This window comes from Cajanus cajan, chromosome 3 (assembly GCF_000230855.2).
Source record: "Cajanus cajan strain Asha chromosome 3, NIPB_CcT2T_4, whole genome shotgun sequence".
Lineage (NCBI taxonomy): Eukaryota > Viridiplantae > Streptophyta > Magnoliopsida > Fabales > Fabaceae > Cajanus > Cajanus cajan.
In genome coordinates this window covers 28,802,048-28,874,136 of record NC_138519.1, presented here as the reverse complement: position 1 = coordinate 28,874,136, position 72,089 = coordinate 28,802,048, and the positions used below count along the sequence as shown (strand labels likewise).

The following is a 72,089-nucleotide window of genomic DNA, read 5'->3' as shown; positions in this document are numbered from 1 at the left end:
GATTGATCTTAGGTTGGAATACCATTAGATTAGAATGAAGGGTGAGAATATACCCAAGATAACTTTTAGGAGATGTTGTGAGTACTATGAGTATTTAGTAATGCCTTTTGGTGTGACGAATGCTCCAACTATTTTTATGAATTATATGAATCCAATTTTTCATCCATACTTGGATAAATTCGTAGTTGTCTTTATAGATGGCATACTAGTTTATTCTAAGACTAAAAATGACTATTAAGAACACTTGAAGGTAGTACTTCAAACTCTTAGGGATAGAACACTTTATGCTAAGTTGTCTAAGTGTGATTTTTGGTTGTATGAAGTGAGTTTTCTAGGTCCTGTGATTTCTAGTGGAGGTATAGCAGTAGATCCATCTAAGATAGAAGTTGTGCTTAAGTGGGAGATACCTAAGTTAGTTAGTGAGGTTAGGAGCTTCCTTCGGTTAGCTAATTATTATAGGTGATTTATCGAGGGATTTTCTAAGATAGCATTACCTTTGCCTAGATTGACTAGGAAGGAAATTGCCTTTGTGTGGGACAGTAAATGTGAGAGTAGTTTCAAACTCTTAAGGAAAGATTGACTAGTATGTCAGTGTTAATATTACCTAATCTTAGTAAGTCTTTTGTGCTATATTGCGATGCTTCTAAGTTGGATTAGGGAGGAGTGTTGATGCAAGAATTCCTTAAGGATTATGATTTTGACCTTAGCTATCATCTAAGTAAAACTAATATTGTAGCGAATGCCTTAAGTAGGAAGACCTTTCACCTATCATCCTTGATGATTAAAGAGTTGGATTTGATTTGGGAGTATAGAGACTTAAGCTTGGCGTGTGAGCTAGCTCCTAGGAACATTAGATTGGGTATGTTAAGGGTGACTAGTAAATTGACAGATGACGTTAGAGAAACCCAGGAGTTAAATCCTCTCTTAGTGAACCAAGTGGAGAAGGTTGGTAGGGGTATAGATAGCCTTTCCAAGTAGGATTTGATGGTGTTTTGAGGTTAAAGGATAGAATTTGTGTACCTAGTAATCCTAAATTTAAGAAAATGATCTTAGAGAAAGAACATATAAGTAATCTTAATATTCACCCAAGAGTCACTAAGATGTATCAGGACCTTAGAAAGATGTTCTGGTGGCCTAAGATGAAGAGGGAGGTAGAAAAGTTTGTGTACTCATGTTTAGTATACCAGAAGTCTAAGGTAGAACACCAGAAGCCTTTAGGACTTTTGTAGCCTTTAGATGTCCTTGTTTGAAAGTGGGATAATGTGTCTATGGACTTTTTGTAGGTTTGCCTAGGATAATTAGGAAGTTTGATTTTATTTGGGTTATAATGGATAAACTCACCAAGTTTGCTCACTTTATCTCTATTAACATTAGATATTCTTTGGGGTTTATTATATTGATATTTTGGGTCAAAAATATTTTATTATTATTGGGGAAAAGTATTTTGTATTATATTTATTTATTTGATTATTTGGGGGGAAAAGTGAAACAGGTCGGGAAGTAAAATGAGTTGGGTTGACCGACCTAAGGGAATGTTAAGAAGGGGTTAGCAAATTAATCCTCATTTTGGGGTTTTTCAATTAGTATTTTGAATGCGTAAGAAAAGAGGAGAGGAAAAAACAATAATTAAGAATAGGGGTGCTCAAGAAGTGCTCGAAGTGATCTATATTGCATCAGAATTAGTCAGATTTACACAACCAAGTACGAGAGAAAAGGAGATCTTCATATGCATAGTCACAAAAAGGAATGGGTAGAGGAAAAGTTCCCTAGGATTCTTAGAAATTTCGTAATTATTTATGTTTGCATGTTTAATAATTTTAATGATTTTTGTGTGGATTTATACTGGTATTTTTGGTGTTAATTATTGTAATTTTTGTTCTAGATGATGGATTGGATTGGTTGATATGTGTCTATAAGTTAGGGTTCATGAGGGATTGGGGATTCTGGAATTGATGCATGTTTTTATGAAATTGATGTGTTTTCAAGTAATTGTGATGAGTTCTGACTGATTAAAATATGAAAATAGTGTTTTTTGATGATCGACGAAATATGAGATGTTTGTTCGCATTTCAGGAATTATAGAAAGTCGCATTGGCACTGGGCTTAGTTCCTCACGTCGGGCGCACATTCATAGAGATGAAGGTGGTCTCTGTCAGGCCTTAGCATTGGACGAGATTTCTCAATACCGAGCGTGGGCGAGAATAAGAGCTCTCGGTTTGAGCTTGGCGTTGGGTGAAATTGTAATTTCGTCGAGCGTAAGTCAAAAATGGAATTCTAATTAGATGAAGTGTGTATGTTGGATGACCTATGTGTTGCTAGATGTATATATATATATATATATATATATATATATATATATATATATATATATATATATATATATATATATATATATATATATATATATATATGGTGATGTGTGCTGAAAAGGAATGGATCTGGACATGAATTATAGATTGAGATTGTAACACCCCATTTTTCTTATTTCAATTTTATTTTATTTTAATTGAGGGTATTTTGGTAAATTTATAAAGGTAATAGGGGTGATTTAGTAGCTTGGAACGGGCTGTTCCGAAATTGGAACGGGCCGTTCCAAACTACCAAAACGTATGTGATTTAGTAGCTTGGAATGGGTTGTTCCAGAATTGGAACGGGCTATTCCAAACTACCAGTGAAAGTGTGAATTAGTAGCCCAGAACGGGCCGTTCTCAAGTTGGAACGGGCCATTCCGGACTATTAATTTTGCCTTTAACCCTAAATGGGAACGGGCTTGGAACGGGGCGTTCTTAAAATTATGGCCGTTGGGAGTAATTAATGCACACCAGAACGGGTCGTTCTGGTTTTGGAACGGGCCGTTCTGGATGTGATTTTTAGCCATGGTTTAAGGGTCCGGAACGGGCCGTTCCAGATTTGGAACGGGCCGTTCCGGCGTAAAAAGCCTATAAATAGAGTTGTTTGCCACTCCCAAAAAGCACACCTCTCATTCCTGATTTCTTTTCTTCTGCTCTCTTTCTTCTTTCCTCTAGTTTCTGCTTCAGACCGAAGGGAACCCAGCGAGGGAGATCAACCAGATCTAGTGTAAATTCAGCTTCTACATATCTAGATTCAGCGTCTACATATCTAGGTACGGGGGAAAATGGGATTATTTATATGTGGAGTTACATGAGGGAATTGGGTAGAAGAAGAGCCCTTAGGATTATGAGTAATTTTATAATTATTTCTGTTTGAAAAATTATTGGCATTATTTGATTCTGTATATATTTAGGACAACAAATATATGATTTGTTTGTAAAAATGATGCTCTAGGAGAGAGAACGAAATTATAGAAAAGTGCTTGTAAGTTAGGTTTTGGAAAAATTGGATTAATTCTGTTTGAGAAATTGATGATCCCATTAGATTCTGTATGTGTTGAGGATTAGAAATATATATTTAAATTGTAAGAATGATGATCTGAGAGGGAGAACGAAACTGTAGAAAAGTGCTTGTGAGCTAGATTTTGGAACAATTGGGGGTTTTACCGTTATGTTGAAATTATATTAATTTATCAATGTTATATTATTTGATAATAAAATTGATGAGTTAGATGTGAATTGTTTGATGTGTATGAAAGCCATTATTTTGGACTTATTTGATGTGTGTATGGATTTGAGCTATGAGATGAGACGTTGTATGGATGTGAATATGATTATGATTGTGGTTCCTCACATCAATGACTAGGGATGGCATGGCCCCTGGGTAAGTGATGCTACAGGGAGGGCGTGACCCTAGCATGGTGTGGGATGAGTAAGACAGTTAACACGTATCACTTATGTCAAATATGGCAGCCCTGACATAGGGTTAATTGCAAGAGATTGTGTGGATTGTGATGTAATTGTGGTTCCTCATATCAATGACCAGGGATGGCACGGCCCCTGGGTAAGTGATGCTACAGGGAGGGCGTGACCTTGGCGTGGTGTGGGATGAGTGAGGCAATTAACCCGTATCACTTATGTCAGTTGTGTCGTGGCCTTGGCATAGTGTTAATTGTAAGATTTGTGTGGATGGTGATGGATTGATGTAATTGAGATGTGAAAATGATGCATGATTGACAGAGTTATGATATATAGAAATGCTTGTAAATATTTCATTGTGTAATGAGATTACATTGTTGTGTATGTGCTTTACATATGGATGTTTTCTTTTCTCACCGTACAAATTGTGGATGTTTTAGGTGAGGAAGATCCGGCTTCGAGTGGCATCTAGAATGCCAACAGTTGAATTGTGGGGATGCTCTGATATTGTGACATCGGGGCAGAGGATTTTTTTTGAACATATGTTTTTATTTGGATTTGGAATTGTAAATGTTATTTTTGAAGAAAATTTATAAACTCTTGCGTTTCATTTTTATTATTGTGGTTATTGAAGGATAATTTTGAAGATTCTCATGTGAACCCTTTTACCGAAATTAAAAAAAATTTATTTGTAAGTTTTCATTATTACAATATATGTGTTGGGGTAGTAAGGGTGTCACAGAGATGTATGAGAATCTTGTGTATGATGCCTCGGCATGTAGGGATGGCAAATATACCCATACATGCGGGTAATACTCGAACCCGTCCTGACTTTGACGGGGAATACCTAGTTTGACCGGGTACAGGTACGGGTACGGGTATGTACTTACCCGCCCTGTACCTGTAGCGTCCCTATTCCCATTTTTAATTTAATGCTCACTTTCAATTTAATTATATTAAAGAATTTTAATATTTTTTTATGTGTGATTATTTATTATAATATGAGATAGAGAAATAACCTAATTATAATTATAATATAATTAAAAAATAATTTAAAATATTATATTTTTAAAAAAATAAAAAAATAAAAAATTTGACGGGTACGGGTACGGGTATACCTGTACCCGACAGGGAAGGGGATGGGGATGAAAATCACATACCCGACGGATACGGGTACGGGAACGGGGATGAGTTTGGCTCGCGGGGACGGGGATGGGTATCATGAAACCCGTACCCACCCCGCCCCGTTGCCATCCATATCGGCATGGGCGTGTACGTGACACGATGCTGGATGTGTGATGCATCGGCACAGGCGTGTGCATGACATGGTGCTGGAGGTGTGATGCATTGGCACGAGCATGTGCGTGACAGGGTGTTGGATGTGTGATGCATTGGCACGGGTGTGTGTGTGACACAATGTTGGATGTGTGATGCATCGGCACAGGCATGTGCGTGACATGGTGTTGGAGGTGTGATGCATTGGCACAGGCGTGTGCTTGATGTGTGATGCATCAACATAGGCGTGTGCGTCACATGGTGCTAGATGTGTGACATGGTGCATACTTAAACTATGATGTGGTAATGAAAATTGAATGAACTTAGAATTGATAATATGAAGTATGATTGACTAAGGTTTAATTGTATATATTTAATTAATTGAGGTTGTATTAGTTGGATTTTCCTATTATGAATTGTATATGAATGTCTTCTTTTCTCACCATACATTTTGTGGTTGTTTTTAGGTGAGGGAGATCTGGATGTGAGTGGCACTCAAAGTGTCAGTTGAGTTGAGGGATTGCTCTGATAGTATGACATTGGGGCTAGGGATTTTATTTGATAATTTTTATTGTATTTGGGGCGTCGTATTCCTTTATTTAAGTAAAATTGCAAATTGTTTTCAAATTTTGATTTTTCGATTAGACGATTAGTTGGAGGTTTCATTTGTGAACCATTTTACCCAAAATTTTGATAATTTATTCTTCATTTTATTATTATATGTGTTGGGGTATAGGTATCACAACAAGCATACCAAATCGTGTGTAGTATTTTAGAAATAAGATCACCTCCCAAAGGAACTTGTACAATATATGACAATTATAACTTAAACAATATATATATAGGAGGGATCAGTGGGAGTAAGTCTATCTAGACTTATTTCATTTAATAACTTGTGCTCAACATCAAGTTTCAACGATCTAACCATTAAATTTAAAATTCTTAAGATCAAGTTTACAAATTTTTAAAAAATTTGAAAATAATTTAATACTTCATTTTATTAATTCGAATCAACATATAAAATGATTTTATGATTATCTGTCCATTTTAATTAATGAAATGAAGTATCAAATGATTTTCAAATTTTTAAAAATTTACGAAATTGATATATGAATTAAGAATTTTAAATTCAACAGTTGAATAATTGAAATTTGATGTAGAACATTAGTTATTGAATGAAATAAGTCTAGATAGACTTACTCCTAGAGTAAACGAATCCCTCTTCTCATATATATATATATATATATATATATATATATATATATATATATATATATATATATATATATATATATATATATAACATAATCAACATCAACAACATCTTAAACAACTTCACCTATGATCTCCACATCATAAGACTCAAGGAAAATCACATCACAGGACTCAAGGAAAAAGCCTTATGTTCCTAGTCCTTCAGACTCTTTGGAACTTATCACCCATTTCCAATTGGAACAAGAACAACTTAGTCCCCTTGAGACATTAACACTCATTTCTTAGCCCTCCAAGGTTATAGGAATACAACACATAACACCGAAATAACCATCTCCCAAAATAAGGTTTTCGTTGAGTGAACCATTTTCTTGTTGAACAAAACCTCACAAACAAACATCATTCACTCAACGAGCCCTTTTTAAGTGAGCCTCTTTGCCTCTGCCAAACGGAGACCAATTCTCGCTTAGCCAGTAGATCTTCCAAGGATTTGATTGTCCTTTTAGATTAACCATCTTCTTGAGGAGGATGATATGTAAAACTCAGCCTCAAATGAGTGCCTAAGGCTTGGTTTCAAACTTTGCTATTACTTAGAGGTAAACCTCGAGTTTCTATCTAATATAAAGCTAGAAGACATTTCTTGCAAACATTGTGGTGGAATGGGTAGTGATGAACATGTTGATGGAAGACAATGTGAAGATGATGTTATGGAAAAGAAGGGGTGTGAGAACGAGATGGAAAGTGGTGGTGGCAAAAGCAGAGAGGCAAGAACAAGGGGAAAAGGGCTTGATGGAAAAATGTAAAGAGATGCAATAATAAGAGAGAAGAGTGCTATAGCGAAATACGAAGAAATTTGACAAGAGAAAAAGAGTACAATGAAAAAACAATTGTTTATTTAAAAAATAACTTTTATGTCTTTTTTTTTATAACCAACATAGAAAGTCAAGTCTTTTATGTCACCGAGATCTATAACTAGTTTAAAACCAACATAAAAAGTCTCTTTTAATTGTCATTAAAAGTGTTACTCACTAGTGTTTTAACAATAAAGATGTCATGACAACTTCTTTTATCATCTCCTAAAAATTTATTTTTTCCTAGAATAGAGATTTCTTGTGTGGCTAAACTTTGTTGAACACTACAAATAATTGTCATGCAATGACACTCACCTTGTAGTGATACAATACTTGTCACTAAAATCTACTTTTATCTATACTATAAATACAATATATATTAGTATATTGTTGAAAAGTGTTGGTATAAGTTATGACACACAATATATATTATTAAATCTCATTTAAAATCAACACTAAATTTTTATGTAATTATATGTCAAATGAATTTATACTCACATATATTGTATTTATAGTAATATTTTTTCTATATCATTTTATGTAACATTTTTTTGTAATGAAATAAAGTCCAATCGTTAATTTTTATAAGTTTGGCAATTTAAAAAATATAAATTCTTGTTACATGAAAATATATATTTTAATAAATAAAAGTTAATTATAAAGTACTGTCTTATTTTATTTTTCTTATATTAAATGAAAATTAAATTCAAAGTATAATCAATTAATATTAGAATAACTTTAAAAGACAATTTACAAAAAAATAAATATATTCAATTTGATACAAGACTCTAAAGATTTGAAATTAAAATTAAAAAATAATTTTTAAAAGGAATAAAAAACTATAAATGAAAAATTAAGTGAATATCTTAATTAAAAGTAATCATATCATACCTATTAAAATCCTCTTATCTATACTACGCTCTAATTTATAATATAAGTGAATGAAATATAACTATTATATATCAAAAGTCATTAATTTAATTGATTCAATAATTGTATTTTTTAATTAAAGATTAAGTTTGATTCATGTTTTAAACATAAAATTATGATTAAAAATATTATTATATTCTTATAGAGAGTGATTAAAAGTATTATTTTATTTTTATAAAGAATGATATAATAAGAAGAAATTATATCTTCTTATAAAATAAATCAACAAGAGTATACACTATGTCTAATTCTTTTTCAATTATTTGTTATTAATTTTCTGAACTCTTTTTAATATTTTTGTCTTGTTGGATTTTGATAGGGGAAATAACAACAGAATAATCAAGAGTACCAAAGTACGCAGCGGAAATAATTCTCCCAATTTGTAAAAATCAATGAGGAGCAACAAAACAAATAAATGGCAGAAAATAATCACAAAGAGACACAAATATTTTAAACGTGGGAAAACCCTCTCAATGTGAGAAGTAAAAACCCATGAGCACAAGCCAGTCAATCAAGCTCCACTATGATCAAATTAGGGTACAAGAGAGTCTAATCAAATGCATAAACAAATGCTTACAACCAACCGATATATTAAAGCAACAAGGCTTTCCAACCGAAGAATAAAGAAGAAGAAACCTTAAATTTGAGCAACTGTACGAAATTGATTTCTTTAACCACAGACCTCCAATCCACGATCCCAACGGTCAAAATGAAGATCACCGTGTTAAAAAACCTTCTGTCCAATTTCCAGCCCGATCCAACGGTAAACGAAGCAGGGATCGCACTTTTACTGAAACTGCTATGTGTGTGGCAACCAAATTTTTGCTCTCGTTCTATCCCTGACGGCTGTGTAATTTTCTCTCTCTCTTTTATTCCCTAAGAGACCCCTCTCCACTTGGTTTTTAAGTGAGACAAAATTTGGACTTCTCAATTTTGGGCCTTTTATCCACATAGGAAGGGAGCCCAATACCCAACAAATCTCCCTCTCACAACTATGTGGAGATAACCGCCAAACCAGCGATCTCACAGCAAACTTCAAATTTTCCTCTTGGCAATGCTTTAGTCATCATATCAGCACCATTATCATCAGTATGAATTTTAGCCAACTCCAATAGCTTAGCATCCAAAGCATCACGTATCCAATGATACCTTACTTCAATATGTTTGGACCTAGAATGGAAAGTTGGATTCTTGCCAAGATGGATAGCACTCTGACTATCAACAAATAAAGGGTATTTGTCCTGCACAAAACCAAGCTCCTGCAAGAATTTCTTCAACCATAGCAACTCCTTGCATGCTTCAGTAATAGCAATGAACTCTGCCTCTATAGTAGATAATGTTACACACCTCTGTAGCCTTGATTGTCAACCTATAGCTCCCCCTGCAAAGTTAATCAAATAGCCCGAAGTGGACTTTCTGGAATCAACATCTCCATCCATATCCGAGTCTGAGTAACCCACCAAAGTAGGCTTATCTCCTCCAAAACAAAGCCTTAACCCACTAGTACCATGAAGATACCTCAAAATCCATTTAACAGCATTCCAATGCTCTCTACCTGGATTTGATAAGAATCGACTTACTGTACCAACAGCATATGCAATATCTGGTCTTGTACATACCATTGCATACATCAAACTACCCACCCCAGATGCATAAGGAACTCTGCTCATATATGTCTTCTCATCTTCATTTGAAGGACTCTGCTTAACACTCAATTTAAAATGAGCTGCAAGAAGAGTGTTTACTGCTTTAGAATTTTCCATCTGGAATCTCTGTAATACCTTCTTAATGTAGTGCTCCTGTGATAGCCAAAGCTTTTTCTCTTTTCTATCACGTGTGATATTAATACCAAGAATCTTTTTAGCAGCTCCCAAGTCTTTAATGGCAAATGACTCGCCCAGTTGCTTCTTTAACCTGTCAATCTTGGAAACATCTTTCCCAACAATAAGCATGTCATCAACATACAATAACAGGATAATAAAGTCATCATCAGAAAACTTTTTAACAAAGACACAATGATCAGAAGTAGTCTTCTTGTAGCCTTGCTCACACATAAAAGACTCAAACTTATTATACTACTGTCTTGGAGCCTGCTTCAAACCATATAGGCTTTTTATCAACCTACACACATAGTTTTCCTTGCCTTCAACAAGAAAACCATCGGGTTGTTTCATGTAAATCTCTTCCTCCAAATTACCATGAAGGAAAGTTGTCTTCACATCCATCTGCTCAACCTCTAAATCAAGAGTAGTAGCTAAACTTAATACAGTTCTAATGGATGACATCTTCACCACAGGTGAGAAAATCTCATTGAAATCAACACCCTTTCTCTGTCTAAACCCTTTCACCACTAATCTGGCTTTGTACCTCGAAGATGTAGAATTACTTTCTTGTTTTACCCTGAGAATCCACCTGTTCTCTAAGGCCCTCTTATCCTTAGGCAATTTCACCAAGTCATAAGTGTGATTATCATGCAAGGATTTCATCTCATCTTGCATTGCATCCAACCACTGTTGCTTTTCTTCACTTTCCAAAGCCTCTTCAAAACACTCAGGAGGGAGTTGTGTTAATTCATGGAAGTTTCTTTTCTTCAACCATTGTTCCATCAGTCAAGGTCACATGCTCATCAGAAGAATACCTGGAAGACGAGTGTCTCAACCTGTTGGACCTTCTAGGAGGGAGTTGTGTTAATTCATGATCATTATCAAGATCATCATCATGTACCATATCATGTTCCTCTTGAGCATCATCAAAAGGAACTTCTAATACATCTCTATTCTGTTGATCATCAACATCACCATGTTGTTCATCATTCGGAGCATCAGTCTCAACATTATCTAGATTGTGAACAGGCAACCGCATGGGATTACCATCAGTCAAATTATTATCTTTCTTGGGTGTAGTCTTCTCCACCTTGTTAATATCTTCAATGGTTTGGTCTTCCATGAACTGCACATCAGGGCTTCTAACAAGCTTCTTTTCAACAGGATCATACAACCTGTAGCCAAATTCATCTTGACCATAACCAATAAAGATACATTGTCTTGTCTTTGTATCCAATTTGGATATTTCATCCTTTGGAACATGAACAAATGCCTTATAACCAAAGACACACAAGTAATCATAACTAGCATTTTTGCCAAACCAAACTTTGTCCGGCACCTCACTGTCAAGAATAACAGTAGGAGTGAGATTAATAACATGCACTGTCGTGTATAGTGTCTCACCCCAAAAATGCTTAGGTAATTTAGCATCTGAGAGCATACATCTCACCCTTTCAAGCAATGTCCTGTTCAATCTCTCCGCTAAACCATTCAATTGAGGAGTTTTAGGAGAAGTCTTTTTATGTCTGATACCTTGCTACTTGCAATAGACATCAAAGGGTCAACGGTACTCACCACCATTGTCAGTACGAATGCGTTTCAGCTTCTTGCCTGACTGCCTCTCAACCAAAGCATGAAATTCTTTGAAATTTTCAAGCACTTAGTCCTTCCTCTGCAATGCATAGACCCATAGCTTCCTGGAACAATCATCAATAAAAGTAACAAAGTAAAGTGCACCACTAAATGACTTTACCTTCAATGGACCACATACATCAGAATGCCCCAATTCAAGCAATTCTGACTTTCTTGAGGGAGGATGCTTATTAAAGGATACTCTAGTTTGTTTACCAGCCATGCAATGAGAACATTTATCCAACTCTGCACTTTTCAATCCCAAAAACACATTCTTTTTAGCCAAGCAATTAAGCCCCTTTTCACTGATATGACCAAGCCTTCGGTGCCACAAAGATGCCTCCATATACATAGCATTCGCACTGTCCTTAGCAACCAAAGCTTTAGTCCAATACAGTTTAGAATTTTTCTTCCCTCTAGCCACAACCAAGTTACCTTTAGTGAGTTTCCACTTTCCAGAACCAAAGTGGTTATCATAACCACCATCGTCAAGCATCTGCACAAAGATCAAATTAAAACGAACATCAGGAGCATGTTTGACTACTCTAAGCAACAACTGCATTCCCATGTTGGTTTGCAAGAAAACATCACCAACACCAATCACTTTAGACACATCATCATTACCCATCTTTAACACTCCAAAATCACCAGAAGTGTAAGATGTGAAGAACTCCTTCCTTGGTGTAACATGCAGTGTAGCACCACTATCAATAATCCACATTCTATCATCTGATACAAGATTAATTAACCCATGGTCACTGAGAATAACAAGATCACCACAAGTAGTAGTAGCAACACGATCATCATCATGATCTTTCTCTTTCTGCTTACCTTTCTTGCCTTTGTTCTCCTTTTTCCATAGAAAATAATTTTTTTGGATATGCCCAAGTTTATTACAATAATAACACTCCACATTCTTGTATCTTGACTTGGACTTGCTCTTACTCTTCTATCTACTACCTTTCAGTTCTCTTTTCTGACTTCTCCCCCTATTTTCTGTGATAAGTACCTCAGAATCAGATGAAGAACCTTGTGCCTTTCTTCTCATCTCTTCATTATGAGCACCACTCTTTGCTGCTTGCAAAGAAACAACACCAATAGGGGTCGAGTTGGTAATAGAAACCCGAAATGTCTCCCAAGACTCAAGTAAAGTATTCAGTAGCCATAGTCCCAAAACTTCATCATCAAATTTGATACCCATTTCAGATAACTGATCTAGGAGCCCTTGAAATTCATTCAAGTGATTTGAAATGGAAGAACTCTCCCTGTACCTCAAATTCATCAGACAATTCAACAAATATAATTTATTATTCCCTAATTTAGAAGCATACAAGGACTCAATCTTCTCCCATAAAGCTCTAGCATGTGTCTCATTTGCAATGTGATTATAAACATTGTCTTCTACAAATTGCCGAATAAAACCACAAAACTGTTGGTGCTCAAAGTCTCATTCTTCTTCAGACATTGAATCCAGCTTTTGAGTAGCAAAGACAGGAAGATGCTTTTTCTTCACAAATAGCAAGTCTTTCATCTTTCCCTACCACAAATGATAATTTGTACCATTCAAAGGAACCATTTTTGTATTTGCCTCCATCATTTAATCAAGTAAATATAGCCCAAAACCAAAGAGCTCTGATGCCACTGTGATAGGGGAAACAACAACAGAATAATCAAGAGTACCAAAGTACGCAGCGAAAATAATTCCTCCAACTTGCAAAAACCAACGAGGAGCAACAAAACAAATAAATGGCAGAAAATAATCACAAAGAGACACAAATATTTTTAACATGGAAAAACCCTCTCAATGTGAGAAGTAAAAACCCACAGGCACAAGCCAGTCAATCAAGCTCCACTATGATCAAATTAGGGTACAAAAGAGTCTAATCAAATGCATAAACAAATGCTTACAACCAACCAATATATTAAAGCAACAAGGCTTTCCAACTGAAGAATAAAGAAGAATAAACCTTAAATTTGAGCAACTGTACAAAATTGATTTCTTTAACCACATACCTCCAATCCACGATCCCAACGGTCAAAACAAAGATCATCGTGTTAAGAACCTGCTGTCAAATTTCCAGCCCGATCCAACGGTAAACGAAGTGGAGATCACAATTTTACTGAAACTGCTCTGTGTGGGAACCAAATTTTTGCTCTTTTTCTCTCCCTGACGGCTGTGTAATTTTCTCTCTCTCTTTTATTCCCTAAGAGACCCCTCTCCACTTGATTTTTAAGTGAGACAAAATTTGAGCTTCTCAATTTTGAGTCTTTTCTCCACATAGGAAGGAAACTCAATACCCAACAGATTTTGAGGTGCTAATGTTATCATGCAGATTTTTTTTAGACTATACTACTCACAAGTCAATCCAAATTCAAGAATGCATGTGTCTTAATATCATTATGAGATGAGATTGTGGATATGCCATTCATTATGAGATGAGATTGTGGATATACCAAACATTGCGAGTAGTCGAGTACGTAGGATTTGTCATGATATTCAGTACAACAATAAATAAAGGTCTTTTTATATGTGAATATTATAAAATGTAGATATATTGTATGAGAAAATACTATATTTCTCTCCTTTTATATAGATATTTGTTAAATAATATATTATTTTTTATGTTAAAAATTTTGATCTCTTTACTTGACGCATTCTATTATGATACTTACATATTTTTAAATTTTTCTTAAGGTTTCATTGAATTTCAATTAAAAAAACTAATAACCAAACACTCTTTACATCAATATTCTCATAGATATAAATATAAAAATAATATATGTAAGTATAATAAAATCAAATGCAAGTATTGTAAAATAGTATTTATTCAATATAGTTAATCTAATATTTTCTTATAAACATTTAAATAAAACAGTATTTTCATTAAATAGTATTAATTATATATATTAAAAGTAAAATTTAAATATTTTTTTAATTCTTGTAAAATAAGTAATTTGATATTTTGGTCTATGTAAAAAATTATCTTTATTTTTTATTTTTTTTTTTAATTTGTAAGCATTAATTTTTTTCTTGTGAAATAAGTAAATTTTGATTTTGATCCTTATAAAATATTTACAAAGTCACTATTTTTAATTTGTATTGATCATTTTAAAGTACAAAATTTCTTTTTATTTATCAAAATGATAATGACGACAGTAGGATCAAACCTAGGACTTTGTGTATACTACCTCAACCACTACACCACGTTCTATAATAAAAAACTTAAAACACTAACATAATGTCACTGATAGTGGTGGATTGCACTTAAGATGATCATTTAATCTTTTAATGAATAAAAAATAGTTAAAAAATATCTCACAAAAAATATGAACTAAAATCAAAAGTTTCAATTTTAGAGGATAAAAAATAAAGAAAAAATTTTGAAGAGACAAAAATCAAAACTTATTATTTTGTAGAGACTAAAAATTATTTAAATTTAAAAATAATATATAAGTATTGAGATATTATTTAATTGATGTTACTAATAAAATATTTTAATAATATCAAACTAAACTAGTATTTTATGATAAAATTTTATTAAATTAATATAATACTAAAATATATATTAAATATATTTATTTTAAAATGTATTATTAAATAAAACATAATTATTGTAAAATTTAATATTATTATGTGTGTGTAGTATAAAGTGTAAGGACCCGCCTGGCCGTCATACAACAACAAACACAGCACCACGAAGAATAGAGCATACATATATAAAATAGAATACATACACATATGTCTGGCCTGGGGCTTAAAATCAATATACAAATTACAACCAAATTGCTACACTAAGTAGCCTACAACAACAAAATATCAAAAAGTATCAACTTCATCTGCTAGCTACAGACCTGCCTCCATACACCAACCTATTCCTGCTTTGCTCCCATACATAGTATGATCATTGCAGTCCAAACCACATGGAAACAACAAGGGTAAGCTAGTGAAAAGAATCAGCATGTACACATACAATTACAATAATTATGAACAGCTACAACTTATCAACACATCATTAAGTTTAGCAAGATCAACATACAACACATCATATATACAGCTCACATCAATCAGCAAAGCAACATTAAACAAATAATGTGTCGTCACGCATATCAGCTCAGAGATCTCCTACAACAGCTCAGCCTTATGGCCTACAACAGCTCAGCCTTACGGCCTACAACAGCTCAGCCTTACGGACTACAACAATTTATATCTGCATGCAGCACAACACAACATAACAGCATTAATAGCATACAGCACAACTTAAACATCATAATTCAGCTCAACAACATTCATCATTAACAGCTTAAATCAGCATATATCAACATATATATCGGCATGTATCAGCATATATCAGCATATAAGAAAGATCACATCCGCGCCCGACGCAAGAGTACTCGTGCCCGGCGTGGACCAACCAGAGAGCCCAAGGCTCAAATGCGCCCCGGCGCAATACCAATTACGCCCAGCGCAAACCCAGGCAGAGACTCCAAGGAGCCTCACGCGCCTAGCGTCCCAAACCCGCGCTCGGCCTAGGGAAGGTAGAGACCTCCCCAAGGTCTCACGTCCGGCGCAATAGCAGTTGCGCCCGGCGCCACCCCTGGCAGAGACTCCCAAGGAGTCTCCATGCCTGGCGAGACATAGTCACGCCCGACGCCATACCAGAACCCAAAAAGCTAAGTTACTTACTGATATCGCGCTCAGCACGGTCCAACCATGCCCGACGTGGGCCATCCAGAGGCTCTCATTCTCAAGCTCGCCCAGCGCACACAATCTTGCACCCGGCGAGCTTGACTAATAGAGCCCTCAGATGGTCACGCGCCCGACACCAAGAATTGCGCCCGGCGTGCTACCAAGCAGCAACTCTCTAAGTTCAAAATTTTTCCCAAATCCTGCAAAAATCCAACAGCCCAAGCACATGCACACCATCTAAAACTCCACATTTTCATCAAACAACAAGAAAACCAACTCATTTTCAGCATGCAACCACAAACACATCAAAGTCCCCAAATTTTTACCAAAACCCCGAAAAACACCTTTTCTTCAAACACAGCCATGAATCATCGAATCATCAAGCCACTCATGAGTTTCTAAACTCATTTCCACACAATCTAGCAAAAACCTAGCTTCCCTTACCTCGGTGAGAAGAAATCTGAGCTCCGGGAAGAGAAAGGAGAAATGGAGAAGAAGAAGCTCGACGGAGAAGAAAGGAAATCTGCCTGGTACATTTGACCAGCTCTAGACAGCACCTAGATCACCACAAAGAGAGAAGAATAAAGCAAAATGAGTAGAGAATTTGGGGGAGAAGAGAGTATGAAAGTGAGAGTGAAAGAGGGTGAAGTGAGAAAAGGAAAAGGAAGGGAAGAGAAGTGGGCTGCAGGCCTCACAACCTCCTTAATAACAGGAATTTTCGTACCTGAAAATAGACTTACTTGGGAATAGGAAAGGGTACCGCTCCCTGCACTACTGCTCAACTTCCCAAGTAGCCTCACCAGTAGTTGCATCCCACAACACCTTCACCAAAGAAATGGACGTGCGTCTCAACTCTGTGACACCCTTACTACCCCAACACATGTATTGTAATAATGAAAACTTAACAAAAACAATTTTTAGTTTCGGTAAAAGGGTTCACATGATAATCTTCAAAATTATTCTTCAACAACCACGACAATGAAAATGAAACGTGAGAGTTTACAAATGATTTTCAAAAATAATATTTACAATTCTAATTCCATATAACAATCTATGTCCTAAAGAAAATCCTCTGCCCCGATGTCACAATATCAGAGCATACCCACAACTCAATCGTTAGCATTCTAGATGCCACTCGTAGCCGGATCTTCCTCACCTAAAATATCCACAAATCCCACGGTGAGAAAAGAAAACATCTATATATATAACACATAAGAAAAGACAACATATTATCTCATGGTAACTTAATATTCATAAATATTTCAACATATCGTATTTCAATCAATCATGCATCGTCATCACATCATAATTCTCAATCACACCAATCATCACAAATCTTGCACTTCACACTATGCCAAAGTCACGTTACCCATTTAACAATCTCAGGCCGTGCTCACCCCTGATATAACACTATGCCAAGGTCACGTTATCCCTATTCCAGGGCCGTGCTCACCCTTGACATGTTAACCAAGGTCACGATACCCACGTAACAATCCAGAGCCGTGCTCACCCCTGATATAACACTGTGCCAAGGTCACGTTACCCCTAATCTAGGGTCGTGCTCACCCCTGACATGTTAACCAAGGTCACGATACTCATGTAACAATCCAGAGCCGTGCTCACCCCTGATATAACATTGTGCCAAGGTCACGTTATCCCTAACCTAGGGCCGTGCTCACCCCTGACATGTTAACCAAGGTCACGATACTCATGTACCAATCTCGGGCCGTGCTCACCCCTGGTCATAGGTGTGAAGAACCACAATCACATCTCATTCACATCCACATTCACATTCACATTCACATCCACATCCACATCCACATCCACATCCACATCTCAATTCCACAATACATACACAATCCACACAAAATGGTGATTCACATACCCCTCAAGTAATTCATCATCTAGATCATCAAATAATATAACAATAACATTCATAAACTAATATAACAAACAACAGAATTATCAATTTAATATAATTTTAACGTAAACAGAAAAATTCCCAATTGTTCCAAAACCTAACTCACAGGCACTTTTCTACAATTTCGTTCTCCCTCTCAGATCATCATTCTTACAAATTATTAGCATATCTATAATCCTCAACACATACAGAATCTAATAGGATCCTCAATTTCTCAAACAGAAGTCATCCAATTTTTCACAACCTAACTTACAGGCACTTTTCTATAATTTCGTTCTCTCTCCCAGAGCATCATTTTTACAAGTTAAACATATATTCGTAATCCTAAATATATATAGAATCACATAAGATAATTAATTCTCCAAACAGAAATAATTATAAAATTATTCATAACCCTAAGGGCTCTTCCTCTACCCAATTCCCTCATGTAACTCTACATATAAATAATCTCCTTTTCCCCCGTACCTGGATAAATAGGAACTCGGGCAGAACCTCCTCCTCTTTTTCCTTAAACAAGGATCGGAACTAAAACTGGGGCAGAACCTCATCCTCTGAGTTCCTCTTGGTCTTCAGAGAGAAGAAGAGGAACGAAAGAGAGAACAGAAGAGAAGAGAGAGTGAGAATGAGAGGTGTGTAGAAATGAGAGGATTTGAGGCCTATTTATATGATTTTTCGCCCACCTACCACTACGGCCCGTTCCAAAATCGGAACGGCCCGTTCTGGGCCCTTCAAACCTACGTAAATTTTTCAACTGGAACGGCCCGTTCCCAAACCAGAACGGCCCGTTCTCAACCCCAGCAGAACGGCCCGTTCTACTTCTAGAACGGCCCGTTCTACTTCCAGAACGGCCCGTTCTCCAAACCAGAACGGCCCGTTCTCCCATCAGAATGGCCCGTTCTGCTTCTACAATTTTGGCCACTCTCACTATTCCAGAACAGCCCGTTTCAAAATTGAAACGGCCCGTTCTGGGCCACGAATTGGGCCAAAGGCTCACAAAAAATGGGCTGTTACAATACTCCCCTCCTTTAAGAAATTTCGTCCCCGAAATTTTTGTAATGGTAGACGTCTCTCTTCTTACTTTTTAATCCTTATGCAACCTCACTACCTTACTGATATACCACTCTATCAATTTTATCAAAGGATTTCTAACGGTAAGACATGTAAACTTGGCGAGTCTATCTACTAAAACCCAAATAGAATCGATCTCTTAAGCGTCTTAGACAAACCTACCACTAAGGTCTATCCACTCACCATCTCACTTCCAAAATGGAGTGTCTAAGTGCTACAAAATTCTTAAAGATTTCTAGTATGCTAACCACAAGTATACAATTGCTTTACTCTTCTCTTCATCTTAGGTCACTACACTTCCGCTACGCTACTCTGATACATCGTAGTAGCTCTTAAATGCATGCTAAGAGTACTCTTACGTTCTTTTTCTAAGATCATCTTTGTTTTTTTTTTTTTAATTCAAGGTTACTAAGCACCCAAATTTGCTCTTGCACTTCAAAACAATGTCGATTTCTATTCAAAAAAAAATGGTTATCTATACTTCTACCAATCTTCTCCATTTGATTCCCTAAGAAAGGATCTGACTCCTAGGTTTCTCTAATCTCATCCATTAATTCACTAGTCACTTTCAACATAATCAATTCAATGCTCCTAAGGATAATCTCATACACCAAGCATAAGTCTTTAAATTCTTCAATCAAATCTAATCCTTAAATCATCAAGAATGATATATCAGAGGTTATCATAATCAAGGCATCTGCCACAATATTAGTTTTACTTCTATGATCATTTCTAAAGATCAAGTACCTAAGCGTAAGTACACTCGGTATTCATATCAGATCTCTAATTTCACCACTCCATCTACACCCAAGTCATACTCTTATTCATCTTCTTATCCCATCGTCTCATATCTTGTCACCAAAATTATACTTCTCTAATTTCCTTCAACAATCCATTCGTTACTCAAGTCATAGTTAGTCTCACACTACTAAGGGTAACCTTATAAGCCAAACTTAAGTCTCTAATTTGAGCCAAAAAGATTCATCTCTCTAATCATAAGGGAAGATAAATATAAAGGTTTCCTACACAAAACATCGATCACCACAATGGCTTTAGCCAAATAATAAATAAGATCAAAATCTTATTCCTTAAGAAATTCCAACTATCTCTTTTGTCACGTAATTAACTCCTTCAGTCAACAGATAATTAAGGCTCTAACGATCAATAAATATCTCAAGCTTAGAATCATATACGTAGTGTCTCCAAATCTTAGTATAAATATTAAAGCTGCTAACTCAAGGTCATGGATAAGAAAATTCCTCTCATGAATCATAACCTACTACCTTTCCTTCTTGCCACAACACTCCTCGCAAACCTATCTTTAGAAGCATAACTATATATCACAAAAGTCTTATTAAAATTTAGTAGTATTAACACTAGTCAATCTTTCCTAAAGAGTTTGAAAACTACCTTCGCATTTGTTATCCCATACAAAGGCAACTCTTTTCCTAGTCAATCCAGTCAAAGGTGATAGTAAGCGACCCAGAGGAGTAAGCGACGAAATACTTTGGGTAGTTAAAAAATAAACATAGGTATAGGAATTCCTGATATAGATTAACCTTTCGAACTACTGCTGATTACAAGGGTAGGCAAGAGACAACCTGGTGGACTGAAACATTTTAATAACCAGAGGAAAGAATGCAAAAGTGATTCCCGTAGTGAGGGCAGTTTAAACCATGAACAACTATCTTAAAAATTTACTCAATAATTTTCCTATAAACTCTCCAATAAACTCCTAATTATACTAATTGACTCAGATATCTTTCACTTTAAACACAACTTCGGTAGATCTACGTTATACCTCCGCAAGAAATTTCATGCCCTAAAATACTCACCTCATACAATCCAAATTCATACTTAGATAATATAGTCTAAATCTATATTGGATATATCTTCATACTTAACTCTAATATGATGATATTACATCCTAAGGTCAATCTCATTAACACACAAACATCCACTAATTGATCCATAAGGTCACATACTTGCATATCAAATCATGTTAGAATACCTTCTTCACATATACCATCCCTAAGCATGTATGAATTGATCATCGTTTACACCATGAACCAATCATATCATTTTAATCAACCTTTCAATGACCAAACCTCAAAACATCACCAAATCCATTTTTAACCTTGTTATGCCTAAAATCTCAAAATCATTCATAACAGCATATATCTACCTGACACATAGAGTTATATTCATCCAAATGATTTCAAACCTATCTCAAAATAAAGCTAAGAAAATAAGCTACAACTTTTATGAAAACATAAGATTCCCAAAAGATCATTTTCTTAGCTAAAAGTTCAAAAAAAATCACCACAAATGTATTCCGCTCTTGCAACTAAACTTCTGATCACCAAAGCAGTTATAACTGAAGTTCTAGACCTCCATTTTATGTTATTCTAGTTTCATTGGAAAGATAATATCCAAAGCCACAACTTTCATGAAGACCACAAAATCTAATTATGTCAATACGATACTCATACTAGCACAACAAAACTGTAGTGAAAATATCTTCTACACCAAACAACAATAGTGTATGCCACAAACTACCTCAACTCTTTCCAAACTCACACCTCAATTTCTTATTCAAGTCTCTCACTACTATCCTCAATGAAAACAACTCACATGCTACCTAAACCATAAATAGTTAACATGCCAGTACTAACACTCAAGGGAATTACCGTCATTTCAATCTCTCACCAACGAGACAATCACCTTAGATTCAACCGCTACAACTATAGATGTCAAAAATTCCATCAATCGTAAACTCTTAGTACACTCGACAAATCAATGTATCACTCACATCTAAAGTTCTAGTTGTCTAGCACAAGGCTTCGTCTAGTATTACTGGCACATATGTTCGCAACACGAGCGATACTATTTCACCACTACTTCTTACATAAGTAAGAAGTATCAAAACCAATGAGTAATCATCAACTAAGCTATATCATGTCTTCCAGATAAATCCTAAGAACACAATGCACACAAATAAATAAACAAAATCAATCATCACATTAGCACATCAATAAGTTACAATCAAATCATCACATTACTCATCTACCAAACAAGCATAGTAGACTCATAACTCACGGCCGATTGGATCGACCTGCTCTGATACCACTAAATGTGACACCCTTACTACCCCCAACACATGTATTGTAATAATGAAAACTTAACAAAAACAATTTTCAGTTTCGGTAAAAGGGTTCACATGATAATCTTCAAAATTATTCTTCAACAACCACGACAATGAAAATGAAACATGAGAGTTTACAAATGATTTTCAAAAATAATATTTACAATTCTAATTCCATATAACAATCTATGTCCTAAAGAAAATCCTCTGCCCCGATGTCACAATATCAGAGCATACCCACAACTCAACCGTTAGCATTCTAGATGCCACTCGTAGCCGGATCTTCCTCACCTAAAATATCCACAAATCGCACGGTGAGAAAAGAAAACATCTATATATATAACACATAAGAAAACACAACATATTATCTCATGGTAACTTAATATTCATAAATATTTCAACATATCGTATTTCAATCAATCATGCATCGTCATCACATCATAATTCTCAATCACACCAATCATCACAAATCTTGCACTTCACACTATGCCAAAGTCACGCTACCCATTTAACAATCTCAGGCCGTGCTCACCCCTGATATAACACTGTGCCAAGGTCACGTTATCCCTATTCCAGGGCCGTGCTCACCCTTGACATGTTAACCAAGGTCACGATACCCACGTAACAATCCAGAGTCGTGCTCACCCCTGATATAACACTGGGCCAAGGTCACGTTACCCCTAATCTAGGGCCGTGCTCACCCCTGACATGTTAACCAAGGTCACGATACTCATGTAACAATCCAGAGCCGTGCTCACCCCTGATATAACATTGTGCCAAGGTCACGTTCTCCCTAACCTAGGGCCGTGCTCACCCCTGACATGTTAACCAAGGTCACGATACTCATGCAACAATCTCGAGCCGTGCTCACCCCTGGTCATAGGTGTGAAGAACCACAATCACATCTCATTCACATCCACATTCACATTCACATTCACATCCACATCCACATCCACATCCACATCCACATCAACATCCACATCCACATCCACATCTCAATTCCACAATACATACACAATCCACACAAAATGGTGATTCACATACCCCTCAAGTAATTCATCATCTAGATCATCAAATAATATAACAATAACATTCATAAACTAATATAACAAACAACAGAATTATCAATTTAATATAATTTTAACGTAAACAGAAAAATTCCCAATTGTTCCAAAACCTAACTCACAGGCACTTTTCTACAATTTCGTTCTCCCTCTCAGATCATCATTCTTACAAATTATTAGCATATCTATAATCCTCAACACATACAGAATCTAATGGGATCCTCAATTTCTCAAACAGAAATCATCCAATTTTTCACAACCTAACTTACAGGCACTTTTCTATAATTTCGTTCTCTCTCCCAGAGCATCATTTTTACAAGTTAAACATATATTCGTAATCCTAAATATATATAGAATCACATAAGATAATTAATTCTCCAAACAGAAATAATTATAAAATTATTCATAACCCTAAGGGCTCTTCTTCTACCCAATTCCCTCATGTAACTCTACATATAAATAATCTCATTTTCCCCCGTACCTGGATAAATAGGAACTCGGGCAGAACCTCCTCCTCTTTTTCCTTAAACAAGGATCGGAACTAAAACTGGGGCAGAACCTCATCCTCTGAGTTCCTCTTGGTCTTCAGAGAGAAGAAGAGGAACGAAAGAGAGAACAGAAGAGAAGAGAGAGTGAGAATGAGAGGTGTGTAGAAATGAGAGGATTTGAGGCCTATTTATATGATTTTTCGCCCACCTACCACTACGGCCCGTTCCAAAATCGGAACGGCCCGTTCTGGGCCCTTCAAACCTACGTAAATTTTTCAACTGGAACGGCCCGTTCCCAAACCAGAACGGCCCGTTCTCAACCCCAGCAGAACGGCCCGTTCTACTTCTAGAACGGCCCGTTCTACTTCCAGAACGGCCCGTTCTCCAAACCAGAACGGCCCGTTCTCCCATCAGAATGGCCCGTTCTGCTTCTACAATTTTGGCCACTCTCACTATTCCAGAACAGCCCGTTTCAAAATTGAAACGGCCCGTTCTGGGCCACGAATTGGGCCAAAGGCTCACAAAAAATGGGCTGTTACAAACTCCTTCAGCTTGTGATCAACCACAGCCACCGGCGACTTCTCAAAAGTTAGATTCTCCTTCACCCACACATCATCCAACTCAACCACATGACCAAGGTCATGGACATACTTCCTCAGCTGGGATACATGAAACAAATCGTGTAGGTTTGAGAGAGACGGTGGCTGATAAATCATAATTTGATATGTATCTTTTCCTTCAATTTAGCTATTTTACATTCCATCTATGGTTAATTATAGGATTTAGATAGATATGTGTGTTGTTGGGCCAAATTGGAAAGTTGGGAATTATTATTCTAAATTCTCGCTGTTTTTGGGCTGATGAACATGTCTCGGTTTTCAGGGCATAACTTGGGCTGTGGTGATCCAAATGGTGCAAACTCGGTGGCCCTGGAAAGCTAAGACAAAGACCTAAATATTTGCAGAAGGCGCCGTCGGCCAATTCGATCATCTAGAAGGTCTAATTCGGTGGAAAAAAAACTCGGTGCGGAAAAGAATATGGAATCCAACTCATCCCACCAACTCTCCCATTTCGTTTTGTCTAAGCTTTTTCCATTATTTTATATTTCTTATGTGTTATATGAAGGCTATAAATAGGCCTTCACTCTCCCATTGTAAGACATCCCTGAATACACCTTCAAATAAGTTACTCTTGGGTGTTCTTCTTCCTCCCTTCTCTTTGTTTTCTTTGAGTTTATTTTCTCTGTTGTAGTTGTAGTTTATGTTTTATTGTCCTTTCCTTTTGTATGCATTTTAATTCTGTTCTTTGCCTCCTCCATGGAAGGCTAGATTGTAGTACTCTTTAACTTGATTTAATGCATTTTCATTTTCCTTGCATTTTCATTTCTAGTTCAAATTTAATGGAAGGCTAAAACCATTGGGTTGGCTTCTTGTTATGGATTGTAATCTCTGTTTGAGGTTGGGTATGTTTGTGTGTCTCTGTTCTACTTTGTTCTTCTTCATTCAACCTCTATATTAGTATGTCCATGCTTAATGGGCTATGCTTAATGACACAGTTGCTTAATCTGTGAAGAGGTTGATGTTGTATACGTTTTCTTAATTCGTGTAGGGAAATCTTGAGTTAATCTTCGCTTAGTTGGTTAACTCGGATGGAACAAGGATTAAGTAGTTAATAGAGCAATCTTATTGTAAATCAAGGATAAGAGAGTTACAATCCGAACAAGGAGCCAATCTATTTTACTTATTGTGTTATCTGTATTTTATTGTGTTATAAACTTAAAATTTAAACAACCAAAATTCCCCCCCCCCCCCCACTTCGTGTGTTTAAGCCTTTGACAGAGAAAAATGGTCCTTGAGAGACGACCTAGGACAACTTCCTAGTACTACATTTAATTGTTTTTATTTGACCGGATACGACTTCGATCAAATTTGGCGCCGTTGCCGGGGATCATCAGTTTCTGTAAAAGGCTGTGCGTTTTTGTATTTGTTTTTGTGGTGTTTTGTTGTGTGTTTTGTGTTTTATGTTTTAGAGTCTTTGTCAATTTTTGTGTGTTTTGTTTTAGTGTATTAATGTGAATGTGAATAGTGCAGAATATTAGAATTCATTTTTGATTTTGACAGGTAGATTTATCATTTTGCCTCAATTCTTTTGTGGTAGTAGCTAATGATTTTAGGATAATATTGGTGCATTAGTTTTGTTGTTTTCTAAGTTTTCATAAAAATCCCCCTTTGTTCACTATTACTATAGTGGTGCATGTAGTGTATGACTAGGAACAGTCCACACACTTTGCATCCATTTGATCCTGAAATAGATAGAACATACCATAGATTAGTTAGAGAGCATATAGTCTCACCTGAGAGTGATACCCATAGTGTGAGTGTAGCATCTGAAGTTGACTCAACTGAAAACATAGCTGACCAACCTGGACCTCGAGAGAGAACACTTAGGGAAATGGCTGCACCTGATTTTACTTATGAGAGTTTATGCATTCAATACCCTGAGGAAGATGTTCCTTTTGTGCTTAAAACTGGACTAATCCATTTACTGCCTAAGTTTCATGGTCGTGCAGGTGAAGACCCACATAAGCATCTCAAGGAGTTCCACATTGTTTGTTCCACCATGAGGCCACCTAATGTCCCTGAAGATCACATCTATCTGAAAGCATTCCCTTTTTCATTAGAGGATCTTGCTAAGGACTGGTTGTACTATCTGGCTCCTGGTTCAATAACAGGCTGGGATGACTTGAAGAGAGTATTCCTCGAAAATTTCTTCCCTGCATCCAGGGCCACTGCAATCCGGAAGGATATATCTGGAATTAGACAACTCATTGGGGAGAGCTTATATGAGTACTGGGAAAGATTCAAGAGGTTGTGTGCTAGCTGCCCTCACCATCAAATTTCTGAGCAGCTATTATTACAGTATTTCTATGAGGGGTTGAACATGATGGATAGAAGCATGATTGATGCAGCTAGTGGAGGAGCCTTAGGAGATATGACACCTGCTTCTGCTAGAGGGTTGATTGAAAAAATGGCGTCTAACTCACAACAATTCAATATGAGGAGTGATTCCATAGTTGTGAGGGGTGTGCATGATATGGTAGCCCCAGATTCCACTGAACACAAAAAGTTGGAGAGTAAGATTGATGCTCTCACCACCTTGGTCTCACAACTGGCTACAAATCAAAAGTCAGGTCCACCACCAGCAAAGGTATGTGGAATTTGCACTTCAATTAATCATCCAACTGATGCTTGTCCCTCCTTGCAAGACTCTTCTATAGGTCCTGATGCCCCACAAGCCTATGCTGCAAATATCTACAATAACAGACCAACACAGCAACAACAACAGCAAAGTTATGACCTCTCCAGCAATAGGTACAATCCAGGTTGGAGAAATCATCCTAATCTCAGATGGTCTAACCAGCAGCAGCAACAACAACAACCATCACCTCCCTTCCAAAACAATGCTGGTCCTAGCAGATATGTGCCTCCTCCTATCCTACAGCAGCAACAGAGACAACATGAAGCTCCTGCACCACCAGCTCCTCAACCATCTACTTCTGAACCTACATTGGAGGAGTTAGTGAGGCAGATGACTCTTCAAAACATGCAGTTCCAACAAGAGACCAGAGCTTCCATTCAAAGTTTGACAAACCAAATGGGGCAGATGGCCACTCAACTCAATCAAGCACAGTCCCAAAATTCAGACAAGCTACCTTCACAAACTGTGCAAAATCCGAAGAATGTAAGTGCCATCACCTTGAGGTCTGGCAAACAAATTGACATCCCAACACCACCTACAGTTGTTGTACCTCCACCTGAGCCTTCACTTGAGAAAGAGAGCCATGCAGGTAGTAGTAAAAATTTTCATGCAGGTGGACCTTCTTCTAGTGCATGCACTGATAATCTATATCAAGCTCCTGTTCCTCTTCCATTTCCGCCAAAATCAATTCCAAGCAAAAAGATGGAAGAGATGGATAAAGAAATATTGGAGACCTTCAGGAAGGTGGAGGTGAACATACCTTTGCTGGATGCCATCAAGCAAATTCCCAGATATGCTAAGTTTCTGAAGGAGTTGTGCACTCATAAGAGGAAGCTAAAGGGCAATGAGCGAATCAGCATGGGCAGGAATGTCTCAGCACTCATAGGTAAATCTGTTCCACACATTCCTGAGAAGTGTAAGGATCCAGGTACATTTTGTGTACCTTGCATTATTGGTAACAATAAGTTTGAAAATGCCATGCTTGATTTAGGTGCTTCAATTAATGTCATGCCTCTGTCTATTTTCAATTCTTTGTCTCTTGGTACTTTGCAACCTACGGGTGTGGTCATCCAATTGGCCAATAGGAGTGTTGCCCACCCTACAGGTTTAATAGAGGATGTCTTAGTTCGGGTTGGTGAACTAATTTTTCCTGCTGATTTTTATGTGCTTGATATGGAAGATGGATTTTCCCATGGTTCTGCCCCAATCATTTTAGGTAGACCATTTTTAAAAACAGCCCGGACTAAGATTGATGTTTATGCTGGCACCTTGTCTATGGAATTTGGTGATATTGCTGTTCATTTTAATATATTGGATGCCATGAAATTTCCTTCTGAAGCTCATTCTGTTTTTCATGCTGAATTGATTGATGATCTAGTTGATGAGCACTTTTATGGTTTAGATTCTCCTCATGCTAAGAAGCATTCATTTTCATCTGATTGGTATAACTATCTTCCATGTATTGAGTCTGAATCTGAATGTCAATCTGAATATCAATCTGAATGTGATTATGAGGCATCTGAACTTGATACTTTGGGTGTTGTACCTCTTGGTCTTGATTTTATACAGTCAGAATGCACTAACCATGTTGCAGGAAGTACGAAAGAATCTGACTTGCAGGTTGAGGTACAGGCTATGGAACCCCTTTTCCCTTCTTTGGTTTCTTCTAATGATCAACTAGCACCCACACCAGAATTGAAGCCTCTTCCAGAGAACCTCAAGTATGCTTACTTGGAAGATAATGAGAAGTTGCCAGTGATAATTTCCACCTCCCTTGATGTTGTTCAAGAGGAGAAATTGTTGCAGGTTCTAAAAAGGCATAAGAAAGCAATTGGTTGGACCCTGGCAGACATTCCTGGCATTAGCCCATCCACATGCATGCACAGGATATTACTGGAGGATGGAGCTAAACCAGTGAGACAGCCCCAGAGGCGACTCAACCCTATCATTTTGGATGTAGTGAAGAAGGAGGTGACCAAGCTTCTTCAAGCTGGGATCATTTATCCTATATCAGATAGTCAGTGGGTGAGTCCAGTCCAGGTAGTCCCCAAGAAGACAGGCCTCACTGTTGTTAAGAATGAGAAGGATGAGCTCATACCCACTAGAGTCCAAAATAGTTGGAGGGTCTGTATTGACTACCGGAGGCTAAACCAAGCAACCAGGAAGGATCATTTTCCTTTGCCTTTCATTGATCAAATGCTTGAGCGTCTGGCAGGTAAATCTCATTACTGTTTCCTTGATGGGTTCTCTGGTTATTTTCAGATTCATATTGCTCCCGAGGATCAGGAGAAGACCACATTCACCTGCCCTTTTGGCACTTTTGCTTATAGAAGGATGCCTTTTGGCCTATGCAATGCCCCTGGCACATTCCAGCGGTGCATGCTCAGTATTTTTAGTGATTTTTTAGAAAATTGCATAGAGGTGTTTATGGATGATTTTACTGTTTATGGATCCTCTTTTGATGCATGTTTGGATAGTTTGGATAGAGTTCTGAATAGATGCATTGAGACTAACCTTGTTCTTAATTTTGAGAAATGTCATTTCATGGTTGAGCAGGGTATAGTTTTAGGGCATATTATTTCTAGTAAGGGCATAGAAGTAGATCCTGCAAAAGTTTCTGTTATTTCACAGTTGCCTTACCCCTCTTGCGTGCGAGAGGTTCGATCTTTTCTTGGCCATGCAGGTTTCTATAGGCGATTTGTCAAAGAATTCAGCAAGAAGGCCCTTCCACTATCCAATCTACTACAAAAAGATGTTGATTTTGTTTTTGATGACAAGTGTAAGCAGGCTTTTGACTGCCTCAAGGAAGCACTCACCACCACTCCAATCATTCAGGCACCTGATTGGACAGTCCCATTTGAGCTGATGTGTGATGCATCTAATTATGCATTGGGGGCTGTCCTGGCACAAAGAGTTGACAAGTTGCCCAGAGTGATATATTATGCTTCCCGGACTTTGGACGCTGCTCAAGAAAACTACACTACCACAGAGAAAGAGCTTCTGGCCATTGTTTTTGCTCTTGATAAATTTAGATCTTATTTGCTTGGTTCTCGTGTTATTGTTTATACTGACCATGCAGCTCTGAAGTACCTGTTGAAAAAGGCTGACTCAAAGCCTAGGCTGATCAGATGGATGCTCTGGCTTCAAGAGTTTGACTTGGACATCTGTGACAGGAGCGGAGCACAAAACATGGTGGCAGACCATCTCAGCAGGATTGAGAGAGCTGAGAATAGTGCTAAAATCTTACCCATCCAGGATAATTTTCCTGATGAAAATTTGTTAACTATTTCTTCTATTTCTTCTTCTACCACCCCTTGGTTTGCAAACATTGTTAATTTTTTAGTTGCTTCTGTTTTTCCTCCCTTAGCATCACGAGCTCAAATTGATAAAATTAAGAGTGATGCTAAGCATTATATTTGGGATGACCCCTATTTGTGGAAGTTGTGTAGTGACCAGGTCATTAGGAGATGCATACCAGATCATGAGATTGATTCGGTCCTGCAATTTTGTCACTCTTCTGCACCAGGTGGCCATCTAGGCATTCAGAGGACAGCTCGCAAGGTGCTTGATTGTGGTTTTTACTGGCCCACCATCTTCAGGGATGCGTGGAAGATTTGCAGCACTTGTGAGCAGTGTCAGAGAGCAGGAGGAGCCCTTTCTTTGAGACAGCAGATGCCTCAGCAACCCATGTTATTCTGTGAGGTGTTTGATGTCTGGGGTATAGATTTCATGGGTCCTTTTCCTGTCTCTTATGGTTTTTCATATATTCTCCTAGCTGTTGATTATGTTTCAAAATGGGTGGAAGCCAAAGCCACCAGAACTAATGATGCTCGGGTTGTTGTGGATTTTGTCAGATCTAACATATTTTGCAGGTTTGGAGTACCCAGAGCTATTGTTAGTGATCAGGGCACCCATTTTTGTAACAGATCCATGCAGGCTTTGCTCAAGAAGTATGGGGTAGTGCACAGAATTTCTACACCCTACCACCCCCAAACTAATGGGCAAGCTGAGATTTCAAATAGGGAGATCAAGAGGATCTTAGAGAAGATTGTGCAACCCAATAGGAAAGATTGGAGTAACAGGTTGGATGAAGCTCTCTGGGCACATAGGACTGCTTACAAAGCACCTATAGGGATGTCTCCTTATCGGGTTGTCTTTGGCAAAGCATGTCATCTTCCTGTAGAGATCGAGCATCGAGCCTACTGGGCTGTGAAGACCTGTAACTTCTCTATTGATCAGGCTGGAGAGGAAAGAAAGTTGCAACTGAGTGAGCTTGATGAGATCCGCCTTGAAGCCTATGAGAACTCTAAGTTCTACAAGGAGAAAACCAAGAAGTTCCATGACAGCTTGATAGCTCGGAAAGACTTCGTGGTTGGCCAGAAAGTTCTCTTGTACAATTCTCGGCTCAGACTCATGGGTGGTAAGTTACGTTCTAAGTGGATTGGACCTTTTGTCGTTACTAATGTTTATCCTTATGGTACAGTTGAAATCAAAAGTGAATCCACAGATAAGAGCTTTAAAGTTAATGGGCACCGTTTGAAGCCATTCCTCAGCAATCCATCTTTGTTGGATGTTGTTGTAGAGGAGACATCTCTACTCGACCCCGCTACTCTTCCACCATGACTTAGGGAGTTTTCTTTCCCCCTCTCCTTCTTTACTTTTATTGCACTTGTCCAGATTTATTAATTGTTCTGATTGCTCTGATCTTCTGTTTGAGCCACATTGGGACAATGTGTGATTTAAGTGTGGGGGGGGAACTATTTTGGTTATATGCTTTTAGGGTTTATTTGTTATTTTAGGTTTGTGTTTTGTGCAGTTTTGCATGTTTTTCTTTGATTTCTGGATATTGATAGTGTGTAGACACTTACTTCATTCTTGGATAGGAGCTTCTTGATACAATATGGTTTGAAATCCCTGTTTTTCTCTGCTTGGAAAGATGATTTTAAGGTTTGAGAGGTTGTTTTAATTGTGACAGATATACCCTGTGTGAGGATTTGAGCCACTATCTATCCTTTTTTGTGTGTTATGCCTCTTGATTGCTTGCACAGTTGCCTTGTCTTGACTCTGTCTGATACTTCTTGATTCACATGCATGTTTGGATATGATTAAGGCATTTTGATTCCCATAAGCCTCTAGCCAAATAAGCCTACCTTGAATTAACTCCTCTGATAACCCCTACTGAGCCTATTTCCCCTTCTTTGTTCGAAGCTCATTACAAGCCTTAAGCGAAAAACCATGATTATCTTAACCTTAGGGAGTTTTGGAGCTTTGGAATTGTTTTGGGAATAAGTTCTTGAATAAGTGTGGGGGTGTGCGTGTGTGTCATTGGATGATGTATTTTGGCTAGTTGATCCTTTATGTTGTACACTTTACTCATTACAAATTTCGTGGTTACTGTTCACTATGTACTGTTCATACTCAAAAAAAAAAAAAAAAAAAAAAAAAAAAAGAAGTTGTTTGAGGCAAGAGAAAGAGGATTCATCATCATAAAAGTCATTAGAAATTTTTGGGTTTATTTCTTGTGCGTATTCTTGACTTATTCCCCATTGCTCCTCTATTTCCTCTGGTTTGCAGTTACTTATCCCATAAATTATCCTCTACCTTGTCCTTAGCCTCATTACAACCCTAAAAAGACCTTTTGATCCTTATGTGCATGTTTATTGGGTGTTGATTTTAGAGGCTTGCCAAGTCTATCTGTTGCTTGTTTTTCATGAGTGCTTTGAGAGTATACAGTTGCCTAGACACTTGAGAGATACAGTGATATAGTGCATCTTGTGAGGCTCTGTTACTTTTGATTCACCTCTTGAGCTAATTAATTGTCTTGCCATGTCTTGAAATGCTTGGATGATTTCCATAAGTGTCTAGTTTCTCTGACTCTTTTTGTGTTGGATGTTGTCTACTCCTTTTCTTTTCCCAGGAGTCATTGAGAATTGTGTAAATCTGTTTGTTTTCTTGTGTGTATTGTTGTCTCTGTTTCTTCCTGTGTCATCACTTTCTTTGATATCTTTGGAATTGTTCTTTGCTTTGCTTTCTTGATTTTGCCCAGGAGTGCAAAAAGCTAAGTGTGGGGGTATTTGATAAATCATAATTTGATATGTATCTTTTCCTTCAATTTAGCTATTTTACATTCCATCTATGGTTAATTATAGGATTTAGATAGATATGTGTGTTGTTGGGCCAAATTGGAAAGTTGGGAATTATTATTCTAAATTCTCGCTGTTTTTGGGCTGATGAACATGTCTCGGTTTTCAGGGCATAACTTGGGCTGTGGTGATCCAAATGGTGCAAACTCGGTGGCCCTGGAAAGCTAAGACAAAGACCTAAATATTTGCAGAAGGCGCCGTCGGCCAATTCGATCATCTAGAAGGTCTAATTCGGTGGAAAAAAAACTCGGTGCGGAAAAGAATATGGAATCCAACTCATCCCACCAACTCTCCCATTTCGTTTTGTCTAAGCTTTTTCCATTATTTTATATTTCTTATGTGTTATATGAAGGCTATAAATAGGCCTTCACTCTCCCATTGTAAGACATCCCTGAATACACCTTCAAATAAGTTACTCTTGGGTGTTCTTCTTCCTCCCTTCTCTTTGTTTTCTTTGAGTTTATTTTCTCTGTTGTAGTTGTAGTTTATGTTTTATTGTCCTTTCCTTTTGTATGCATTTTAATTTTGTTCTTTGCCTCCTCCATGGAAGGCTAGATTGTAGTACTCTTTAACTTGATTTAATGCATTTTCATTTTCCTTGCATTTTCATTTCTAGTTCAAATTTAATGGAAGGCTAAAACCATTGGGTTGGCTTCTTGTTATGGATTGTAATCTCTGTTTGAGGTTGGGTATGTTTGTGTGTCTCTGTTCTACTTTGTTCTTCTTCATTCAACCTCTATATTAGTATGTCCATGCTTAATGGGCTATGCTTAATGACACAGTTGCTTAATCTGTGAAGAGGTTGATGTTGTATACGTTTTCTTAATTCGTGTAGGGAAATCTTGAGTTAATCTTCGCTTAGTTGGTTAACTCGGATGGAACAAGGATTAAGTAGTTAATAGAGCAATCTTATTGTAAATCAAGGATAAGAGAGTTACAATCCGAACAAGGAGCCAATCTATTTTACTTATTGTGTTATCTGTATTTTATTGTGTTATAAACTTAAAATTTAAACAACCAAAATTCCCCCCCCCCCCCCCACTTCGTGTGTTTAAGCCTTTGACAGAGAAAAATGGTCCTTGAGAGACGACCTAGGACAACTTCCTAGTACTACATTTAATTGTTTTTATTTGACCGGATACGACTTCGATCAGTGGCAAAGCCAACTGATAAGCGACCGGACCCACACGATGGATGATCTGATAGAGACCAACAAACCTAGGTGTCAACTTCTTTGCCTTCAGCGCCCTACCCACACCAGAGGTTGGGGTCACCTTCAGAAACACATGCTCCCCTTCAGCAAACTCCAAAGGCTTTCGCCTTTTGTCAGCATAAGATTTCTGCCTACTCTGAGCAATCTTCATCCTCTCCTAAATCAGCTTCACCTTCTCAGTAGTCTATAGGATCAGCTCCGGTCCAACAACCACTGACTCCCCATCTTGATACCAGCATAGAGGAGCCCTACACTTCCTACCATATAAGGCTTCAAACAGCGCCATCCCAATACTAGCATGAAAGCTATTATTGTAAGTGAACTCCACCAGTGGTAGGACTTCCTCCCCAGCTTCCCAAGTGGTCTAACACACAAGCCCTCAACAAATCCTCCAAGGACTGGATTGTCCTCTCTAACTGACCATCTGTCTGTGGATGATAAGCAAAACTCAACTTCAGCTTCGTGCCTAAGGCTTGATGTAGACTCTACCAAAATCTGGAAGTGAACCTTGGATCTCTGTCTGAAATAATACTAGAAGGCACCCCGTGCAACCGTATTATTTCTCTCACATACAATTGCGTCAACTTCTCCAAGGACCACTTGATATTGACAGGCAAGAAATGTGCACACTTGGTCAATCGATCAACAATCACCCAGATAGCATCACTATTCCTAGCCGACCTAGGCAATCCCACAATGAAATCCATAGTGATACTATCCCACTTTCATTCTGGAATCTCCATCTGCTGCATCAAACCACCCGGCTTCTGATGCTCCACCTTCGCCTTCAGACAAGTCAGACAAGCTGCCACATATTCAGCATGTCTCTCTTCATACCAGACCACCAGAAAGTCTTCTTGAGGTCTTGGTACATCTTAGTCATACCAGGATGTATGTTAAGTCTACTCTTGTGGCCTTCCTCCATCATAGCTTTCTTCAGCTCAAAATCATGAGGTAGGCAAATTCTGTCCTTAAACCTCAAGATCCCATTTCTACTCAGCTCAAAACCCACTGCCTTCTCGGTACCCATCAAACCAAGAATCTGCACTAACTGCACATCCTACAATTGCTTCAATCCAACCTGCCTCAAGAACTCACTAGTTATGATAGACATCCCACTACTAATGTGATCCTAAGCTAGCTCCACACAGAGATTCAAATCTCTGAATTCCTCCACCAACTCCAACTCTTTCACCATCATACTAGACATGTGGATGGATTTCCTACTCAGCGCATCCGCCACAACATTGGCCTTCCCAGGGTGATACATCAGTTGAAAGCCGTAATCTTTCAGAAACTTCATCCACCTTCTTTGTCTCATGTTCAGCTCCTTCTGATCAAACAGGTACTTCAGACTCTTGTGATCACTAAAGACGCTGAAGCAAGCACCATACAAATAATGCCTCCATATCTTCAAGGCAAAAATAACAGTTGTTAACTCCAAGTCATGAGTAGGATAATTCCTCTCATGGTTCTTCAGTTGCCTTGAAGCATATCCCACTACTTTCCTATTTTTCATCAGCACACACACCAATCCTTGGTGAGAAGCATCACAGTACACATCAAAAGGCTCACCAGAATCAGGCAACACCAACACAAAAGAAGTAGTCAACCTCTTCTTCAGCTCATAAAAGCTCCGCTCACAAGCATCTATCCAAATAAATGGTTGATCATTTCTTATCAACTGGGTTAGAGGCGCTACTATCTTGGAGAATCCCTCAATGAACCTCCTATAGTAACCCGCTAGACCCATAAAACTCTGAATATCAGTGACACTTCTTGGACGCCACTGCAACACCGACTCCACCTTAGTCGGATCAACAACAATCCCCTCAGCTAAAATAACATGGCTCAAGAACTTCACCTCTTCCAACCATAATTCACACTTAGACAGCTTGGCATACAACTGCTTCGCCTTTAGAATCTCCAGCACCAACCTCAAGTGCTCTCCATGCTCCTTCGAGGTCCTTGAATAAATCAAGATGTCATTAATAAACACCATCACAAATTTATCCAAGAAGGGCCAGAAGATCTTGTTCATGTAATCCATGAACACTGCCTGGGCATTGGTCACACCAAACGGCATCACAACATACTCATAGTAACCATACCTAGTCCTGAAAGCGGTCTTAGGTATGTCACCCTCCTTCACCCTAATCTAGTGATATCCTGACCTCAAGTCAATCTTTGAAAATATTAATGCTCCCTTCAATTGATGCATTAAGTCATTTATCTAGGGACGTGGATATTTGTTCTTAATAGTCAACTTGTTCAACTGCTAGTAATCAACACACAGTCGACTACCTTCATCCTTCTTCCTCACCAATAACACAGGAGCACCCCACGGAGATATACTCGGCCGCACCAACTACTTTTCCAACAGGTCTTCTAACTGACCTTTCAGCTCAACCAGCTCAGCTGGGGCCATCCTACAAGGAGCCACCGACATTGGCCCCGCACCTGGAACCAAGTCAATGCTGAACTCCATCTCCCTAGTAGGAGGCAACCCAGGCACCTCATCCAGGAACACCTCAGCAAACTCCTTTACAACATCAATCTCAGCAATGACCCTCTCGGTCTCCACACTCATAGCAGCAAGAAGAATACAGCACTCTGCTCCATCTCTCATCAATGATTTAGCTTGGCTAGCTGAAATCAATAGCTCATCCTTTACCTGAGGGAAGATCAACCTCCTATTGGCACAATCTATAAGGATGCGATTGGCAGACAACCAATCCATCCCTAAGATTATTTCAATATCCACCAAAGGCACCTTATATTTCTTCTCATTCACAACAATCGGACATCCAACACATAGATCAGAAGCAACTATTGAAGCAGAAGCGGGCGTCGACACTAGCAGTCTCAACCCCAAATCACATACCGGAACATCTAGCATAGCAGCACAAGCATATGAAATAAAGGAATGAGAAGCTCCAGAATCAAAGAGAATCACCACATCCTTACCAGTAGCTTTACCCTTCCCCTTCACAAGATCAGAAGAAGTAGAAGCTTCAGCCCCAGTCAAGGCGAACACCCTCCAAGTAGCAGCAGGTCTGTCGTCTCTCGAAGCACCCCTATCCGGTCTATTTTTGGCGGGACAGTTGGTCGACTCATGACCCATCTGATGGCACCTGAAACATCAGCTCTCCGTGTGAGGACAATCCCGAACAAAATGGGGTCCAGCACACCTGTAACACCTGAGAGTGGCACCTCTACCCTGTTTCCCACCTCGATTAGCATCAGCAGGTTGCCTTATGACAAGACCCCCTTGTTGTGGTTGGGGCCTATCATATGGCTTCCTCTGACCTCCACCTTTCTTGGACCCAGCTGGTCCCTCAGCAGTCTTCATCACACAGTTGCCACCTTCCAACCGCTCAATAACCTTCGCCTTCTCAACTAAGGCCGGAAACTCAGTGATGGCCATAGGCACCACCACCCTCTTCAACTCTTGCTTCAGACCCTCAGCAAACTTCTTGCATTTCCAAGCCTCAAAAATAGCTTGCGAATAGAAACGAGCCAGGTGCTCGAATCTCATCACATAATCGGATACTGACATCCCTCCTTGGTGAAACCGCATGAACTCAGCCTCCTTGGCATGCCTCACACTCTCAGGGAAGTACTTCTCAAGAAACACTCTCTTGAAGCACTCCTAGTCAACAGTAACTCCTCTAGCAACCAACATGTGGTGGGTGCCTCTCCACCAATGTTCAGCCTATCCAACCAGCATCTAAACAACATATGCCAGCCTCCTCTCTTGAGAACATCCCAACACAGTGAAGATCTTCTCTAGCTCACAGATCTAGTGGTCAGTTACCTCTGGGTCTGCATCTCCCTTCAACTGTAGAGGATGGAATTTGTGAAACTCAACAAGATCCCGGCTCTCCTGTGACCCCACTAGTCTTACTACACCAGCTACAGCTCTACCAGCATCCATCCTAGAAAAGTAGGCATTCTGTTGTTGCATAGCCATAGCCATCATCTCCATGGTACGGGCTATCTGCTCGTTGGTTCTAGTCATTGTCTAAAAAAGTAACAGCACCTTCAGTATACAATAACTAAACCAATCAACAAAGAAATCAGCACAGCAATCAACACAACACAGAGCTCAGCACAATAAAAGCCTAAAGGAACCACCCCCACAGAGTGTCCACTAGACTCAAACTGCTCTGATACCATAAAAGTGTAATGACCCGCCTGGCCGTCACACAGCAACAAACACAGCATCACGCAGAATAGAGCATACATATATAAAATAGAATACATACACATATGTCTGGCCTGGGGCTTAAAATCAATATACAAATTACAGCCAAATTGCTACACTAAATAGCCTACAACAACAAAATATCAAAAAGTATCAACTTCATCTGCCAGCTGCAGACCTGCCTCCATACACCAACCTATCCTTGCTCTGCTCCCATACATAGTATGATCATTGCAATCCAAACCACATGGAAACAACAAGGGTAAGCTAGTGAAAAGAATTAGTATGTACACATACAATTACAGTAATTATGAACAGCTACAGCTTATCAGCACATCATTAAGTTCAGCAAGATCAGCATACAACACATCATATATATAGCTCACATCAATCAACAAAGCAAACAAACAATGCGTCGTCATGCATATCAGCTCGGAGATCTCCTAACAGCTCAGCCTTACGGCCTACAACAGCTCATCCTTACGGCCTACAACAGCTCAGCCTTACAGCCTACAACAGCTCAATCTTACGGCTTACAAAAGCTCAGCCTTACAACCTATAACAGCTCAGCCTTACGGCCTATAACAGCTCAGCCTTACGGTTTACAACAGCTCATCCTTACGGCTTACAACAGTTTATATTAGCATGCAGCACAGCACAACATAACATCATTAACAGCATACAACACAACTTAAACATCATAATTCATCTTAACAACATTCATCATTAACAGCTTAAATCAGCATATATCAACATATATATCGGCATGTATTAGCATATAAGAAAGATCACATCCGCACCCGGCGCAAGAGTACTCGCACCCGGCATGGACCAACCAGAGAGCCCAAGGCTCAAATGCGCCCGGCACAATACCAATTGCGCCTAGCGCAAACCCAGGAAGAGACTCCAAGGAGCCTCACGCGCCAGGCGTGCCAAACCCGCGCTTGGCATAGGGAAGGTAAAGACCTCCCCAAGGTCTCACACCCGGTACAATAGTAATTGCACCCGGCGACACCCCTGGCAAAGACTCCCAAGGAGTCTCCACGCCCGGCGAGACATAGTCACGCCCGGCACCATACCAGAACCCAAAAAGCTAAGTTACTTACTGATATCGCGCTCAGCGCAATCCAACCACGCCTGGTGTGGGCCATCCAGAGGCTCCCATTCTCAAGCTCGCCCAGCACACACAACCTTGCGCCCAGCGGGCTTAACTAATAGAGCCCTTAGATGGTCACGCGCCCGGCGCCAAGAACTGCGCCCGGCGTGCTACCAAGCAGCAACTCTCCAAGTTCGAAAATTTTTCCAAATCCTACATGTCGCCACCGGCCCGAAACGGGGCTTTCGGCATTCGCGAAGGATGGTTGGACTCTTTTATTTGTTTAAAAATATGGATTGCTAGAATGACTTATTCTCAAACTGAGACCTCGTCAAACGAGCAATTTTATTAAAAGGCTCACCAATCCATGTTAATCCCAAGCGGGACCCTCCATGGATTAGCGGTTTTCATAAAAAGGAAGGGTTCATGGAGTCGCCACCAATGTTTTACTCAAAACATTGGAAAAAGAGATTTAAGGCAATCGATTCAAAAATCGACTTCGGCCATTACAACCAGAGTCGGGTAAGGGAGTCGGTTACGCGTGGGGAAGGTGTTAGCACCCCACAGCGCCCCTTTCGGGTTCCCTATGACAGATTATTTAAAAATAATAGTGCAAAATTACTAAATTACCCCTATTTATTCTAAGCAATTATGAATTAACTATCTACATGATGACAGTTTAAATATGTACACACAGAAAGCGGTAAAAGAAGGGACTTTAAAGAAATAAACCTTTGAAGCGTGCTTTCTTATATATCTTGACAGAAATTGGGAAGCGTTTTGGCGTTCCCTCCCTCTACAAGACCGCTCGCTCGCTCCTATAAAATTTTAACTATGGAAATCCGGAGGATTTCCCTTCGACTAAGTTCGAATCTCCTAGCTAAATGCTCGGAATTCCAGAACTTCGTCGGATCGACTCCCAGAGAGATTTCTAGGGCAGAACACTGCTCAAAAACCCCAGAATACTCAAGGAGGGAGTCAAAACTGTGTGGAAAAGTGTGAAATGACGTCCCATTGACGTCATATTTATAGGGAAGAGGCTCAATACGGTTTATGAGGGTCAATACGGTCCGTATTGAAGTTTTGAACTACAATACGGCCGTATTGAATTCAATACGGCCGTATTGAATTCAATACGGCCGTGTTGAAATTCAAAAACCTCAATACGGCCGTATTGAAGTTCAGTGCAGCCGTATTGAGTTCAAAAACCTCAATACGGCCGTATTGAAGTTCAGTGCAGCCGTATTGAATTCAATGCAGCCGTATTGAAGTTCAGAAACTTCAATACGGCCGTATTGAGTTCAGTGCGGCCGTATTGAAGTTCAAAATGTTCAATACGGCCGTACTGAACCTCTGGGAGGCCGTATTGGGCTTCATTCCTCCCACTTTTCTTATTTTAGCTATCCTAAGACCTCTAGACCTATAGAGAACCCTCCTTGGGCCTTCTGGAAGTCCTTCTGGCTGATCTTCCTTCAGTCTTCGAGAGTCTTCAAGCTTTATTTCCGACCCGGACAATTTTAGGGGTCTACAGCTGCCCCCCCTTTACTTAGTCGGACGGCCTTTTGGTGTACCGGCTGACAAGTAAAGGAGTTGACCCAATTGTCCGGGTGATGTGCCAACCTTCTAACTTGTAGCGTCTTCCGGTGGAAAATTGTTGAGTAGCCTCTCCAGGTTGTTGCATACCTCGGCGCTTCTGTCAACCTCGGTAGCTAAGTTTACCCTCTCCAGGGTCAACTTCACTCGACGCCCGAGCTGGAAGTTGAACACCAACGTGCCTCTGACGACGCTGATGGTTGAGTACTGTCTCTCCAGACCTTGAGTACCGTCTCTCCAGACTTTGAGTACTGTCTCTCCAGACCTTGAGTACTGTCTCTCCAGACCTTGAGTACCGTCTCTCCAGACTTTTGAGTACCGTCTCTCCAGACTTTGAGTACCGTCTCTCCAGACTTTGAGTATCGTCTCTCCAGACTTTGTTTGAGTACCGTCTCTCCAGACTTTGTTTGAGTACCGTCTCTCCAGACTTTGAGTACTGTCTCTCCAGACCTTGAGTACTGTCTCTCCAGACCTTGAGTACCGTCTCTCCAGACTTTCTTTGAGTACCGTCTCTCCAGACTTTGTTTGAGTACCGTCTCTCCAGACTTTATTTGAGTACCGTCTCTCCAGACTTTGTTTGAGTACCGTCTCTCCAGACCTTGTTTGAGTACCGTCTCTCCAGACCTTGTTTGAGTACCGTCTCTCCAGACTTTGTTTGAGTACCGTCTCTCCAGACTTTGCTTTGTCTCTGATGACCTAGGCAACTGAGTTTGCCCTCTCCAGGGTCTGCGTCCGTGTCTTCTGATCACTTCGACAATGCGAGTTTACCCTCTCCAGGGATCTGAGATGATTTTTTTGTCTCCACAGTCCACTATGCTGCTTCGACGTTTTTCTGATTTTGTGCCACTGAGGGCTGGATAACGCAGGGATCCGTCTAGGGGATGTGCAGTCATTCATAGGTTCTTGTGCCCCAACTTGCATTTGCATAGTTGGTACCCATGGGGAATTTCTGACTCCTTGGGGTGTAGACACAGATGCTCTTCTTGAATTGAGCGATGCCTTATGTTTGGCTGACGTCCTTTTGACGTAAGTGGAGTATCCCGGTTATCCTTATTCGGGTGTCTCTCTTTGATTTTCTGATTTTGTAGCCTCTGTGTAGGCTATTATCCACTGGGGGTTCTGGATGTTGATTTTGATTTTGTCTCCACAGTCCACGATGCTGCTTTGACGATTGTTTTTGATTTTTGTGCCACTGAGGGCTGGATAACGCAGGGATCCGTCTAGGGGATGTGCAGTTACTCATAGGTTCTTGTGTCCCAACTTTCCTTTGCATAGTTGGTGCCCATTGAGGAATTTCTGTTTCCCTGGGGTGTAGACACGAAGATGCTCTTTCTGAGATGAGCGGTGCCTTATGATTGGCTGACGTCCTTTCGACGATGGTGGAGTATCCCGGTTATCCTTATTCGGGTGACTCTTTTTGTTTTTCTGGTTTTGTCGCCTCTGCGTAGGCTGTTATCCACTAGGGGATTTTGTCATTGATTGTGATTAGCCTTTTCTGTTAGGCAGATCATCTTGACGCTTGATGTTTGGCCAAAAAGCCAGATTCCATTTGGGGAATGATTATTGATCTTTTGATTTTTTTCCTTTTTGTAAGAATGCCTCTTGAGTAGGCGACTGGGGATTTGGGGATCTTATGTATCCCAGAGTATTATTTAGGAAGCCTCTACAGGCTTAGACTCACTCAACGCCTGAGTTGGAGAGCTATCTTCCACTGAGGAAGTTTTAAGTCCTTTGACTAGATATACTGCTTGGGTGATCGTGCTTCCATTGGGAATTTTGTCGATCTTGCTTTGATAGCTCTCGCTGGGGATTTGTTCCGTGAGCTTGAGTTGGGGTTTCTCTGGGGAGTATTATTTCTGCGAGCCTCTCCAGGCTCAATTATTCTGATGAGAGTATTATTTCGGCAAGCCTCTCCAGGCTCAATTATTCTGAGAGAGTATTATTTCGGCGAGCCTCTCCAGGCTCAATTATTCTGAGAGAGTATTATTTCAGCAAGTCTCTCCAGGCTTAGTTATTCTGAGAGAGTATTATTTCAGCAAGCCTCTCCAGGCTCAGTTATTCTGTGGGAGTATTATTTCGGCGAGCCTCTCCAGGCTCAGTTATTCTGAGAGAGTATTGTTTCGGCAAGCCTCTCCAGGCTCAATTATTCTGTATGATGAATTGGTTTTTTGTTCAGCCCAAGAATGCAAGCTGAGATGTCTTTTGGAGAGTATTATTTTGGCAAGCCTCTCCAGGCTCAGTTATTCTGTATAATTTGTTGGATTTTCTGTATTTTGCCTTTTTTTTGATTTTGGCTTTTTCTGTGTTTTTGCCTTTTTTGTTGATTTTGGCTTTTTCTGTGTTTTTGCCTTTTTTGTTGATTTCGGCTTTTTCTGTATTTTTTGTTGATTTTGGCTTTTTCTGTATTTTTGCCTTTTTTGTTGGTTTTGGCTTTTTCTGTACAGAAATGTCTCTGAGGAGTATTATTTTGGCAAGCCTCTTCAGGCTCAGTTATTCTGAGAGAGTATTATTTCGGCGAGCCTCTCCAGGCTCAATTATTCTGAGAGAGTATTATTTCGGCAAGCCTCTCCAGGCTCAATTATTCTGAGAGAGTATTATTTCGGCGAGCCTCTCCAGGCTCAATTATTCTGAGAGTATTATTTCGGCAAGCCTCTCCAGGCTCAGTTATTCTGAGAGAGTATTATTTCGGCAAGCCTCTCCAGGCTCAGTTATTCTGTACAAACTGAGGAGTATTGTTTGTATCCTTGCCTTTTTTCGTTTTCGGCTTTTGTTGACTGCTGTCATACACAAGCAATTTTCTATTTTTTCTATTTTATGCAATTGCCTCGTGGTAAGGTCTTTAAATGTGCAACTAATGTGTGTGATGCAAGCAATGCAAGTTTTTATTTTTGTTCTTTTATTTAGAAAAGTGAATGGCTCTCCCTATCCTCTTCTTCTTTGGAGGAGTTTCTGTCATAGACGCGAGGGAGGATTTTTGTGAGCCTTTTATGCAGGAGATTATGGATTTTATAGGAACCCCTCCAATTTTCTTTATTGACCGATTATTAAGGAATTTCATACAATTTTTTTTTAGAAATACCAATTTAGAGGCATAATCACATGGTCAAGAGAGAAAAGAAATGAATAGATATTTTATTAATATTCACAAGTGTTTTTACAGAAAGATATACAGAGGGATTTTCTGAAGAATGGCTGGCCAGGGTAGGCTATATACATTGGGCTTAACAATTATATCTGTAATTGTTGCTCTTTACATTCCCCTAGTTGCTTCGGGTGAGATGCCTGAGCCAGGAGTGTAGATGCTGCAAGATGCTTGCTTCTAGAAGATAATCACTTGATCCGCCTTTCGGTTTTCGATTCAAGTGATCGTTGCTTGCTTTGCTTTTACATCTTATTCTTTTGCCCCTAACTTTTGCCTAGGACGTATCCTAGCGGGGATAATTTTGCCTTTGTTTTGCCTAGTACCCTTGTACTGGCGGGCTTTTTGTTTTGCCCTAACTTTTGCCTAGGATGCCCTTTTTCGGGTTTTCATTCTAGCGGGCTTATGCAAGCAACGTCTTCAAGCATAATACTTCTTTACCACGTCGGCGTTGACTGGGTATCGAAGTTCTTCTCCATCTATGTCTGTGAGGATCAATGCTCCTCCTGAGAAGGCTCGTTTTACCACGTATGGTCCTCCGTGATTTGGGGCCCACTTTTCGATTTTGTCCTTTCGAGTTGGTAGCAATTTCTTCATTACCAACTCTCCCTCATGGTAGACTCGAGGGTGGACTTTCTTGTCAAAAGCCTTTTTGGTCTTCCTCTGATAGGCTTGACCATGGCATATGGCGTTCAGCCATTTTTCTTCAATGAGGTTCAACTGGTCATACCGGCTTTGAACCCATTCTTCCTCGGAAAGTTTTGCTTCCATAATTACCCTTAGAGAAGGTATCTTGACTTCGATGGGTAGAACTGCCTCCATCCCATAAACGAGGGAGAATGGAGTAGCTCCTGTAGATGTATGTACTGAAGTCCTATAGCCATGAGGAGCGAAGGGTAACATCTCGTGCCAGTCTTTAAATGAGACAACCATCTTTTGCACTATTTTCTTGATGTTCTTATTGGTTGCCTCGACTGCTCCATTCATCTTTGACCGATATGGGGAAGAGTTGCGGTGTTGGATCTTGAATTCTTGGCACAGTTCTTCCACCATTTTATTATTCAGATTAGATCCATTTTCAGTGATGATTTACTTCTCCATGCTTCCACTAGATTATTCTAAAATCTTTCGGGACAAGAGAGAAAAGAAAGGAAAGATATTTTTGTTCTGAAGTTTGTGTTTTAGAGGGGATTTATTTTTCAAAAATGATTTTTGTAAGAATGGATGGCCAAGGTAGGCTTATGTGTTTAGGCTTGTTTGATTAAACACTTATGAAGTTAAAAAGTCGTGTTGTGATTCGACAACTTGGATAGCTTCCCTTGAACCTTTCTTGAATTCGGCTCATGGTACCATCATGGATTTCTTTTGTTTTTTTGATTGTCCTTATTTTTGCCTAAAACACCCTTTTGTGGCGTTTTAGCGGACCTTTGTTTTTGTTTATTTTTGTAACCCTAACTTTTGCCTAGGTCACCCTTTCGTGGGATTCCTAGCGGGTCTTTTGCTCTTATTTTTGCGCAGTCCCCTTTTTGAGTTTCCTGCCGAGCTTCTTTTATTTTGAAAGATTTCTTTTTACCCATGATGGCACTTGTCAAGGCCAAGGGAAGGTGCTCCAAGTTGTCACACACACCTCCACATAAAAATGATGTGGGTTTATTATTATTAAGATGATTTTAACCTCATTCATGTTTATTCAAACAGGGTTAAAAATAATGTGGTTTAGAATTTTATTATAAGCAAGAAAAGAAGCAATGAAGAATGATTTTATTATAATCATAGCGGAAACATGTGTCCTTATTTCATCACTGATATGGGTCCCAATGTTGACCTCTTATATCTCTCGGCCATGCCCCAAATTCACAGTCTCCAATTTCTCTTGACGAGCTTCTTGATCTAGCAATCTTTGCAGATCCGGAGAGATGGTCTCCTCATCACTGTCCAACTCAACCCATTCACCTTTGGATCCCGGTCAGAGCGAACAATTACAGACATAATTATTTTATTGGTTCTGTTTAGGTTTAGAATTATTAATGTTAATGAGGAAAGAGAGAAAAGAACAAAAAAAAGAGTAATGTGAAAAATGCCTCTTTATTGATATGTATTAAAACTGTACAAAAACCCTTATTTACATGAAAAGGTTCTCATGATCTCGGGTACTGATCATGAGTCCCTAAAAGAGAAATATGAAGGGGCCCTATCGTGGCTTGTTCTTCTCTCTACTCCTGCTTTGGCAGAGGATTCTTGCTCACGTCGGGCGCTGTCGAATCGAAGGTGACCCACCCGGCATCAATAAGGTTTTGGACCTTGTATTTGAGAGCTAGGCATTTCTCTGTTGAATGCCCTGGTGCCCCCGAATGGTATAAACATTTGTCTTGTGGCTTGTACCAATCGGGGTAAGGTGGGTCGATCTTCCTTGGTGGAACATGAGCTAGAAGTTTGGCTTCTACTAGCTTCGGCAGGAGATCGCTATAAGTGGTCGGAAGTTTATCAAACTTCTTCACAGGGGTGAATTGCGATCTTCCCGTCTTCGAAGTGGAAGTAGCCGAGGGTATGGTTATAGCATTGACTCCTCCCTCTTTCTTTTTCCCGAAGGCCTTCTTAGCTTCATATGATTGGGAAGGCTTAGCCAGCTTCCCACTTTTAAGTCCTTGTTCCACTCTCTCCCCAATGGTGATGATGTCCGAGAAGAGTGTCGTTGTGTTCCCTATCATTTTATCGTAATAGGGACCAGTCAACGAGTTGATGAATAAGGACACCGTCTCCTTATCCGACAGCGGGGGCTCTATCTGTGCCGCCAACTCCCTCCATCGTTGGGCGTACGCCTTGAAAGATTCATCATTTTTCTTACTCAAGGCTTGAAGATCTGACCTATCGGGTGTTAGGTCGATGTTGTATTTGTAGCGCTTGAGAAAGGCGTCGGCCAACTGCCTCCATGTGTGTACTAGATTTCCATCTAGCTGCATATACCAATTGAGTGCGGTTTCGGCCAAGCTCTCTTGAAAGCAATGAATTAAGAGCTTTTCATTGGTAGCATATGCAGCCATCTTGCGACAGTACATGGTGAGATGACTCTTAGGGCAAGTCGATCCCACGTATTTTGGGAAATCTGGCACTTTAAATTTGGGAGGGAATTGGATGTCCCTCACCAAGCACATATCGGCGGCATCTTTGATGTCAAAATCATGCCCTTCCATAGCCCTTAGCCGATCCTCAAGAGCATGGAATTGTTCCTTTGAAACCTCGGGCTCTTTAATCATGATCCCCGCTCCAAGGGGTACAGCTCGTGGAGGTTCTTCCTCATGTTCCTCCTCCTCATGATGATGGGACTCATGGTCACTGTGGTGAGACCCATGTACATTATGGTGACGCATGAGTTCCATCATTTGCGCCATTTGTTCTTTGAGCTGTGAGAACTCGGCTGTGAGCTTCTTATTTTGGTCCTCCAGCGCTTCCATCTTCTTGATTTTCTGCGAGCGTGTGAGGACAGAGAGATGACCAGCCACTTTCTAGAATGAATGTTTTATTCTAATTAGTTTATTCATGGTATGAATACACTCTCGATGTGAGCTTGATAAGACTCCATCTTTAAGGCGCTGCCTTTTTAAGATGAAGGTTTATCACCCTCCCTAGCCTATGATCTCTCCCCAACGGAGAATCTCAATAGTCATGGGTCCCTTTTACTCACATCGAGAGGGTATTGGTGATCCTAAAATGAATAATTGATGAGGATGCATGAGGTCTTATTGGCAATGATGTACATGCTCCTCGCTTTTTATTATATTTTCACACATGGTCTTTCCTCTCATGTCATGGTTTTTTCATGCATGGGATTTATTCTTTAGACCTTATCACGAGGTTATTTATTAATGCACAAACAATTGCACATAAGCATTTACACAAACAATTCACTCATCCACGAACAGTCACGAGCGAATCACGAGGTAGAGGTTTCCTGCAGAAAGGTGCATATTCAAGGTGGTTCTAACTGTTCTCACCGGTCTGAGGCCCCCAAGGTGCCCCCATTATAGGGACCCAATTCCTCTCGTCGTAAGTCGATGGAAAGCTCCAACGCACTGTCGGACTCGAGTTCATGGTTATCACCTTGAGTGATGCTTTCCGACAACGGTCTACGGGCACCTATAGACCCATTCGACAACCGGCCGTACTAACATCCACTCCCTATGGCTTACCACTCATGCCCCCGGGTATAGAGGGAACTGTTGTGTGCAAAGGTTTGTGTGCAGTTTTTATTTCAAACAATTGCGTAAAATTAAACATACAACAGTTATTTAAAGCCAAATAGATAAACATATTATCATACAAACAAGGGGTAATAAAGTAATTTTAACTATTATTTGTTAAAAATAATCTGTCACTAAATGGGACTGACTCTCGAGGCTTCCCCAGTGGAGTCGCCATCTGTCGCCACCGGCCCGAAACGGGGCTTTCGGCATTCGCGAAGGATGGTTGGACTCTTTTATTTGTTTAAAAATATGGATTGCTAGAATGACTTATTCTCAAACTGAGACCTCGTCAAACGAGCAATTTTATTAAAAGGATCACCAATCCATGTTAATCCCAAGCGGGACCCTCCATGGATTAGCGGTTTTCATAAAAAGGAAGGGTTCATGGAGTCGCCACCAATGTTTTACTCAAAACATTGGAAAAAGAGATTTAAGGCAATCGATTCAAAAATCGACTTCGGCCATTACAACCAGAGTCGGGTAAGGGAGTCGGTTACGCGTGGGGAAGGTGTTAGCACCCCACAGCGCCCCTTTCGGGTTCCCTATGACAGATTATTTAAAAATAATAGTGCAAAATTACTAAATTACCCCTATTTATTCTAAGCAATTATGAATTAACTATCTACATGATGACAGTTTAAATATGTACACACAGAAAGCGGTAAAAGAAGGGACTTTAAAGAAATAAACCTTTGAAGCGTGCTTTCTTATATATCTTGACAGAAATTGGGAAGCGTTTTGGCGTTCCCTCCCTCTACAAGACCGCTCGCTCGCTCCTATAAAATTTTAACTATGGAAATCCGGAGGATTTCCCTTCGACTAAGTTCGAATCTCCTAGCTAAATGCTCGGAATTCCAGAACTTCGTCGGATCGACTCCCAGAGAGATTTCTAGGGCAGAACACTGCTCAAAAACCCCAGAATACTCAAGGAGGGAGTCAAAACTGTGTGGAAAAGTGTGAAATGACGTCCCATTGACGTCATATTTATAGGGAAGAGGCTCAATACGGTTTATGAGGGTCAATACGGTCCGTATTGAAGTTTTGAACTACAATACGGCCGTATTGAATTCAATACGGCCGTATTGAAATTCAAAAACCTCAATACGGCCGTATTGAAGTTCAGTGCAGCCGTATTGAGTTCAAAAACCTCAATACGGCCGTATTGAAGTTCAGTGCAGCCGTATTGAATTCAATGCAGCCGTATTGAAGTTCAGAAACTTCAATACGGCCGTATTGAGTTCAGTGCGGCCGTATTGAAGTTCAAAATGTTCAATACGGCCGTACTGAACCTCTAGGAGGCCGTATTGGGCTTCATTCCTCCCACTTTTCTTATTTTAGCTATCCTAAGACCTCTAGACCTATAGAGAACCCTCCTTGGGCCTTCTGGAAGTCCTTCTGGCTGATCTTCCTTCAGTCTTCGAGAGTCTTCAAGCTTTATTTCCGACCCGGACAATTTTAGGGGTCTACACTACAAAAATCCAACCGCCCAAGCACATGCACACCATCTAAAACTCCACATTTTCATCAAACAACAAGAAAACCAACTCATTTTCAGCATGCAACCACAAACACATCAAAATCCCCAAATTTTCACCAAAACCCCGAAAAACACCTTTTCTTCAAACACAGCCATCAATCATCCAATCATCAAGCCACTCATGAGTTTCTAAACTCATTTCCACACAATCCAGCAAAAACCTAGCTTCCCTTACCTCGGTGAGAAGAAATCTGAGCTCCGGGAAGAGAAAGGAGAAATGGAGAAGAAGAAGCTCGATGGAGAAGAAAGGAAATCCGTCCGGTACACTTGACCAGCTCTAGACAGCACCTAGATCACCACAACGAGAGAAGAATTAAGCAAAATGAGTAGAGAATTTGGGAGGGAAGAGAGTATGAAAGTGAGAGTGAAAGAGGGTGAAGTGAGAAAAGGAAAAGGAAGGGAAGAGAAGTGGGCTACGGGTCTCACATGAAGAATGTATTTTACATTAACAAAAGTTGGATGAACTAAATTGCATATTTTAACATTATTGAGAGGATAATATAATACTAATTAATTATATATGATAGGTAAATATTATAACTTACATCTTTTAGAAGAGAGTAACATAACTTCCTACTAAAAATAAATCCAAAATTTTATTAAAATAATACATTTTATTTTATAAATAAATAATATAATTTTAATAAATTTTAAATATATATATATATATATATATGACATTCTTCATTCATTTTACTTTTATAATATTATCTATTATCAACAAAATATAATTATTATATTTTACAAATTTTTGTTTATCATTAATACACTAACTTTTAGCTTTAACTTATCGGATAAATACTTTTATACATGATTTATAATTAATAAGTATTTTTATAATTTTTAATTAAATTAATATTTTAATTTATAATAAATAAATATAAAGATGAGAAAATAAATGATTAAAAAAATATTAAATTTACGCTCGTATGCTCTCACATGCACACACTATACGCAATCATGCATGCACGTGAACACATATACCTAAATGCGCACTTTGACACCACACAGTACACGCACCCACCCATTCAACTTCCTCAAATGATATTTCTTATTTTGTTTATTTTTATAAAAAAATTTATACATTATCACATGCTCCCAATCACCTACATATATATTACAGTGGCAAGAAATTAATTTAATATACATTTATAATGTAATACATAAAAAAATTTAATAAAAAAATATTTAATAATGCCATTCATATTTCTAAAAACTTAGATATGATTGGAGATTATTATTTTAATCTATTGATAAAAAAAATTTACATGAAATAATAAAAATTAATATATAAAAAATTATCTTAAAATGAAATGATACAATGAATGTTTTTATGATTGAGATAAATCAGAATTATGTTTTTAAGTTGAACCATTGATTAGGGATGAGATCATGGAGAGAGTGAGTTTTTCATCGCACCTAAGATTTACACACTTATATTTATTTTGGACTTAAATCTTGATGATTTTTCTTTTGGTCATTTGTCCAATGACCTCATATAAATATTTATTTATAAATATTTGTATTTTATAAATATTTATTTCTCTTTATAGTATAATGATGTGAAACTTTGTTTGTATCTATTATCTTATATCCATCCCCATTTCCGATACTCAATAGGAATGAAAATTGTATTTCATCCATATCTACATTGGGTATTGGATATATCTATCTCTATTTCATACCGAGGAAATAGAATAAATCAAACTTAAACAGTGGCATATGACTTGTTGTCTTTAAAGTTTAGTTTGACCTGGTCTGTTTAATAAAATTATTTTTTAAAAAATTATTTAATTATTTAAAAAGGTTGGACTTAGACTGATAAAAATGTCTAAAAATAATTTCATTTGTTCTCTCTAAAATAATTTCATCTATCCCCTATTTATGACGTTGTACTCAGTACTATTGAGATCACCTCATGCGTAAATTAGTATTTTTTAATTTATAAATTGTTATCATAACTATTTTAGTTTGTTAAAATATGAGTTTGTTATTTAGAATATATCAAATTAGATATAGGAAATATTTAAAATATTATGATTGGGCATGAATTGTCCCTCTAATAAAAATTGATTCACTTTTTCTCCTTTTTGTGGCATTGTATATATTTCAAAATTTCAATTTTAATAATATTGAATAAATTATATTTTATCACGTAAATTAAAATATACCAATGACAAATTTAAAAATAAATTTGTTGAGTTTTAAAAAATCAAGTTTATTGACTTAACTAACATTACTAATATAAAATAAACTTTTAAATAAGTTAATAGGTCATTAGACTTTAAAAAGGTTAAGTCAGACCTATAAAAAAATAAATAAATTAATTAAAAAAAACTTATGATAGATAGTAGATAAGATCTAAGCTTTAATTTTGTAAAATAGACTCGACTCATATATTCAAACTTTTGTCTATTCTATTCTCATTTCTATTCATACCCCCTCAAAAATTAATTAAATATTTTTTCTAAAAAATACAAAAAAAATATTAAATAAAAATTACAAAGTTTTATTAATTAAATTTAATTGTTTTGATTACTCATTATAACCCTAAAAAATTTTAAAGATGTTTTAAAAATTTAAAAATGTTTTAAAAATTTAAAACAGAGATGGAGAGAGGACAAGGAAAAAATGAATAAATATATTTATCCTAACTCTATAACTAATATAATAAATTGAATATTATTTTTACTTACCTATATCTATATCTAGTTAGATCAAAGTTGAGACAAATGCAAATATTATTTATATATATCAATTTAGCTGTGATCCATTTCCTTGACATATGCAATGAGAACAACTAGACAGAATTAAACATTAATCTACGAAACAAAAGATTAGTTTGGTACAATGGAAAGCAAGAAGACAACAAAACAGAACAAAAGATTAGTTTGGTACAATGGAAAGCAAGAAGACAACAAAACAGAACGTACAAAATTTGAAAGTCATGTCTTCCATTGATTGGTTATTTATAAGGAACGAAAGAGACTCAAAAATGTAATCTCACTAATTTTATATTCTTCTCAAATCGGACAAATACAAGAAAGCATTCTCAAGAAAGCATTCTGTTGATAAACAAATTAAAACACTAAATTATTCATATTTTTATAAACATAATCTTTTTATTTAAGATATTTATATCATTTTATATATGTATTTGTCTTTCTTTTATTTTCTATATAATCAAACAAAAGATTACAAAACCTTGAGCTCAAATCTTTGATGAAAAAAACGTGATTGAAAATAAAGATTTTATTAAAGATGATCAATTAAATTTTTTGGTAAAAATCAATCATTAAAAAAATTGATAAATACTTTATATTAATAATATAATTACTAAAAAATCAAACAAAAGAAAAGAAAACATTTTTCTTTCTTTAAATTTTTTTTCATACCAAAAAATCTAAACATCATCTCACTTTCTACTCTTTCCTTGCCTTTTCTTTTTTAAACCAAACAAACTTATAATTTCTATTAATAAAACTCAAATCCAATATCTTATACGAAGCTATTTTGTCACTAAAAGCAACAAGCTTTAGCCATGGTGTGTGACAATCTATATTTTGTTACTAATTATTGTTCCTTATTAAAAAAAAACAGGGCTAAATACATTATCAAACAATTAATCATGATAACTTGGATAAAATTTGATTAACATCTCTTGCATGTTCTGATTATTCATGTGCAAGAACAATGATATCTCTTGTAATTATATCGACCAAACCATCCCCATTTCCCAAACACAAGACCAGAAAAGGACACCAAAGAAAAAGTAGGGAAAGTCACATTCTTGCTCAAATTCTTGTCATCTTAAGAAAAACTCCTTGGCCAGGTTCTATAACCAAATGGAAGGCAGGTGAATGATTGTAACTTGGTGAGAGAGAGAAGCGAAACTTTGACAGAATGAGAGACAAAATGACCTTCAGTTCTGTCATGGCTAAGTGCTGTCCAACGCAGACACGTGACCCGGCTCCAAATGGTATATAGGCTTGTGGAAACTTACCAGCTCCAAGCACCCCATTTGCAAATCTTTCAGGATTGAACTTGTGAGCATCTGGCCCCCAGAATTGAGGGTCTTGCTGCAGAACTGGGACTGGAATCTGAATATTCATTCCTTTTGGAATCACTATGCCTTTTAAATTAACATCTTCCAAAGCTTTTCTAACAACAAATCCTGCTGGTGGATAAAGCCTCAATGTCTCTTGAATCACCATGGTTAACTGCAAGACAAGTGTAACATTTTTATAGAAGGTCTTGACTTGATCAGAAGGAATGCTCATGGAACTTTGAAATGGTTTACGAAAATTATATTAACAATTCAGACACAAACAAATGTTGAATTTAAAAGTTCTAAACCCCATATTAGTTTGTATTGATTCTTTGCATGTCATAGTGATCTCTCAATTTGTTGTCTCCCTTTCATGAATATCAGAATGCAATTGAAATGAGAAAAACCATAATGAATTTTTTCCAACTACAAAGTCATTAAATGGTATTCAAGCATTGTGTCAAATCTAAATCTTGAGCGTGAAATTTCCATGCCATGTAAGATCAAGATAACTAATCCAAGGGGCAATGAATCTGATGCATTTCTTGGAAACATTTATCTATAGCTCTTTAGCACATAGTGTGTATAACATACCGTTTTCAGGCTTCTAAGCATACTTGCATCTGGAGCACCATTTCCACAAACTTCAAGAACCTCAGCACGTGCACGATCTTGCCAATCTTGGTGTAATGCTAACAGCATTAAGCACCATGATGCTGTAATTGCAGTAGTCTCATGTCCAGCAAAGAATATATTTTTGCAGTTATCAATCATAAACCTGTCATGTGACTTGGAATCTGATAACAAGCCATCACTAGCCTCACAATTCTTTGCACCTGCAAGTATCATTTGTAAGAGATCCTGCTCATGAGTTTCCTCCTGGCGTTGTTTTATGAGCTTTAATATCTTTGAGTTTATCTCTTTCTCCAATCTCCATATCTGTCTGTTGCTTTTGTTTGGCAAGTATCTAAACACAAGTTACAACATCGTTTTTCACATTAGTAGCATTGGTAACTAGAACATGATATGCAAATATATGGTAAAGATGCAAGCCAAATGGATAGCACTACCATGGAAAACATGCACATTATATCATACAAAACATACCGATAACCAGGAATTCCAGCAAATATCTTGGAAAGGAGCTTTTGAAGATCTCTAAGCTTTGAGAATATTTCTTTTCCTTCAATGTAATTGCTCCCAAAACAAGCTCTGGCAATTATGTCAGCCGACAAACTGCGTAGATCTTCATCAATTTTAATCTCCGAAACTATTCCCTCACTTTCAAGTCTAGTCTCCCAAGACCTCAGTGTTATATTTGTTGACTCAACTATCAGATTAACCATTGACTTCAACAAGATTTACAGCAAAAACAAGTTATAAGATTGGTATTGTAATACTGCGTAACTGAAAATTTTTAGCTCTCTTGTGGATTACTTTTAGTTTTAGATTAGTCAAACTCAAAATACTTCAACATACATATTGAGTTAATATACAATTTGGCCCCTAAATGTGACAATACGTGTTGCTTCGGTCCGTGAATTGGGTAAACTTGTTAGGTAGTTGACAAATTTGAAGAAAATTTGTATAGATGCAAACTTTTAAGGACCAAAGAAACATAAGCCATCACTTTGGATACCAAGTTTTATGTTAATGCAACATTTATTTCTTCTCTATGGCTAATGCAGCATTCCATTTTTCTTGAGCAGAATAGTGTGGGGTACAATACACTTACCTTCACCTTATCAAGGTATAGTTCAGGGGCAATTATCTTCCTCTGATGAGCCCAAATTTGGCCACTTGATGTCAATATACCTTGGCCAAAGAGTGGCCCCAGATCTTTGGAAAGATAATTAGGCTTCCCTAGATTCAAAGAGGTGTACATGATGATTTCCTTCACCATATCTATATCTGCCACCATTAGCCACTGTATAGTCCCAGAAGAAAACGTGTATGTGGGACCTGCATATATTATGTAACTGAAATAAAAATTTGGACTTAAAATGGACGGCAATGAATTCATTTTAACCTCATAGATTCTAAGATTCTTATTTTCATATCAGTACTTCCTAAAAGTATTGTTTTCGGTATTTATAAATTCCTAGCTTTTCTGTCTTTGATTAATTGAACTGTAATCCTGTCATGGGAGCACACCATTCAAGTCATTCTTATAAACAAAATTACAACAAGGGTAAATATGTTCACGTTTTACAAGAGAACTGTCAACTTGAATCTTGCTGTTTAAAATTGAGAATGCCACAAGTGAATAGACCAAACTAAAGCCCTGTAGCCAATAGACTTATAGACCCTTTTGAGCAAGTGAAACTATTCCAAATTTTAGCATCTGAGCAATTATGGAATCTGAAAAGGTTTCTCTCTGTAGAACACTTCTATCAATTATATCAGATCAAGAACAGAAAGAGTTCATAATAGACAATCAGCAAAGTCAACTCAGTGCTTTAGCCTTCAATATGCTCAGCCATGGACTAACCAAATAAACCAATGAACTCAGAAAATATGTAAGAACCCTAAAAGTCAAATGAAAGCATCTAAGTGTATGTTTTTACTTTGAATACTTTAATTTATATAATAAAATTTTCACTAGAAAACTTACTGAAAATAATATTTTTTTAATCTATTCAAAACCAAACATCAATTGCAAAGAATAGTGTTTGTTGATTCAGTTCTGTAAACAGAATGAAAGAAACAAGATGTTTATGAGACAAGAGAAGGGAAAGTAACAGACCATATTGTTGGATCCACTTTTGAATATGAGGGAAGAGAGTGAAAGGCCATGCATGTGAAAGAGAAACATCTTCCTCTCTGTTTTTGACATGTGTGGTTGGTGCTGACTTAACTTGAAGCAAAAGAGCCTTAATTTGTGGGATGTTGCCAAAGTAGAAGTGAGGTGAAGGCCCATGAATCCCCTGCCTCTGAAGCTTTGCTCTCAGTGATCTTGGCCTCAACACCAAGACATTCAAGACATGCATCAACACCCCCAAAACTGCTACCAACACAACTTGTATGGTGCTCACTTCCATTGCAAAAATCTGAGTAATCCAATAGTATCTTTGTAAGTTTATTGGTAACTGAATAGTCAAAGTAGCATCTCTTAAAGTATACTGCATCTGTATTAGAATGGTAGTCTTTCTTTTATAATTTAGCTAAAAATATATTTTGATTTTTTTTATTTAATTAAAAATTATTTTGATCGTTTAGATTTTTTATTAAAAAAAATAGCCCTTCAACTTTTTAAAGTTAAATTAATGGTATTCTTGTTGATTAATGATTATTTTTATTTTGAACTTAAATTTTGAATTGTTTAAAAAATAATTAAAAAATATGAAACATAACCAACTAGCAAACCAATTAATGTTCAAACTAAATAGAAGATCTTAAAAGAGAATTATGGGAAAAGTTAGTCTTACAAAATTAATCAGATTTTTTTCGAATAACGTGTCAAGTTCACTTTTCAGAAATTTTTAATCATATTTATATTTTCTAGGAGAGAAAAAGGCGCTTAGTGTATTTTTATTTTAGGCTAAAAACCTATTTTTTCCCACATAATAATTGTTTGTTAAATTTAGTCTCATTTTTATTTTTGGTCTCAATTTGGTCTTTAATAAATTAATTGGTTTCAATGTCAGACTTCCGTCTAAATTATTTAAACGGAGTTAATTGTTGGACACGTGGATGCCACGTAGATGCATAAGTGAATGTCACGTGGATGCTAAATCTCTTGAAAACACCTGGAACCAGAACAGCCCGTTCTGAAACCAGAACGGGCCATTCTGAGGTGCACTTTTGGTGTGTTAAATTTGCATCTGAAACGGGCCGTTCCAGATGCAAAATTAACACACCACCAGTACATCAAAACGGTCCGTTCTGAAATCAGAACGGGCCGTTAACGGGCCGTTCTGGTTTTAGAACGGACCGTTCTGAATCCAGAACGGCGCGTTTCAGAACGCCTTAAATGAAGACAATAGAATATTCTATATTAATTTTATTAAAAAATATAATAATTTTGAAAAATATTTTTTTATGATAAAAATTTTAAAATTACTTATTTTTATAAAATATAATTGTCTTATAAATAGAGTGATAACTTTTCCTTTTTCTCTTTCTGTTTGAAGAAATATTTAAATGTCACTTTATAATTTTTTGCAACTTATTTAAAATTAGAGGAATAAAATGATAAAAATTAATAGGATAAACATAATAAATTTATTAATTTATTTTCTTTTAGTGTCCTCTAAATTTTTACACTCATTTAAAACAAAAATATTTTTATGTATTAATTTGAATTAATTTAACGAAGTATCATATGATTTTTAATTTTTTAAAAAATTTATAAATTTGATCTATACATGAAAAGCTTTTTAATTTAACAATTACATTTTTAAAAATTTGATATAGAACATTAATTATTAAGTAGAATAAATCTATCGAGACTTACTCTTAAAGTAAGTAAATTTTTTATTAAAAATGAAGATAATTTTACCACAAAATAAAAAATAATTAAACAATAAAATAAAATATATAAAAAATATTAATGTATTTATTGTATTAGATATAACAACATAATTAAAATATAATTAATAATATATATTTTATAAAATTATTAATATTTTATATATATATAAAAAAAAAAGAATGAAAAAAAATTGAGTGGGGGCAAGTGCCCCCACTATGATTAACTTAGATTCGTCCCTGCATATGGTTGTGTGGTGAAATGTTAGTACTGTGTATCCTCTTCCTTTACTTCAGATTCTACCTCTTCAAGAAGAGGTTGTTGTTGTTGGGGTACATCGTTAATGACTTCAAAGAAAAATACCATGTCAGTTCATCCTTTACTATATAGTGTCAATTTGGTAGTAAGTGGTTCAATCCAGTTTGACTAACAACGAAATAAAATCTGCTACCATTGTCTTTAGTGATACACTGCATTGTCCTTAATGATACACTGTATAGCCCAACTGTTTAGCAATTTAAGTTATCAATTTCCATTGACAATATTACCAAATTCAGTATTTGAAATGCTTTGTACCCATGGTCTTTTTCCTTCCACGATTCACAACCGTGAACTATAATCATTGACCGTTTGTGTTTAGCAGTCTGGAACCAGAACGGCCCATTCTGGTTGCACTCTTAGTGTGTTAATTTTGCACCTGGAACGGCCCGTTCCAGATGCAAAATTAACACACCAAGAGTGCACCTAGAACAGCCCGTTCTGGTTTCAGAACGGGCCATTCTGGTTTCAAAATGGGTCGTTCTGGTTCCAGGTGTTTTCAAAAAATTTGGCATCCACCTATGCATCTACGTGGCATCCACGTGACCAACAGTTAACTCCGTTTAAATAATTTGGACGGAAGTCCGACATTGCAACCAATTAATTTATTAGGGATCAAATTGAGACAAAAAATAAAAGTGGGATTAAATTGAAACAAACAATTATTATAAAAGATTAAAAAACTATTTTAGCCTTTATTTTATTAACTATTATGATGTTTATATATTTGTGAGTGTTTATCATGGAGGAAATTATCTAATAAAGTAGAATAGTGACAGTTTTATAGTATGAAATATTATGCAATAATAATATAATGAAACATGTTATTCTATTTTATTATCCACATGTATAAAATAATAAAATGTTTACATATGGAAAATTAAAACAAATTTTAATCTGAACTAAAATTTGTGACTAAAAATAAAAGCTAAAAATATGATCCATTGTTAAATGTTTTTCATTATACTCATGAATATATAAATATTGTAATAGTGAACATATTAAAATAATATTTGATTAATAAATATTTATGAAATTAATTTTTAATTTTCAATTTTACGATATCATCACATATACTATATTTGAAAATTATTATAATAGTGAATAAAATAAAATAAAAATTTAATTATTTTTACTTTTCAACATAAACAAAGTAAAATTAGTATCTCATGAATTAGACTCGGCTTAATCTATTTTTACATAGATTAATATAAAATAAAAATTAGAAGACCAAAAATAAATTTATAAAATTTTAGAAAGACTAATAAAAAAGTTTCATTTATCACGTATATTTTTATTTGTTAAATAGGACATCATGCTTGACAGAGTTATAAAAAAAAAATAAGTAATCAATTTTAACATGTTACAATTTTTTTTAAAAAAACTAATTTAATAAAAAAATTAGAGAATCAAAAATAAAATTGAAAATTTTGGAAGGATTAAAAGCAACATGTACCCATACATACATACATATATACATACATACATATATATATATATATATATATATATATATATATATATATAGCTTAAATTTTTACATTAAATTAAATTAATATTTACTGATGTATTTTTTATTCATTTTTTAATTATATATTAATTGATGCATTCATCACTCATTCAAATAAAACAACTTTTCATAATTTCATTAATTAATACTTAATTTTTTCAATTAACATTAAATATATAATAGAATGTATATAAAAGATCATTAAATAAAAATTTATTAGTTAAAATAATTATAGAATTTAAATATTTCAATTATTTTAGACTTATTATCATTAAAAACATTTATAAATTAATTAAAATTATTTTTATGATATTCTAAAATTTAATAAATAATGTTGTGCATTAAATAGATACTTATTATCAATGGAAATAATATCATGTTTATATATAAACATATAATATTATGTTCTTAGTGTTTATTAATTATTAATATATAATATTACTAAATAATTTGATGTTTAAATATGTTTTTAATTTTTATAAAATAAATATTTTTTGATTTTGGTGCTTGTAAAAAAAACACTTTGTTATCATCCTTTTAAATTTTGAAATCACTATTTTTTATTATGATAAAATGAGTAAAATTTTGTGTTAATTCTCATAATTTTTTTAAATTTTGATCTCACTTAAATCTAAAATCATTATTTCATACATGATACATAAGAGAAACTATATGAGATGAATAAAAACACAAACCATATGAAAGTAGACATAATTTACCATTAATGGGATAAAAAGAAAGATGAAAAGAAATATAATAGAAGATTTATCAAAGTCCGCCTAGAACATATAGTCCCGAGTTGTAACTGTTTAGGACTTATGACTAACAAGAGCCAAAATAATATTTTATATATATATATATATATATATATATATATATATTTTGTTTGTTATTTTTTATTATCTCTTATATATTTTTGTTTAGTTTAACTATTGTTTCAATACTCGTAATTTCATATCAATAAGTCATTGATCTAAATGATTTTCACTCGATTTTTTTAAGACAATGTCTTATATTTGAGTATTAAGTATGGAAAAATGTAATTGAAAGGAAAGATTTTTTTAAGACAATGTCTTATATTTGAGTATTAAGTATGGAAAAATGTAATTGAAATGAAAGATATTAAAGGCGATCAACAGGTTCAATAAAATCAATAAATATTTCATACCAATAATATAATTAAAAAAAGGTATTTATAATTTTAAAAATTTTACCTTTTAATCGTTATAATTAAAAATATTATATTTTAGACTTTATACATACTGTTATATTTTTTTTTCTTTTTAATTTCTATAATTTCATAAATTTTATCTTAATTTTAGTCATTATAAATGATATGGACAAAGAAAACAAAAATAATACTTATAAAAATTAAAATAAAATACTTTTAATTATTGTACTATCCGTACCGCTATGCCGAGCTCGAACTCGGCATCATAGCGCAGGACGACCTCGGCCAAGACGAGGTCTGCTATCTAATTAGGTCATAACTGATCTCAGGCGCAAGGCCCAACGAAACCCTAATTTACACCAGGTACGTGCATTACTTATACGAGACTCATACTCACACAAATTCTAATTTTAGCATCAGAGTCTCTTTTGCAGGTATCACCCCCATCTTGGAGCATCAAGCGTACCAGTGAAGGAAGCTCACCGACCTTACCCAGCGGATCGTCTCTACCTTGGATCCTCGGTAAGAACAATTATAAAGACTAAAAAGTAAACATCATAAATTTATAGAAAAGTATTTAAATCATTCTTTTTTTAAACCTAAATATAAAAATATAAGATTATAAAGTTGCATTATATTTATTGTTAGATTTTTTTTATATATACATTTATAAAAGAATAAAACTTACTTTTAGTGTCTCTAAAATTTTTTGAGATTAATTTTAATTTTAAAAAAGATTGTCCTATTTTAGTTATATAGTATTTTATAATACCATTTTTTTATTGAGACCGCATTTCTTGTGTTGATTTCGGCAAATGCGAATATACGATGTAAGAAGAAGCTTTTTGTCACTTAAAAGCATAGGCTGTCATCTGTACGATGTACATAGATTCTGAATTTTCTGTTAGGCTTATTCATATTTTTAGTAACTTAAATTTAAGATAAATTTATTTTTTATCTCTTAAATTTAAAATTATTATTTTTAATTTTTATAATTTTTAAAAAATTTATTTATCAATATTATATCTAAAAGTGATAAATTAAAATAATTATATAATATTAGTTGAATTTAACAAAAATACCGATAAATAAATTTTATGTAACAATATTTGACATATTTTTTTAATAAAATTTAAATATAAAGAATAAAATAATATTATTTTTAAATAACATAGACTAAAAGATTAATTTTAAATTTGAAAGATTAAAAATAAATTTATCTTAAATTTAAAAAATTAAAAAGATATTTAAACTATTATTTTACTATTTAATGCATTTTATTATTTGTTACAAGATCACATATATCTTTCACTATAGGTGCCGAATTGCTGTACTTTTATAAAAATACAGGACTAATAAATTAGAAAAACACCAATTATGATCTAACATGAATAAAATTTATTCATAAACATTTCTTGCACATGTTTTCATTATTCATCTGCTTGTAAAATGATTTGTCTTATGATTAAAACCATTTCATTTCCGAAGCACAAGCAGAAAAGTACCCCAAAGAAAAGGGTAAGAGTTACATATTGTAGCTTAAATTTTTGACATCTTAAGAACAACTCCATGGGCAGGTTCTATGACCAAATGGTAAGCAGGTGAATGGCAGTAACTTGATGAGAGAGAGAAGCGAAACTTTGACAGAATGAGAGACAAAATCTCCTTCAGTTCTGTCATGGCTAAGTGCTGTCCAACGCAGACACGTGGCCCTATTCCAAATGGTATATAAAGCTGTGGAACCTTGCATGCTCCAATAGCCCCTTTTGCAAACCTTTCTGGATTGAACTTGTGAGCATCAGGTCCCCAAAGTTGAGGGTCTTGGTTCAGAAGTGGGATTGGAATCTGAATATTCATTCCTTTGGGAATCAGCATGCCTTTCAGATTAATATCTTGGAAAGCTGTTCTAACAACATGTGCTTGTGGTGAATAAAGCCTCAAAGTCTCTTGTATCACCATGGTTAACTGCATTTGTAACATTTTTACTTGGTCAGAAACAATGCACATGAAACATTGAAATGGAAAAAACCCAAGTCTTCCTATCACCATTTAAAAATGATTATCAACTATTTATCCATGCACCAAACTCATCAGTATTGGATACTAGGAGTTGTATTGAAAAAACTCAAATCTTACATTAACTAGAGATAAGACAAATAGAATATATAAATGGGAGCAACACTCATTTTATAGACCGATTTTGTAGGATTGAGTTAGACTACAATCTACATTTTAAGACACCAAAAAATGTTGAATTAAAAAAAGCCTCCACTAAAAGAGTGCTATATAGAATGATTCATTTCTCTATGTTCCATCCTATTTTCATCTCTTAGGTATAACTTTTTTGCATGTTTTGCGCATTTTAAGGCAACAATCCTTTGCACAATGCCAATAGATCTATTATGTCAAAATGATCTTTCAACTTGTTTTCTTCCTTTTATGGAGATCAAGATGCAATTGAAATGGTAAAAAAATTTAATGAAATTTCTGCAACTACAAATTCGTTGTGTTCTTTCTGCATTGTGAACAATCTAAATCTTTGAAATGAAATTTCCATGACATGTTGCTGAAGTCCACGATCAAGCACATACCGTTTTGAGGCTTTTAAGCATAGTTGCATCTGGAGCACTTTTTCCACAAACTTGAAGCACCTCAGCACGGGCACGATCTTGCCAATCTTGGTGTGTAGCTAACAGCATCAAGCACCATGATGCTGTGATTGCAGTAGTCTCATATCCAGCAAAGAATATGTTTTTGCAATTATCTATCATAAACCTGTCGCGAGAGATGGAATTTGAAAAGAAGCCATCACTACCCTCGCAATTCTTTGCACCCTCAAGTATCATTTGTAAGAGATCCTGCTCATGAGTTTCCTCCTGGCGTTGTTTTATGAGCTTCAATATCTTTGAGTTAATCTCTTTCTCCAATCTCCATAGCTGTCTGTTGCTTTTGTTAGGCAAGTATCTAAAACGAGGTACAACACAAATTAATAAAATCACTAACAAGAAGAACATCATATACAAATACATGACAAACATGCAAGAAAAAGCAAAACATTACAATAGAAAACATGCACATGATATCTCTCACAATTCATGAGCATAAAAGACTTTAGTTAGCATAAATACCGAGAGCCTGGAATTCCAGCATGTACTTTGGACAAGAGCTTTTGAACATCTCTAAGCTTTGAGAATATTTCTTTTCCTTCAATGTAATTGCTCCCAAAACAAGCTCTGGCAATTATGTCAGCTGACAAACTTCGCAGATCTTCATCAACTTTAATCTCTGAAATATCTCCCTCGCTTTCAAGTCTAGCCTCCCAAGACCTTAGTGTCACATTTGTTGACTCGACTATCAGATTAACCATTGCCTTCAACATGATTCACAGTAAAAGCAAGTTATATGATATTGCTTGATATTGTAATGCTGTATAACTGAAATTATTTAGCACTCATGTAGATTACTTGAGATAATAATAATAATATACAATTTGGTCCCTAAATGTGACCATTTATGTTGCCTTGGACCCTGAATAGAGTAAACTTGTTCACATGTTGAAATTTTTTTTGAACCAATTTTTATAGGCACACTGTTTGAGGCCAAAGCAACATAAGTCATAACTTGCAGGAACCAAACTTTATATTAACTGCATTTATTTCTTCTCTAATCTCTATGGCCAATGCAACATTCCATCTCCGATGACAGTTGAGTCTAGTGAAATAGGTGTTCACATTTAGTATCTGACCGTATTTTAAACAGAATTGTCTCGAGCAGGTTGGGCAGGGTACAATACACTTACCTTCACCTTATCAAGGTACAGTTCAGGGGCAATTATCTTCCTCTGATGAGCCCAAATTTGGCCACTTGATGCCAATATACCTTGGCCCAAAAGTGGCCCCAGATCTTTGGACAGATAAGTAGGCTTTCCTAGATTCAAAGAAGTGTACATGATAATTTCCTTCACCATCTCTATATCTGCTACCATTAGCCACTGGTCATTCCCAGAAGAAAACAAGTACATGGAACCTGCATATATCTTACGGAAATCAAAATTTGGACTTAAAATGGACAACAATGAAATCATATCAACCTACTAGATTATAGGATTATCATTTTCATATCAGCACTTCCTGCAAAGTATTATTATTTTTGGCTTGTGATTAATTTTTACTATGGCTATGATTATTGCAACTGTAAACTTGTCAGTGGAACACACGGAAATGGATCTCCTACTTTATGAAGGGAAAGTTATGGTAATTTAATGCATTTAAACCGTTAGATTTGTAATAATAGATCAGATTGTGACACGTGTATATTTAAGTCAAAATATATATTGTACATGTGTCACAATCTGATTTATTTTTATAAATCTAACGGTTTAAATGCATTAAGTTACCATAATTTTCATATCTCAAAGGTAGAGAATCTGAATCCGGAACACACTGGGCTTTCTGGACCGGTCCTGACATTTCATGGGTCCTGAGTGTAACAATAGAGAAGGCTTTCACATATACAAGTATTTTAAAATGTAAACACATTTAAGGGTGATCATAAATCGATTCAGTTAAGTAAAATCGAAAAACCGACCTGAAAAGTTGAAATTTTTTTATTGGGTTGTATCAGATTTCATATTTGCTTTTGAAAATTGATTCAATTCCTTCCAAACCCAATATACACATTGTTATGGAATCTGGAAATTAATATTTCTGCCTATATTGAACATTTCCATCAACTTTATCGAATCAATAACAGAGATTTCAGGATAAACCACCACCAAACTAAAACTCAATGCTTTAGCCTCAAAATGTTTAGCCAACCAATAAATTCGGTAAAAATGGCCCAAAATGTTACTAGAAAATATCAAGTGTGTGCTTTTATTTGAGATTTAGAACATTTACAATCAAATCTCACTAAAAAAGCTTCTAAAACGTTTTTTTCTTTAATTCATTCATAACCAAATATCAATTTCAAAGAATAGGGGCTGTTGATTCATTTTTCTATGAAAGAAGGAAACATGTTTATGAGACAAGACAAATTAACCGACCATATTGTTTGATCCACTTTTGAACATGAGGGAAGACAGTTAAAGGCCATGCATGTGAAGGAGAAACATCTTGCTCTTTGTCTTTGACTTGTGTGGTTGGTGCTGACTGAACTTGAAGCAAAAGGGTCTTAATTTGTGGGATGTTGCCAAGGTAGAAGTGAGGTGGAGGCCCTTGAATCCCCTGCCTCTGAAGCTTTGCTCTCAGTGATCTTGGCCTCAACACCAAGCTGTTGAAGACATGCATCAACACCACCAAAACTGTTCCAAACACAACGTGCACTGTGTTCATCTCCATCACCACCATCTTCTCCTATTCCTGCTCCTTAAGTTTACATTTACACCACAAAACAACAAACTCTCTGATATATAACTGGGTGGAGAAAAGTGACAGCAAAATCCTTTTAATATATAACTAGGGTGAGAGAATAACTTTTTGCCTTTCAATTTTCAAAACAGAAAAAGAATAATACAATAAGTAGTTACTTGAAAGTTGTAAGAGTATGAGAACATTGAGAAGTTTACGGTGAAGTAAAAAAAGAATAAAATAAAATATATAATTAAAGAATAAAATAGTTAAAAAAAATGTATGTACTTAAAAAGGAATATACCTTTTATTATTAGTATTAATATAGTTATAATATATTTTTATTAAATTCCTATCATTGTTGTGGAGGGATTTTGAATAAAAAATATTGCCATATATATACAAGACCATTTCAAGAAAAAAAGATTTTAAGACTACTTCGAGATACTCTTTTTTTTTTTTTAGAACAACTACTTTGCGATTCTTTTTCCCTTTTTTATAATTATTTTTCATCATAATACTCTTAAATAATAAATATTGTAAATTTGTCTCTTTTCATCTCACATGAGGATACGAGAGGAGACAACTACATAATCATTAATCTATTCCATACATTAATTAATTTACAAAACAAATAATTTACCATAACTCCTGTAGTGATTGTTAGTATAGTCCTACAATTTTATTTTGATAATGTGTCGATATTTGCGGGGCCACACAAAATGTGTAGACATTTTATATAATCTTTACTCTATGTATATTTGTGAGGTGAAATTTTAATTTGAGAGCACCAATACTTGGTATACTAGATGGAAATTTTATCCTCAATTTTTTAGGTAATAAAAGTGGTTTCACATCCGATCTAATAAATTTAAATCGAAAAATCAGATTGATTTAGGCTATTAAATTAGTTTAAATTTAAAAATTGAAAATTCAATCAGTTTATTTTAGATGTTAGATTTAGATTTTCAAAAACTGAATCAAATTGATCTATTCAATTATTTTAATATTTATTATTATTATTATTATTATTATTATTATTATTATTATTATTATTATTTTGGGTTATAAATAAGAGGCACTATTAAAATATGCATAACGGATAAGTGGTTCATTTTAACCTTTTTTTTTATTATAAATCGGCTCATTAAATCAAAATTAAAGAATAGAAATAAAACTCAAATTTTCTATTTGTCTCATAGTGAGCATTTCTTATTTATAAAAGTTGGGTATCGACTGCATATAAGAATTTTATAGTTTTAGTTGTAACATTTGAGATATTTTGTTGAGTTTGTAATGTTGAGGATGAGATATGATAAATTTGTAGATTGTGATGTTGGACATAATTAAGTTTTAATTTAATGATATTTATTATTTTTAAAATTTTTAATTTTTAATGTTTCAAGTAGTACTATATCCGTTCTTATTTATAAAGACTCAGTTTAGAACAATTATTTGTTCTTTTATATAAGACTCAATTTAGTTTGATCTATTAATTAGTTATTTTTATACTAAAATACTCGTAATTAAAACATGTTATCTTCACTTGATGAAATTATTTTAGAAGACATACATACATTCTAATTGGTTAAGAAAGTACAAGAATAGTAAATAAATATATATATATATATATATATATATATAAGACAAATTTATTGTTATTAAGTATATTAACTATTTTTCATAATCATAGTGAATTAGGTATTTGAATCTTATATATAGAAATGAATGTAGTATTTTCTAATGTTAACAAATAGGTTTATAATATTGAATGTTTTATTCTGTTGATGATATGAAAATATATTTTATAAGTTATCTAATGTGAATTTATTTTTTTATTTTTCATTTTACATATAAATCTAATGATCTGATCCAAATGATATATTAAAATATATTTAATTTTTTAAAAATTAAAAAAATAAGAAAACAGACTTTTTAAATAAAAATTGGAACCCAATAAATTGTACCTAATAATAATAATGAGTGTATTATTAGTATTTTTAGTAATTTTAAAGATCATTTTAGAAAAATAGTATACTTCCTTTGTTTTCTATTATAAGTATAAAAAAAATTGATTTCACACATATTAAAGAAATTAATTGTCTGCATTAAATTTTATTAATGTCATAATATTCTTTCAAAATTATTCTTGTTATAAATGAAAAAAAAGAACTAGTACAACTAAAAAGTTATCGTTAAATAAAAAATATTTTAGAAAAAAAATAATATTAAATGAGATAAAAAAAAATAGTTAAAATTTATTAGTATTTAAAAAATGTGTATTTCTTTTTATGGCTTCTTATAATGAAAGAGTAATCGTTAATAAATTTATGCCAATGATTGAATTAACTATTTTTACGTATATGTTGAGACAAATGTGGTAAATGTTTTAAAGGAAAAACATTTTTTTTTTCGTTCCTAGAGTATCCACCGCTAATAACAATGACTAATCTCCTTACTATGTTGGAGGCATATTAAAAGGTGAGGTGGGATTAATAGTTATTAAAAATTATTTACATAAAAAAACTCGCCCCAAAATATTAATACTGATCTTTTTAAGCCTATTAAAAAATCTGCATTAAGATTCAGATTTATAAACTTAGTACATGTTTGCTTACACGTCTTTGATCCACGTCTTCCTATATTTTTACGTCAAAAAGATGGATCTGATGGAGAAGTTAGGGTTGCTTCATGTCTTTGACACAAATGCAAACATGCTCTTAATTGTGTGTGAGCATTATATATATATATATATATATATATATATATATATATATATATATATATATATATATATATATATATATATATATTCATTTATTCTTAAAGTAAGTTTACCTAAACTTATTCCGTTTAATAACTCATGTTTTAAATAAAATTATAACGATTCAATCGTTGAATTTAAAGATTTTAATGCATAAATTAAATCTGCAAATTTTTAAAATATTTCAAAATTATTTGATACTTTGTTCATTAATTCAAATTGATAAATAATCATAAAATTATTTTATATATTGATTTGAATTAATGAAACGGAGTATCAAATGATTTTTAATTTTTTTAAAAAATTTGAAGACTTGATCTATGTATTTAGAAATTTTAATTCAATGATTGGATTGTTGAAATTTGATGGATAGAACATGAGTTATTGAATGCAATAAATTTAGGTAGACTTATTCCTAAAGTAAACGGATCTCTCTCTCTCTCTCTCTCTCTCTCTCTCTCTCTCTCTATATATATATATATATATATATATATATATAAAGAGAGAGAGAGAGAAGATGTATCCAAGACCAATTCATACAAATCCATCCAATATTTCACAAGAAACCCTAATTTATACATTTCACCGTAACCTTCCAACTAGTCAATTTTGTACATCAATAAATCAATCACAAAAATACAACCACAAACATCATACATCAACAGTTTCATACTCAAATTAAACATAAGCATTCATATAAATGAATTCTGAAAGTACCTAAGATACTTAGGGATCGCCTCGCTACTCATACCTTTCATATATGTCCATGGATTAAACATCCCTCACTCCCCTTTACCCCAAGTGATGATCTCATAGCACAAGCACACTCTTTGTTGCCTTAGTTGCTACTTCACACTTTCTCTTATGGCTTCCTTTAGGTTTTCCTCTACAAGTGCTCTTAGGGTTTAGAACAGACTGGTCATGAGACTAACAAAGTTAGTAATTAAGTATAATAAAAAAAATTAACTTACATAATATATTTAAAATTTGGGAACACAAATGCTATAAAAAAAATAGAGACCTATCAGTCACATCTACCATATTTTAAGGACTAAATTGAGTGTTTACTCTTCCTAATGATTTAAAAGGTCCAAAATCGAACCTTATTAAGATAACCCATCTAATCCGATTTTAAAACTTGCCTTACCCATGTACCTGTATGAACCCACTTGGATGTCATTTTTTTTCCAATTAGTTTGATTTCATGTCGAGTATGGCCTACCTATTCACCCCTACCACAAAAGTATTTTCCAAAAGAGAAAAAATAAATAAACTTATAGAAAGTGCTTTTCAAAAGACAAAAATATACTTTTGGAAAAAGAAATATTTTTTTTCTCTTCCAGAAAATATTTTTTGGAAGCATATTTTCTTCTAAAAAGTTCTTTTTAAAAGTATATTTTAACAACTAGAAAATACAATTTAATAATGATTATAATAATAATAATAATTCATATATTTGAAAAGGACCTCCATAAATTTAACAAGACAATATTGAAAATAGAGTGAAATATTAGGGTTTAAAGAATGTTGAATTTAGAGTTATATATATATATATATATATATATATATATATATATAAGTTATCGGGTATCTTTATGACTAGAAAGAAAAAAAAAATCAAGAAATGAAAAAAGAGAAGTTCACAAAATGTGATTAGAAAGAAATAGACCGATGAAAGAAAATGAGTATAAGAAAAAGAGGTAAACAAATAAGATAATATTTTGAAATAAAACTTATTTTCAAAAGGTATTAAAAAAATAATATTATAAAGAAAAGGTGTTCATAACATTTACCAAATTTAGAGATATCATAAATTGGGTCATGCCTAATAACAATAAAATTCTACTTGGTGACAAATAAAGCAGTTGAAAAATGCCACAAAACATGACACAAAGATCTTCTTGAGCTCTTGTAGCACTGATGTAGATTGCTATCATCTAACTAAGTGGGGAAAGAACACACAATGACACAAACAAGAAGCAAAAATAAAAGAAAAACAACAAAGTAATAAAGAATATAATCAAACCAATCTAACATATAATCATTACAAAAATAATTGAGTCTGTTCTTACCGGAGATCGGTCTTAAGGACGATCTACTGGGCAAGATTGGTGAGCCTCCTTCGCTGGGTACGCTTGTTGTTCCAAAGTGGGGGTGGTACCTACA

General features: G+C 35.9%; 2 protein-coding genes and 1 non-coding gene across 3 annotated transcripts; all 3 read right to left on the bottom strand.

Moving 5' to 3' along the window:
* Positions 1 to 26,658: 26,658 nt before the first annotated feature.
* On the bottom strand, positions 26,659 to 26,763 carry LOC145956656 (small nucleolar RNA R71). Its single transcript, XR_014432895.1, has one exon. It is a non-coding gene; the product is annotated as a small nucleolar RNA R71 (small nucleolar RNA).
* A 27,137-nt stretch (positions 26,764 to 53,900) lies between these two features.
* LOC109787891 (cytochrome P450 714C2) lies at positions 53,901 to 57,484 on the bottom strand. Its single transcript, XM_020346490.3, has 5 exons — positions 57,088 to 57,484; positions 56,077 to 56,303; positions 55,449 to 55,690; positions 54,936 to 55,308; positions 53,901 to 54,513 (listed from the first exon to the last, which is right to left on the bottom strand). The coding sequence occupies exons 1-5, from the start codon at positions 57,467 to 57,469 to the stop codon at positions 54,088 to 54,090; spliced, it is 1,650 nt and encodes a 549-aa protein (XP_020202079.2). The 5' UTR covers positions 57,470 to 57,484; the 3' UTR covers positions 53,901 to 54,087.
* A 5,661-nt stretch (positions 57,485 to 63,145) lies between these two features.
* Positions 63,146 to 67,303, bottom strand: LOC109787890 (cytochrome P450 714C2). The gene is made up of 5 exons (XM_020346488.3): positions 66,856 to 67,303; positions 65,611 to 65,837; positions 64,940 to 65,181; positions 64,403 to 64,775; positions 63,146 to 63,776 (listed from the first exon to the last, which is right to left on the bottom strand). Exons 1-5 carry the CDS (start codon positions 67,157 to 67,159, stop codon positions 63,351 to 63,353), a joined length of 1,572 nt encoding a protein of 523 aa, XP_020202077.1. The 5' UTR covers positions 67,160 to 67,303; the 3' UTR covers positions 63,146 to 63,350.
* Positions 67,304 to 72,089: the final 4,786 nt, after the last annotated feature.

Excerpts from the sequence above, each read along its gene's own strand:
- LOC109787891 (XM_020346490.3), bottom strand. The coding sequence starts at position 57,469 with ATGCAGTATACTTTAAGAGATGCTACTTTGACTATTCAGTTACCAATA. Across the intron at positions 56,304-57,087 it reads AAAGTGGATCCAACAATATG|GTCCCACATACACGTTTTCT; the intron begins GTCTGTTACTTT and ends TAATATATGCAG. Across the intron at positions 55,309-55,448 it reads GCTGGAATTCCTGGTTATCG|ATACTTGCCAAACAAAAGCA; the intron begins GTATGTTTTGTA and ends ACTTGTGTTTAG.
- LOC109787890 (XM_020346488.3), bottom strand. The coding sequence starts at position 67,159 with ATGGTGGTGATGGAGATGAACACAGTGCACGTTGTGTTTGGAACAGTT. Across the intron at positions 65,838-66,855 it reads AAAGTGGATCAAACAATATG|GTTCCATGTACTTGTTTTCT; the intron begins GTCGGTTAATTT and ends AGATATATGCAG. Across the intron at positions 65,182-65,610 it reads TGTACCTTGATAAGGTGAAG|GCAATGGTTAATCTGATAGT; the intron begins GTAAGTGTATTG and ends ATCATGTTGAAG.